The sequence below is a fragment of the Ipomoea triloba genome, chromosome 11 (assembly GCF_003576645.1).
Source record: "Ipomoea triloba cultivar NCNSP0323 chromosome 11, ASM357664v1".
Classification (NCBI taxonomy): domain Eukaryota; kingdom Viridiplantae; phylum Streptophyta; class Magnoliopsida; order Solanales; family Convolvulaceae; genus Ipomoea; species Ipomoea triloba.
Genome location: NC_044926.1, coordinates 1,126,205 through 1,194,848, shown reverse-complemented (window position 1 = coordinate 1,194,848; position 68,644 = coordinate 1,126,205). Strand labels below are relative to the sequence as shown.

The 68,644-nt window shown below is 36.0% G+C and overlaps 11 protein-coding genes and 1 long non-coding RNA gene across 18 annotated transcripts in view; 6 read left to right on the top strand and 6 right to left on the bottom strand.

Annotated features, from left to right (window-relative positions):
* Positions 1-2,843: 2,843 nt before the first annotated feature.
* On the top strand, positions 2,844-5,812 carry LOC115997558 (xanthoxin dehydrogenase). The gene is made up of 2 exons (XM_031237139.1): positions 2,844-2,990; positions 4,771-5,812. Exons 1-2 carry the CDS (start codon positions 2,941-2,943, stop codon positions 5,570-5,572), a joined length of 852 nt encoding a protein of 283 aa, XP_031092999.1. The 5' UTR covers positions 2,844-2,940; the 3' UTR covers positions 5,573-5,812.
* A 413-nt stretch (positions 5,813-6,225) lies between these two features.
* LOC115997671 lies at positions 6,226-10,180 on the top strand. Its single transcript, XM_031237269.1, has 8 exons — positions 6,226-6,700; positions 7,376-7,702; positions 7,952-8,295; positions 8,575-8,727; positions 8,992-9,084; positions 9,215-9,273; positions 9,376-9,469; positions 9,823-10,180. The coding sequence occupies exons 1-8, from the start codon at positions 6,292-6,294 to the stop codon at positions 10,036-10,038; spliced, it is 1,695 nt and encodes a 564-aa protein (XP_031093129.1). The 5' UTR covers positions 6,226-6,291; the 3' UTR covers positions 10,039-10,180.
* Positions 10,181-12,344: 2,164 nt separating this feature from the next.
* Positions 12,345-15,301, top strand: LOC115996485 (calmodulin binding protein PICBP-like). 2 transcript variants are annotated; one of them, XM_031235737.1, is made up of 4 exons: positions 12,345-12,834; positions 12,962-13,481; positions 13,756-14,744; positions 14,942-15,301. In XM_031235737.1, the coding sequence occupies exons 1-3, from the start codon at positions 12,544-12,546 to the stop codon at positions 14,730-14,732; spliced, it is 1,788 nt and encodes a 595-aa protein (XP_031091597.1). In that variant the 5' UTR covers positions 12,345-12,543; the 3' UTR covers positions 14,733-14,744; positions 14,942-15,301. The 2 variants fall into 2 exon arrangements, with proteins under 2 accessions (XP_031091597.1, XP_031091596.1); XM_031235736.1 differs by having other exon boundaries at positions 12,346-12,834; positions 13,753-14,744.
* A 479-nt stretch (positions 15,302-15,780) lies between these two features.
* On the bottom strand, positions 15,781-16,644 carry LOC115996486 (dirigent protein 22-like). The gene has a single exon (XM_031235738.1). The coding sequence runs from the start codon at positions 16,590-16,592 to the stop codon at positions 16,032-16,034; it is 561 nt and encodes a 186-aa protein (XP_031091598.1). The 5' UTR covers positions 16,593-16,644; the 3' UTR covers positions 15,781-16,031.
* A 795-nt stretch (positions 16,645-17,439) lies between these two features.
* LOC115996905 (protein trichome birefringence-like 41) lies at positions 17,440-19,928 on the bottom strand. Its single transcript, XM_031236343.1, has 5 exons — positions 19,612-19,928; positions 19,019-19,199; positions 18,737-18,912; positions 18,444-18,602; positions 17,440-17,743 (listed from the first exon to the last, which is right to left on the bottom strand). Exons 1-5 carry the CDS (start codon positions 19,926-19,928, stop codon positions 17,440-17,442), a joined length of 1,137 nt encoding a protein of 378 aa, XP_031092203.1.
* A 1,211-nt stretch (positions 19,929-21,139) lies between these two features.
* Positions 21,140-24,198, bottom strand: LOC115997412 (auxin efflux carrier component 5-like). Its single transcript, XM_031236966.1, has 5 exons — positions 23,476-24,198; positions 22,387-22,472; positions 21,882-22,039; positions 21,369-21,445; positions 21,140-21,280 (listed from the first exon to the last, which is right to left on the bottom strand). The coding sequence occupies exons 1-5, from the start codon at positions 24,186-24,188 to the stop codon at positions 21,208-21,210; spliced, it is 1,107 nt and encodes a 368-aa protein (XP_031092826.1). The 5' UTR covers positions 24,189-24,198; the 3' UTR covers positions 21,140-21,207.
* Positions 24,199-26,581: 2,383 nt separating this feature from the next.
* LOC115997316 (auxin efflux carrier component 5-like) lies at positions 26,582-29,357 on the bottom strand. Its single transcript, XM_031236856.1, has 5 exons — positions 28,579-29,357; positions 27,914-27,999; positions 27,635-27,792; positions 26,951-27,027; positions 26,582-26,787 (listed from the first exon to the last, which is right to left on the bottom strand). Exons 1-5 carry the CDS (start codon positions 29,298-29,300, stop codon positions 26,715-26,717), a joined length of 1,116 nt encoding a protein of 371 aa, XP_031092716.1. The 5' UTR covers positions 29,301-29,357; the 3' UTR covers positions 26,582-26,714.
* A 6,873-nt stretch (positions 29,358-36,230) lies between these two features.
* LOC115996559 (pentatricopeptide repeat-containing protein At2g13420, mitochondrial-like) lies at positions 36,231-39,242 on the top strand. 2 transcript variants are annotated; one of them, XM_031235835.1, is made up of 2 exons: positions 36,231-37,976; positions 38,269-39,242. In XM_031235835.1, exons 1-2 carry the CDS (start codon positions 36,373-36,375, stop codon positions 38,357-38,359), a joined length of 1,695 nt encoding a protein of 564 aa, XP_031091695.1. In that variant the 5' UTR covers positions 36,231-36,372; the 3' UTR covers positions 38,360-39,242. The 2 variants fall into 2 exon arrangements, with proteins under 2 accessions (XP_031091695.1, XP_031091696.1); XM_031235836.1 differs by having other exon boundaries at positions 36,232-39,242.
* LOC115996558 (proline-rich receptor-like protein kinase PERK14) lies at positions 38,338-41,875 on the bottom strand. Its single transcript, XM_031235834.1, has 9 exons — positions 41,477-41,875; positions 41,280-41,359; positions 40,287-40,986; positions 39,948-40,196; positions 39,708-39,871; positions 39,538-39,617; positions 39,319-39,466; positions 39,040-39,189; positions 38,338-38,940 (listed from the first exon to the last, which is right to left on the bottom strand). Exons 1-9 carry the CDS (start codon positions 41,661-41,663, stop codon positions 38,701-38,703), a joined length of 1,998 nt encoding a protein of 665 aa, XP_031091694.1. The 5' UTR covers positions 41,664-41,875; the 3' UTR covers positions 38,338-38,700.
* A 7,363-nt stretch (positions 41,876-49,238) lies between these two features.
* Positions 49,239-51,889, bottom strand: LOC115996380. Its single transcript, XR_004093600.1, has 3 exons — positions 51,729-51,889; positions 49,899-50,967; positions 49,239-49,705 (listed from the first exon to the last, which is right to left on the bottom strand). It is a non-coding gene; the product is annotated as an uncharacterized LOC115996380 (long non-coding RNA).
* Positions 51,890-59,786: 7,897 nt separating this feature from the next.
* On the top strand, positions 59,787-64,463 carry LOC115996422 (zinc finger CCCH domain-containing protein 53-like). 5 transcript variants are annotated; one of them, XM_031235626.1, is made up of 10 exons: positions 59,787-59,924; positions 60,365-61,554; positions 61,867-62,040; positions 62,144-62,329; positions 62,404-62,501; positions 62,587-62,829; positions 62,919-63,087; positions 63,187-63,369; positions 63,516-63,592; positions 63,685-64,463. In XM_031235626.1, exons 2-9 carry the CDS (start codon positions 60,503-60,505, stop codon positions 63,547-63,549), a joined length of 2,139 nt encoding a protein of 712 aa, XP_031091486.1. In that variant the 5' UTR covers positions 59,787-59,924; positions 60,365-60,502; the 3' UTR covers positions 63,550-63,592; positions 63,685-64,463. The 5 variants fall into 5 exon arrangements, with proteins under 5 accessions (XP_031091486.1, XP_031091489.1, XP_031091488.1 ...); XM_031235628.1 differs by having other exon boundaries at positions 59,797-60,028; XM_031235627.1 differs by having other exon boundaries at positions 59,797-60,125.
* Positions 64,464-67,856: 3,393 nt separating this feature from the next.
* The window catches only part of LOC115997188 (pheophytinase, chloroplastic-like), a 10,752-nt gene continuing 9,964 nt past the window's right edge, over positions 67,857-68,644 (top strand). Inside the window, exon 1 of the mRNA XM_031236698.1 lies at positions 67,857-68,067. The gene's annotated coding sequence lies outside the window, so the exon portion shown is untranslated. The remainder of the gene's footprint in view (positions 68,068-68,644) is intronic.

The following is a 68,644-nucleotide window of genomic DNA, read 5'->3' as shown; positions in this document are numbered from 1 at the left end:
TAATAATAATAATAATAATAATAATAATAATGAGTGATGTAATTTTATTTTTTTTTGAGTTATAATGGAAATTCACATTATTACTCAAATATGTATATGAGGTAAATTCAATTCTTGTGTAAATTTTACAAATTATATAAGAAAAATAAATAACATAAGAGAGAATAATAGAATGATGTAAATTTAAAATTGTATATATCTCATATTTGATTAATGTGAATGTCAATTTCATACTGATTCATACTTAGATTTGATTGAATTGCATTTTTATTTTAAATTAAATCAATACGGAGTATTCATTAATTATTTAATTATAATAACCATAAATTTCAATTTACCTTATATATACCTTTAAAAAAGAAAATTGTATAACAAATGACAATATGACATGCATTGTACACTGTATTTGTTATAGTACTCTATATTTATTTTTAATATATTATTATTAATCATTTTTTTATACAATGCGCTAAGATCTGACTCTAAGATTTGCATCTAATGTTAAAGAAAAATATATATTTTTTAATCAATAAGAAACTAGTATGATTGATTGGGGAGGTTTTTTTTTTTTTTTTTTTTTTTTTTTTTTTTTTTTTTTTTTTTTTTTTTTTTTTTTTTTTTTTTTTTTTTTTTTGTGCAATTCAGAGTTTCCATCGTCATATATAGTGACTAATCCTGAAAGCTACTTCATACCCAAAGTTAATGGTCGAGCCATTGACATTTGGTTAAGGATGGATGAGTCTCTTTCACTCCATCAAAGTCTATCTTGATTGGGAAAGTATTGGTCTCATTTATTCACATCCTATTATATCCACCATCAATCACCAAAGCCAAAAAGACAAAGCCAAAAGAGGGAATAAAAAGAAAAGAAAAAAGCAGAGGCTAAGGATGTTCCTTCCATGTCTGATCTGTGTAAATGGAGGGCAAAGGAACATAAACTACTCAAAAGCTAAACAAATGATACAATAATGGAAGAAACAATTAACATTTTCTGGAAAATAGATAGAATTGTATAATTAAACATTGTAATTGTTTTATTTAAAATATAAAAAATTATAATAGTTATTAAAATAATGGTATTTAATAAAAAATATGATTTATTAAAAAAAAAATGTAGCAAAGTTTTCGGCGGTTTTCCCACCTCCTTGGTCCATGGTCATGGGTGATATGGCTTTGTTTTGGTCAAAAACATGCGAAACAGCTATTCCGGCGATTCCGTAAAATGACTTACGGAAAAAAAAATCTGTAAGTCATTTTCCGGAAAAATGAACTGATTTTCCTTGGTCAACGGAAAACATTTTCCATTAACCACATTTTCCAGACATTGCCAAACACAAAAAATTCGAAAAACATTTTATGGAAGTCATTTTACATGTTACCAAACACACCCTAACATTATTTTTGCTATAAAAAAAACATACATTAATGAACTATTGCTTGCTTATATGTGTACATTTTTTTTTTGGAATAATCTAATGTGTACTTCAAAGCTACACATTTATTCCATTGTATTTACACTTTAAAAAAATGCATTTTATTTGTATTATTTATTCTTCATTGTGCAAATTAATTATTTTTCTCTAACAAGAATATCAAATCACATATACTAAAATTATTATTATTTAAATTAAATATTAGTACTTATGAATATAATTAATCAATTATTATTCACAAAATTTGCATACAATAATATTACCAATTAGGCAATTATATTATAGAATACCATATATAATATTACCAATTATGCTATTATGTTATTACCTAATTAATAGTATGTCTTTTCTATACGGTATTATATTATTACGTTACTACGTGAATATAGAAGCAATATTACCAATTAATAGATACGTAATATTAGTTAATTTTCATTTTACATTTTCTTACCAAATAAGCTTTATTAATTATTTGACTAATAAAATATTTAATTAATTAATTACAAAAGTTTAGACGAGAAAATGAAATGAAAGGATTTTACTTTTATATATAGTATAAGTGTGGCACCCAAAGATAATATATTTTTGATCGTGTGAGTTCTAGGAAAAATGTCTCAAATTTGTGAGAGAGTAGAAATTGATAAAATAATAATTTTAAAAAATTTGAAAAATTGGAAAATAATTATGATATTTTTATAAATAAAATAAAAGTTGGAAGGTCATTTCTAGCTTGCAAGTTGCTGACACAGTGACACGCACGACTTTCCAAATTTGCATGTTGACTCAAACCTAATCCAATCACTTGCTCACACGTGGGCTGATAATATTTTATTTTTTCTACCGCCCCAAGCCCCCAATCGGTAAATTATGTTTATAGGTTCTTCCCCAATGGCAAATTATGTTTATAGCCTTACAGGTTATCATGGAAAATTCACCCCAATCGGCAAATTATGTTTATAATAAGTTATCATAGGAAACTCAAAATTATGTATTAGGGAATCGGTAAAGAATTACCAAGATAAATCTAATCAATTTAATTGGGTCGATACATATTGATTTTTAATATATTACATATTTTAAAAAAAATATATTACATATTTATTTGTAGATAATATATTCAAAACAAATTTACTGTACATTAAAATGAAATTAGTTGCATGTTTGTATTTAAAAACCAGCAATTTTATTCTTACCCATACATTTTCAGTTTAGTCGCACCGTCATATTTAGTCTTAAACTTTTAATTTAACCACTAATGGTTATTTGATTTTCAAATTTAACCAGCTATCATCCTTCCTTTAGTTTAAGTAATAGAAAAGTTATGACTAAGACTGGTTAAAAGATTGAAAATTGGACTAAACGTGATGGTGCCACTATACTCAGAGATTCCAGTTATATTAACCCAACCAATGAGCGTGGTGGCAGTTTACTCCTCACCCAAAGAAAGTTGTATAACTACTCCTCTATATTTTGGTTTTTCTGTTTATCTGTTGCTATAGTGTTAGCAATGGCAGATAGTGCTGGTACTGAAGATCCTCTTCCTATTCAATGCCAAAGGTAACATTCAAGACTTCATTTGTAGATGCCCTTACTCTTTTCTCTAAACAGTTTTCTTCAGATTAGAGCATTTTATTGAGCTAAATAATCTCGCATGTGAATCTGATTGGTTCAAAGCATGTTTGGATCTTGAGCTGGGTGTGTGTTTTTATGGCCCCTTGACTATTGGGAGCTCAGTTTCTGCTTTGTTTGCTGAGAATCGCAGATGGGATTTAGCTAAAGTGAAAGATCTAATGTGGTTTGAACATGCATAGTGAGGTAGCTAAACCAACTAGGACCAAGAAGAAAACACCCCTTTTAGTTAAATATAGACCACATATTACTAACCTGAAACATAGTGTTTTGTTGGAGAGATTAAAGGTGGAATCTTTGGCTGTTTTCTTCTTGCCCCAGTACATGTTAGGCTGTTCTGAGTTTGGGTTTTGAAGATGCAGGTTTTCTTCCATGCTTCTTGTTTCCTCTAACACGTTTAGGGTGTGCACTGGCAAACCCCGCCTTGTGACCCTAACTGTCGAAGGATTACGAAAAACCAATCTAGGTTTCCCATAGGCACTGGGCAAACCTCGCCTTGTGACCCTAACTGTCGAAGAGGCACTGGGCAAACCTCGCCTTGTGACCCTAACTGTCGAAGGATCACTGGGCAAACCTCGCCTTGTGACCCTAACTGTCGAAGGATTACGAAAAACCAATCTAGGTTTCCCATAGGCACTGGGCAAACCTCGCCTTGTGACCCTAACTGTCGAAGAGGCACTGGGCAAACCTCGCCTTGTGACCCTAACTGTCGAAGGATCACTGGGCAAACCTCGCCTTGTGACCCTAACTGTCGAAGGATCATAAGCAGATAATCCAATCTAGGTTTCTCATAGCTGACAGGCCGAAACCAAGAAGACCATAGACTCTCCTAGTCCAATAGTCCTCTTTCTTTACCATCTGCAGAAGTTGAGTTTCAGATTCTTGGTAATCATAAAACAACTGGGACAATTTTTGAATCATAAAGATACTCACAAGATTTAGCATCAGGCTAGAAACCTGGATTAAGATGGGAAAGAATCATAAAGATGCTCACAAGATTTGACATCAGGCTAGAAACTTGGATTAAGATGGAAAAGACATGGGAGACTTGCAATTTTTTTTTTCTTTCCAAAAATTTTGGGGCATAGCACAAAAAGAACAGGAAACCTGATTCAGAGGTTTAATTCTTATTGAAGAATCTTGATTCTTAATGCTTTGGAGTGCCCCTCTAGTTTTTATAATGCTTTAAGGAAATTCGGTTGGGTAACAGTATAACACTGACAATTCAGAAGTTGATCCCTCATCAAGATCTTATTAGTTATTACTCTAATAATGAAACTCACATGTCTTGTGTGTTGGGCAGGTGTCCCTATTCACTGGATAAAGCTAGAATTTATGGGGCTTCAATTCTACTTGAAAGTGACATGGCTAATTGTAGATATATGAGCTTTGATTCTTAAGTTTGAACAAATTTGCTGATTCTTCTATTGTGTTTGTCAGTTTAATTAAACTTATTTTGCCAAATGCTGAGAGGGGGTATGCATAAGAGAGAAACTCGTCTTTTCCCATCTGTTTATTACGTTTGATGTGCCTAGCTATTGCTTATCAATTGTGTATGAATTGAAATCAGAAATGCGTCGTCTAAGCTAGAAGTTGGAATTGCAAAAAGCGTGTTCATTGCAAGTAGTCATGCCATGAATATGATTCTCTGTATTCTCTGCATCATCATACTTATTGAGTCGATAAAATGATAGAAATTCGTTTTCAGGCTATTTGGGAAAGTTGCGTTAGTGACTGGGGGTGCGAGTGGCATAGGAGAGAGCATCGTTCGTCTATTTCACAAGCACGGGGCTAAAGTTTGTGTTGCAGACATTCAAGATGATCTTGGTCAGCAAGTTTGCAGATCCCTCGGGGGCGAGTCCAGTGTATGTTTCGTCCACTGTGATGTATCGCTCGAAGATGATGTTAGTCGCTCAGTGGACGTTGCAGTTGATAAGTTTGGCACGCTCGACATAATAGTGAACAATGCTGGTCTGGCAGGGCCACCTGTTGCAGATATCCGGGACTTTGAACTGTCTGTATTCGAGAAGATAATTGATGTGAATTTGAAAGGCGTTTTCCTGGGGATGAAGCACGCTGCTCGGGTCATGATCCCGCTGAAGAAGGGCTCGATAGTCTCTATCAGCAGCGTTGCGAGTGCGATTGCTGGAGTTGGACCGCATTCATATGCAGCTTCAAAGCACGCGGTCTTGGGGCTAACTCAGAATGTTGCTGCAGAGCTGGGAAGCCACGGCATCCGTGTGAACTGCGTTGGCCCTTACGCCGTTCCCACGCCCTTGGCACTGGCTCACATGCCCGAGGACGAGAGAACCGAGGAAGCATGGGAAGGCTTTCGCGCGTTTGCAGCCAAAAACGCCAACTTGCAGGGCGTGAACTTGACCGCCCGTGATGTTGCCAATGCTGTGCTTTTCTTAGCCAGCGATGAAGCGAGGTACGTTAGCGGGGTGAACCTTATGGTGGATGGTGGTTTCTCTTGTGTGAATCATTCTCTTCGAGTCTTTAGAGGATAACGGCCTTGTTTGGTAATCAGCAGATAGCGGTTAGTGGTTAGCGGTCTTGTTTGGCAATGTGCTGGTCTGCTGCAGTGCACTTGCACCAGTGTAATGTAAACAATTATCTTTGCCTTAAGCATTCAAAATTCAGATTTGATGATATCAATGTATCATATGCACAATAATTTGTGTACCAAATTGCTGTATTTGTATGATTGTATCACTTTGCAAAACATTGTGCCCATTTTAGAACTTTTACTAGTTTCTACCTGATAGTTGATAGTGACTAATTCGTGCAACCCCATCCAAGTTGGTCAGATTGTTAGTAATCACAATGTTTCAAGTTCGACTCTTAATGAGAGCAATTTATTGTCTTTCTTGATTTGAGTCGATTAACTATGCACAACCTATGTTAGTTCTCAAATAGTGAGTGGACAGATACTACATTGTAACTGAGTCATAACTAAAAAAAAAAACATTTCTTTTAGGACGACGGGAAAACCTTAACCAGAACGTGTATTGGATAAACTTCTTTCTTGCGTCCTAGTCAGCAATAACTAAGTGTTAACTTATACTCTAGTATTTACCAAGTTAAAACCGAGCTAATTTGGCTAAGATTGTCTCAAACATTATTAATCCCTACTTTTCTTAAGGAAAGAAAATGAGGCTGAAAACAGGACCAAAGAACTCTTATCTATCACCACTGCACCGGACCAGAAACATTCATTCGAAGAGCCATGGCGATAATTCCCCAAACCCAAGTTTTCTCTTCTTTCAGGACCATTAACTCTGATCTCTATCCAACTAAGCTACACCTCAAGAAACTGAAGTTCAAGCCTCTAAAAATCTCAGCTTCCTTGGAATCTTCAGAAGAAGAGCCTCCAGAATCCGAAAAATTCGATCGTGTAAAGCTTGCATTTGCCAAAGCCAAGGCCTACAAGAAAGACATCCAAATCAAACCCATTCCCAAGACTGTTCAAAACACAGTTTCAGAATCTGCAGAAACTCAAGAGCAAATTGACGGGTCGAAGGATGAAGCTAATGTTAGCGAGAAACAGGAGCTGCCTTCTGCAGTCAAACTCGCTTTCCAGAGAGCCAATGAGTATAAGAACACAGAAATTGTGGGCAGCAGTGAGAAAAAACCAGGTATTTTCTGTGATGAATTCTACTTTCTTTCCACTTTTGCTACTTTTGTTTTGTTTATTATTGCAAATTTGTGTGATTCTAGGTGCTTTCAAGCAATTTCTAGTGAAAAAGTTTCTGTCTTTACACTCTGCATTTAGTTAATTGTGTAGTTCTATTAGGATCAAGTGCTTACCACTCCCAAAATTTATAGCTTAGTAGTGAATGCTCGACTTATTTCCTTACTTATAATAGACTGCTATCACATTGTTCGAGACTGAATGCTCGACTTATTTCCTTACTTTTGAGGTTGTGTCTGCAGTATACATACTTTTGTGATTTCAATATCCTCTTGAGTAGGGACAACCTCACCTTCTTGGTTTGAGCCATAAGGCGGGGTTTACCTCGGTAGTGGCTACAGGTTTTGCTCGTCACCCAAAAAAAATCCTCTTGATTAAACCTGCAGCATTCTTGAAGTTTTTGGAATCCTATGGACATGTAGTTTTTCATAACTGGAGGGTGTGAAGTGCATTTGTTTGTAGGACTTTAATGACAAAGGGATTGATTCTATTGTTAAAACAGTGTTATTTATATATAAATGTGAAGTGAACCAAAGAACTATTATCTAGAACCAGAAAACAAATTGGATACAGCAACATTCATTCATAACTCTGACCTCTATCCAACAAATCTTCTCAGCTTCTTTGGAATCGTCATCACCCATTTCGGAAGAGGAGACTCCAGAATCTGAAAAAGTTGATCCTGTAAAGCTCGCATTTGCCAAAGCCAAGGCCTACAAGAAAGAAGTTCAAACCAACCCCATTCCAAAGATTGTTCAAAACCCAGTTCCGGAATCTGCAGAAACAGAAAAGCAAGGTGGTGGGTCAGAGGAGGAAGCTAATGTTAGTGAGGAACAGGAGGTGCCTTCTGCAGCCAAACTTGCATTCGAGAGAGCAAAGGAGTATAGGAAGAACAAAGAAGTTATGGGTAGCGGTACAGGTTTACAAGGCAGTGAGAAAAAACCAGGTATTTTCTGAATGACTTTTTTTGATGAATTCTATGTTTTGCTACTCTATTTTTATTTTTTTGCAAAATTATATGATTCTAGATGTTTCAAGAAATTTATGGGAAAAAGTTTTTCCTTTATGCTCTACATTTAGTTAATTGTGTACATTTATACATAGTTTAATTTTTTAAGGTTGTGTATACATACTTTTATATCCTATGGAACTGTAGTTTTCCAGAACTGAAGGGTATAATTGCATTTGTTTGTAGGACTTAATGACAAAGGGATTGTGAAGGATCCTGGGAATAGTTTACCCAAAATGAAAGAAAGTAAGAAGGAAGAATTCACAATTTCGAGTATAGATTTTATGGGGCTTAATTTTTCTGATAAAAAGGATGGCAAGCGAATGCCTGCCGGGCTAGTTCCAATATTGGACCCTTTCCCTGAAGACGACGACTTGCCAGAAGTAGAAATACTAGTCGGGGATACTAGCAAGTTTGGAGATGCAGCGGCAACAAAGCCTAAACCTGTTTTGGAGGAAGAAATGGATGCCTACAAGCCAAAGGTTTCCACGTGGGGTGTTTTCCCTAGACCTAGCAACATTTCTAAAACCGTAAGTTGTCTATGGACCCATTTACCCTTGTTTCTCTGATAAAATGAATTATTATTGACAAATTTCAGTGCTGCAAGATCAGACTTTTGCACGGTTGAAAGGGTTTATCCTTCGTTTGATGATACGCCTGAGTTTTTGTTTTTGGACTGGAAAAATGAAATTATTATAAAAGATTATTTTGATCTGAATCTTTTAGTTTATTTAAAGGTAAAACTTGATCTCAATCTGGTTATACATTTAATTGTTTGCTTTATGCATTTATTTTTGTTTTGTGCGTAGTTTGGTGGTGGAAGAACTCTTAATCCCGGTGAGGCACTTGAAACAACAGAAGAGAAAGCAGCCAAACAGGCTCGATCGAGACAGCTTCTTGCTGCCTACAAGGCAAAAAAAGGCTTAGTTATTGAGCCGAAACTTAAACTTGAGTGTCAGAAGGTATTTTCAATTGCTTTTCTTTTCCGTGAACATATAATATAACAATTAATTACTTCACTTGCCGTCTTCTACTGAAAACAAATCCTAAACTACGATAAGAAAGCTACCTTTTGAATTGAGTTGGGAAAAAACTTTGAAGCCTTCTTCAAAGTGATGAACTGGTGTTATTAACATGATGATATGCGTGAATTGTGTCTCATTCTTCTCGGGATTAAGAGTCATAACATACAACTTACTTCTTAGTTATAGCGCTGTTGTGCTTAGGCATTAAGTGATGGCGATTCATTGATGGAACTTGGGAAGCTAAGAGAAGCGATTCCGCTTTATGAAAAAGTAATGGATCGACTGTCATTCCAGGTAACTATTTCGTATGAACTCTTGAAACACCGAGGGGGAAGCGGCCAAAAGAAAAATAATTAACATGTTTTCTTCGTTCTTTTTTGTTTACTTGGTTATTTATTTATTTATTCTGGTAAATTCTCTGTAGACTGAACTTTACGGACTTGCGGCTTTGCAATGGTCTATTTGCCAAGACTCGCTCCAAAGGCATGTGCATAATAATGATCCTTTCTCGTCTTCTTCTTTGGCGTGTCATAACCTAACTTTATTTTGTAGTTAAAGAGATTGTAACCGACAAAATGTCTACAGGCGAAACGAAGCTCGAAGCATGTATGAGAAACTTCAGTCACACCCGAACATTCAAGTGAGCAAGAAAGCAAAGCAATTTGCATTCAGCTTCCAGGTAATTAAACTAATCAAATCTCCAAAGATAGTAAAACGATGCAAATGCAACACGTAAAAACAAAACTAATAGTTGGATGCTGGCCTGGCCTTTTTTTTTTTTCTTTTTTTTCTTTTTTTTTTTTGAGTACTACTGACTCTGTTACAATGTAGTATCTGTTCATAGCTACTTTCTCAACCAAATGAAGCACAAAGAGCCAATATCGCCTCCATTGAGGCTCGAATCACTCCCTCCCATGTGGGGGTGCAACCGAGTGCCTGGCCTGGCCTTGTTGATCTTATAAAAACGATTTATTTGGTTAAACTAAGTGGAATGGTGAAGGGCAACTAATGTTTTGGCTTGGCTGATGGCAGGCCATGGAAATGATGAAGGTTAGAGGCTCGACCAATTCTCCAAAGGCCACGGGCTATCAAAATTACTTTGATGCATTTGTCGAGGACAAAGCTGACTACCCTCTTAAAGAAGCTGAGGTTGATGAAGGCACGCTCAGTCAAGCTCTCCCCTACATCATCTTTCTCGTTTCCCCTGTATTTATCGTGCTACTCATTTCTGCACTAAAGGGTAACTAACTAACTACTTGAAGTTCTCATCTTCCCAAATTGCAGAATCAATGTAAAATGAATGCTAGTTTTCAACTGCACTTTTGCATGAGATGTAGCCTGTTGGGATGCCTATGATTCAATTTTTGACAATTTGATACATATTATTGAACTCTAACTGTCAATGACAGCTTAAAGTTGGTCAAACTGTTGATTTGGTAACCACAAGGTTACAAGTTCGACTCTTATCGTGAGTGGCTTATTGGCCTTGTTGGTTTGGGCCAGTCAACTATGGGCAACTTGGGCTGGTTTACCTCATTGTGGTCCTTTGTTGGATAAGGTCACAAGGCCGGATTTACCCAATGCATACCCTTGGGTAATGACTGCAGGTTTTCATTGTCACTCAAAAAAAAAAATTTGTTCTAAGCTACCATAATGTTTGGTGACTTATGATGAGTTTCTAGAAGAAAATGCAGTTTGAAAAGGTGTTAGATATAGAATGAACTTGCATTATGGAAGGTGGGATTAGCATAGAGCAAGACAAGAAGACAATTAAGATAACAGAATGTTTTGTTGAGAAATTTAGGATTATTGAAGTGTGTATGTCATGTTATATTCATTGCATAATAATTTTGTCAATTATCATTAGTAAGCTGATGATAAAAGATTCTATAGATCCCCACCCCACCGACTATCATATGTTATGTTGCTAGTTGCTACCAACATTATTATATAATTGATTCATATGATATAAGACTTTTAGAAAATTTGTTCTTTTTTTTTTTGTGGCAAGAGAAATGCTTTGGGTAAATCTTGTTCTTGTGTAATTTCATTCATGATAATGGTTCTTAGCGGATTATAATCAGATTTGGATAAACGGATTAACATGATAATATTAATGGACTAAATGAGTTCGTAATAGAGTTAACAGGTTGACTCGTTAAGACAGGAAACATAACAGGTCTTTAACGGGTCAACCCGCTAATGACTCATGACACATTAAGACTAAACACTAACTTGTTATTTTCATGTCCGGATTGTGATCATAATTTCCAGCTCTATAAACAAGTTACTTAAATGGTAAGTGTCTATGTGATCTGCTTTCACACCATATGAATTATATATATATATATTTCTCACTTTTATAAATGACACGAGGTGGTGGTGGCATCAATCAGTCATTGGTGGCTCTGAAAACAGTGGGGCCTATAAAGCTTTCACCTTTTTGAAAAGTAGGCCGGGTGGAGCGTCTGGGCTGGGAGTTCCGTGCACATATACGCTCCTGCCGCCGTGCGGGCAGCGGTGCTACTGGCGGCCCTTTGCTTTTCTTGGCCGACCAGTGCCACCCAAAATCTTTATCTTTTCGCAAATTAAAGCTAAGCGTGCCGACCACTTTAAGGTTTATGCCTTTTTGATGGTCCAACGTTATCACGACATCTTCACCTCCATGTATACAGACTTTGTCAGTCTCCATGTTTCCATTTCTTGACAATTTTATATCTATCAACTTCATCATGCATTTAATGCTCCCAGAAATCTATTGGATGCACTAAATTAAATTTTGTTTTCAACCTTCCACTCTTTTCTTCCACAACCGAATTATCTATATCTAAAAGTAAATAATTAAACAAATAAAATTGTAATTCCTTTATTCATATTTGAGGATGGTCCATAGTCCATACCTATTTAAGAATATCTTTGATGATGCTATTTGATGGATAGTTGGATACCCCGGGTAGAGTACCCAGTCTAGAACGCTCTGGTATCGAGAGCCCGTCACTCGATCGCCTTTATCAGAAGATGGGTCGGCTCTGGTATCTCGTCAGTCCACCTAATTGTGGTGCCCGACCGGGTGCGACACTCAGAGACAACAAAGCAAAATTTACTAAGAATTTACCTATTAAAGCACAAAAAAATCAATACCGTCCCAACTGAGGCTCAAACTCATAACCTTCAATTGGGAAAGTCACTTCGGTGTCATTAGACTACAAGGTCATTGACAATCCATTAATTAGTAGGTTAGATTGTTTGAATATATTAAAGAAAAAACAATTTCATACCTAATTTTGAACAAAATTATGTTAGTCGTCACTCGTTGACTTTCATGATCATAAAACCAATAGTTATAATGGTAGAAAATTAGAAATTCAAACTTAATAACTTCATATGCTATGTTACTACATAAACTAATATCCCAAATATTTTGTTTTCAAAATCATAAAAGTAGGTCCCACTACGCTACCCTACCCCCAATCTAGTGCCTTAGGGTCGGTGTCACCCAATACTTATCTCGACCATATTCAAAATATATTCAAATCAAACGTTTGGAAAAAAAATAATCAAAAAAAGCAGAGCCCACCACCAACTCAAACCCAAAACCCACTGCCTAATCTTGGAATTGTTGAGATTCCCTTTCTTTTCTTCCATAACTAAAAAGTCCCTTTTCTCAATCTCAGGGAACCCATCATTCATTCCTTCATGGCTATGGCTTTGCCTTTGCCTTGAAGGAATTCTTTCCCCTTCCAAAAATCCATTATGGTGCAAAGAAAGCTTCCGACCAAGCTCGATCATATAATGGTGAACAGCAAGCCATTGTTAGCCAGCCTTAAACAATCTTCTTTGCTGCCGCAGCACCAGGATGCGAAGAAGAAGAAGATGAAGAAATCAGGTAAAACAACAACGTTCGAGAACTTTCGGTCACCGCCGGCGAGAACGCCGCCGCCGCAGAAGCAGCAGCGGTCTTCTCCGGTCAGAGCTTCCCCGAGCTCGACGCCGAACTACATGAAGTCAACCAGCAGCTCTGATGCCCGGAAAGAGCGGTCTCCTGTGAGTCCCAGAAGCCCTCAATCTGTTTTTATTTTATGTTATCATCACTATCACTATGAATAAAAGAATAGTTTCACTCCCGTTTATGAATCACGTAAATCTTGTCTTTCTTACTTGATACTCTTAGCATAAGAGTTCAAGCGGGGCAAAGTCCGGACAGAATCCGGCTAAGGCTTCGACTAGGACGACGAGTTTGAGGGCGTTGACGAAAGCTCCGAGCTTTAAACCTGCGAGAGCGAAGAAATGTTCGCAGGTTGTTATGTGCGAGGATTTAGAGGTGCAGAGAGCTACGTGTTCTTCAACGTTGAAAGATTCCAAGTTTCCTTGTTACCTGGAACTTAGTCCCGGCGGCACGGAATCTCAGGGGACTTCTGCCATGAAGGTTTGCCCTTACACTTACTGCTCTCTCAACGGCCATCACCGCCTTCCATTGCCGCCGTTGAAGTGCTTCGTGTCGGCGCGGCGGCGGGCGCTGAAAGGGCAGAGGAGCTTCAAGATTGGGTGCCTTTCTCCCCGCCGATCAAAGCCCTCCGCCGGAGAAGAAGAGAATATGGAATTTTCCGTTGAAATCTTCTGCAAAGAAAGGGCAGATGAAGATGATGAGATCCAGGAGAACAGAGATTTGGTTCCTGCAAGTGCAGAAGAAGGTGAAGATATTCATTCTATTAGATATTATATTAACTAACATAAACTAAATGAAACATAAAACTGAACTTGTAACAGCCGAAATTTAGGATCAGAATAACATTAGTATTTTAGCCTATAAGCAGATATTCAGTTAAAGTTAAATTGAATATCCTAAGTTACGATTAATTGACTTAATCATTTACTTGCGGCACAACCACTTAATAATACTATATATTATATTATATTATATATATGGGAAAATACTTACACATCCAGCTTCCATGGCTGCAGCAGAGGAATTAAGGCATGAATGCTTGAGTGAAGAAGATCATGGTTCTTTAGGAAACCAATCAGATTCTGAAGATTCAGATATGGAGGGGATGGAAGACTCTGCTCTGTTTATTGATGCTGGGGTTTCTGAAGAAACTGATCTTGATAAAAATGGCTGTCATGTTATCATCCAAAATGAATCCACTTTAAAGACTGACAATAACAACGAAGAAGAAGAAGAAGAAACAGGCTGCATTATTGATGAAAATATACTGCAAAAATCCCTTGATGAAGAAGAAGAAGAAAAAACAGGGTTCATCATTGATGAAATTTCTGATGAAAAATCCTTTGATGAAGAAAGTATGTCCTCTGGAGCATGGTTAAGTGATGATGATGATGATGACACCCAGTCCTCCATTTCATGCTTAGAATCATCCAGTTCCTGTGTATATGTTGAAGAAACCACTCAAGTTTCTGATGAGGAAATCTGCAGAGAAAACATGATTCCCCCAGAAGATCAAGAATCCAATGATTCAAATGATTCTATCTGCAGTGATTGTGTTGAAGAAATTCACAATGTGGATGAGCAATTGATGGTTGAAGTGAGGAAGACACAGAAAATGGCATCTGAAAACCAGACTTTAGATCTTGAGCTGCCAAATCTGAGAGGAACAGCCAAGAACAGAAGGGAGACCGAAGAGGAATTGGGAGAATTCAATCCACGAGGCCCGAATTTTCTGCCACTAGAGCCTGATCCCGAAGCAGAACGAGTTAGTCTCAAGCATCAATCGATGGACGAACGAAAGAATGGAGAGGAATGGATGGTGGACTATGCACTCAGACAAGCAGTGAGTAAGCTCGCTCCTGCTCGACGAAAGAAGGTGGCATTGCTAGTTGAAGCTTTCGAAACCGTTTCCCCAATCCCCAAATTTGAATCTCACCTTAGCCATACAACAAAACTGTTCCCCCCACCCTCAAGATCCATCCAAGCTTGCAGCTGACACCACTCACAGGTAAAAAAAAACACATTTTTTGAGTTTTTGGTACTAAATAGTCTTGAATCTCTATAATTGTCTGTGCTGAGCATAAATAATATATAAACATAAATGTGCAGTCCAACTATCAGCTTAGGCTTTTAGTTGAGATGGAACACATGCTTTAATTGTCTGTTTGTGTGTAACTGAATTACAACATGGATGAATCTTTACAGACAAAGATTCTTGGTTCCATGAATCTGGTGTCAAAGAGAGGGAATCCTTGTCTGCAGTGATGAAAGATGAAGAAAATGTTGGGTTGATGGAAACCAGATGAAAGTTTGCTGCTTGGGGAGGGATATCTACATACAGCTCTACAAAGCACTCAGATTCTATAATATATATATATATATATGTAATAACTGAAAGCAACTGACTGTGTTCTAAACTTGTTCCAGTGGATGATGATAGCTCATCCATCCTTTCCTGCTGTAGAGGGTAACCATTCCCTCAATCTGTTGTGTAATTTTAGCTTGTGTTTTGTGTGGTGTGTTTATAAGTTCTTAACCTTGTGATTTTTTTTTTCTTCACTCTAACTTCTCCCTCTTTGGACTTGCAAAAATCAAGAAAAATCTCTGTTGAAACATATCGAGTAATTTACCTGAACTATTGGGATCTATTTGGCGATTTACCTTATCCATTAAAACTTTGCAAAGATCCTTCAAGAGGCCCAAGTGTATGTCCAACTCCAAAATCTTGTTGGTATGTTTTCTAATGAAAGCCCAATTTGGTAGCCCAAAAGATTACAACGATTACATGAGCCCAATGACCATAGCGCAAAAGATAGAACAATTACATTAACCAAGCTCACAAAAGTTTATACAAGTGGATAAAATATAATTTCTGTACAAGGTCTTTCTAGAGTGGTCGAGTGGGTTTGACCATCTCAGTTGATAGTAGGAAAAAAACACTATCATGTGTACGAGAGAAGGTGAAAATGATTAAGAGAATAAACTTGAAATCTTATAATTAGTAAGTCAACGGTAGACCAACTCAGTTGAGTGACACTAATAAAATATATTTGCATCATGGTTTTATGTTATTGATGAATAAGAATATATAGTAAGATATCCCACAATAAAATAGTAAGAATTTTTGAATAACCCGATTTTTAATTCACACAAGTAACAATTTCCCTAGGACTAGCTCTTTGGAGTGAGCGTAGATCAGTCAGGTAGATCCAGACCATTAAACACAAAAAAATAATAATAATAAGATATCAAAATATGAAGGAATTAAAGTGATGGATATATGATATGATAGGCATCAGAAATAATGTTGGACAAACACATTATACTCCACTACGGCATTTCCGGTCTTCCGATCAAACGAGAAGCTGTGCGCCAAGGCGTAGCCTTGGGCGAACCGGAAAACGCCGCTACCACCAACCACCGGCATTTCTCTAACGTCGTTAGCCACCGGATTCCTCCCCACAACGGCGATGCTACTCCCATTATACTTACCTTCCGTGAACGCAAAATTGGCGACCACCAACAAGTCCAGCTCCTTCTGCGCCGTCACGGCGTACATCCCCTGCGCTCTCCCCACCACCTTCGATCTCCGGTCAGGGCTCTCCGTCAGAGCGTCGTCGAACATGAAAGTGGTCCCGAAGTCGTAGAGCCCCGCCGACGGCGGCGCAATTATCTTGGCCGAGGCGTTTCGCCCGGATGTAACGTCGTGGAAGTAGAAATGGAAGTGGCTCGTCTTCTTCACCCTCTTCGCCGGCACGGCTCCGGTGACGTCCCGGTAGAAAGCCCCGTCGAGGGTAACAAATAGCGTCGAGAAGACGAAGAGGAAGCACAGAGAATAACTAGGCAAAGAAGCCATTTTTGAACTTTAGTTCACACTATATTCTGGATTTTATGATCCCTTTTTAAACGGATGAAAAGATAAATTGAGTCTCGCACTAAATTTAATAATTTAATCTGATCTATACATAATGAGTTTAATTTTAATTTTAACTTTAGATTAAATTGGTGAAATTTATCTCTAAATTATTTATGTGGGGTATTGTTGGTACACGTTGCACTTGCGCAGTCCACAAGTGTTTGGACTTGTGATGGAGTTTTTGCTTTCGTTTAAAGCATGATGAAGACTTGGACTTGAAGCATAACTATTGCTACTCCAATATGTTTGGTTCTATTCATTGAGATCTCACACCTTTATTAGCCTTTAACCTACCACACTAGTGTGTGATGTTTTCATCCTTGCATCACTACCCATGTAACTAAAGGAAAGTTTCGAAAATGGTGATTGAGTGGATAATGAAACATAATTCTGGTATAAAAGGTGGTGGATTCAATTCTTGTTAATACTAATACTATCTTCCTAATATAATTCTGGTATAAAAGCCAATAATCTTATAGTCTACTGGCACTCGGTTGCATACCAACACTGTCTTGCTAACATAACTCTTGGTATAAAAGTCAATGACCTTGTGGTCTAGTGGCACCCGGTTGCACCTCATGTGGAAGGAGGGGTGGATTCGAGCCTCAGAAGAGACATTGCTGTCTCTTGAGAAAGTAGTTATGAGCATAGTTATAAACAGATACTACATTGTAACAGAGTCAGTAGCACTCAAAAAAAAAAATTCTTCTATCATTATATTCAACAATTAATAATGTAAACATAATCACATATAATGGTGCATATATGTATGATTTCATGCATCTATCTATTCTGTCGCCGGAGAAACAAGAAGTGCATAGAGAAGCTGGTTCCAAGTATCCGGCACGCCGCCGACACACCAATGGGTGCAATCCATGGCATTCACACCATTGTACTTCGAAGGATGTCCGTCTTTCCTTAACTGCGAGAGAACGGTTATGTCCAGCAATTCAACCGGTTTCGTCATCTTCTTCAGGGCTTCTTTCACTATACTCGCCGGCACCGGCAGTTCGGCCGGATAAGTCGATCCCTCCACCGGCGTCGTCTGGTCCAGGCAATTCTCCACTCCTGACTCGCCCCATTCCGTTCCGCTGTACCATTCATTATAACAGTTTGAAAAATTCATTGAAATTGTCACCTTTTTCAATGATATGATAATCCTAATATAGGCTATATTTGACAAACTAAGCTGAAAGTAGCTAAAAGTTGAAAAGTTATAAGCGAAATATGAAGAGTTGTTAAATTAGCTGTTATGCTTAAAATATTTGGTAATTAACTTTTTGATAACTTGATAAATGTAAAAACGACTAAAAATGACATTTTTATAAAATTTAAATAGGTTTAAATTTAAATAGATTTATTTACATATTAAAATATAAAATAATGAAATCAATATATTTTAATAAAATATAAAATAAGAACATATATTTGAAAATATATAAAGAAACAAAATGTTTATAATTCATAAAATTATTAGTTCATACAAAAATTAATGTTTAAATACAAATGTCAAATTCAAATTACAACCAAACATATTGAAGAGAAAATGTCAAAATGGTTTTAATTGGGAGGGGTAAAGCATGCCATTTATTTAAAATAATAAGGACAAAGATAGAAAGCTACTAGCTTATTTTTGAAAAGCTACTTAAAATAGTTTTTCAAAATAAACTATTGTTTTAAACTATTATTTTATTTTGAGAACATTATCAAACAGAATTTATAGCTTATTAGTAGCTTAAAATAAGATATAAACTTCTAAATAACTTCTGCCAAACAGAGCCATAATCTTACTGGTAATGAGCGGCAGCCACAGCTTGGAAAAACACTTTGGTTTTGGTATGATCAACTTGTGTCTCCACCCATTTTGCCCATGTGTTTAAACCTGCCTGGAAAGCAGCTACTCGATCCATATCTTTCACAATCTCATCACCATTGTCAATAAAATCCCACCTATTTACAAAAGTAACTTAAAATAATGTTACAATGTCACAAGACATGTTAACATTATTAGTACTAAATGTCTAAATTAAAGTAATAGTGTGAGCACATCAATCATATATTGTAAAGATTGATGATTGTCTTACGGTTGTTTAGTTCCGGTCCTTCCCCACCATTGCCAACTGTTGAAGATAAGAACATCGGCTTGCTTCCATATTTCTCCATCTTTGATGGATTCTAGTTTTAGGACACGTCCAATGCTCTCATTTTCAATGTCTACGAGGTATTGAGAGGTGAACATAATGACCTCGACTCTATAATCCTGCAAAAGATAACTGTATGAATCTCAAGACTTTACGTCTATAATTCCCGAACTTAAAAAGAATAAAATATATAAGACGCAAACATTAAAACGTTATAGGTCACACCTGAAATGTGACGGTGGTATTGCCTCGAGAGTTTATGGTCTTTAGCTCCGTCGTGGTCTTGCCAGGAGCTGCAGCGTTGAGCAAGCACAATAGTGAATTGAAATTGTTGGAACTTAAAGAATCCCCAACGAACATGATCTTCTTCCCCTTGAACCTCTCCAAGAAATCTTTGCCGTCAAATCTACGAGCACACAAATGATAACAAACCATCAAAATAACACCCTTTACCCTATTCCCAACCACCCATCAAAAGAAATTTCAACCACTTTCTAATCACGGCCACAGTATCTATTGAAAAAAATTGAAAAATGCCTTAAATCTTCATCCACTTTTACTGTGATCGGTCAAAAATTCCAACCACTAAAAGTTTTTTTTTTTAAAAACCCTTAAAGCTCTCATGGCTTTTATAGTGATCAGAATTCCAGTCAAACAATTTATACCATTTACTATATTATTCTATCGCTCGTCAAAACTGATTGAAAATTCTGACTACTTTCTGATAACCGTCAACTGTGGATATAAAAATTGAAAAAATGTCTTAAATCTTTGTCCACTTTTACCGAGATATAGAGTTTAGAACAATTTATATATACCTGGGCAAGTTACAATGTTTGGGTTGCCATCGATACGTGAGGTATTGTTGATTGGGTCGACCATATTTGATGCAATCAAATTCCTTGCGAATGAAGGGACAGGCCGAGGAATTGTACATGGGATATGACTTGTCCATAACCCATTCTCCCTCGAACAGGTTACAAGAATCTTTCTTTTTCAGCTCCGACATCATCGTCAACCTCGTACCAATGTCTGCAGACACCTTTTTGGCTCCATTTGCTTCTGTGTGAACACATGAACACACCATTAACATTCCTGCCAGAAATGGAACAATACTATAAGCTCCCTTTCCCATCTTCAATTCTTGTGTTTGCCAATGGGCAAAATTTGATATATATATAGAGAGAGGAGCTACCTAGGGGGATGTATATATGTTAAGGGTGTGTTTGGTTCGCACATAGAATCAGAATTGGAATGAGTACACTGTATGTGTGCGTCCAACTGGACACTTCTGCTGTACATTATCCCCCCGAATTTTTTTTTTTTTAATTATTTGATGGGATCCACAATAAAAGCAAAAACCAGATCCTTCTGTATAGATCTCTCACATTTGGCCTCACAAAAGATCATTCAAAAATCATCTACTGAGGATGCTCTTTTTGGTTGTAATAAGTTTTTTTTTTATTAAAAAAAATCCCAAAGGAATTCTAATATATGAAAGATAATATTAGTATATTAAGAATAAACAATAAACAATTAAGTGTATATGACAAAAGCAGATCGAAGATGCATTTGCTGTTTCCACGTGCCTTACAACTCATCGATCTGTGCATGGATCGTTTTTGCACGTCCCTTTAACTTATAATAATTAATAAATGATGATAATAAATACAATTTTAATCATTGCCTTACAACAGTTTACCTAGTACACATTATTGGATAGTAATTACAAATTTTCTCGTGACAAACAAAAATACAAATTTAATATTATTAGGACACCAAGCAAGTTGAAATTAATTATTGAATTTGAATACGTTTTGAGACATTAATAAATGTTAATTAATTGATATTAAATACTAGGAATTCCGTATAGTAAGAATAAATAGCATTTGTAATGAGGTTTGATCATATACCAAATTATTACCTAGTACACAATTTTGGATGAATACGTTTTGAGACATTAATAAATGCTAATTAATTGATATTAAATACTAGTAACTCTGTATAGTAAGAATAAATATCATTAGTAACGAGGTTTGATCATATACCAATTACAATTATTATTCCATAAATCATGGTCCACACATTTGTGTATTAAAAATAATGTACTTTTAGTATATTAAAATTGTATTTTTTATTTATGGTCCGCAATAATTTGCCAAGGAACTAGGAAGGAAAATAATTACAATTCTATGAGAGGTGAATAATGTGGGAATAAAGTAAGAATTTAAATTCCAGTGTTCTAATTTTATTGTTCCACCGAAAGGGCCGGGCCTTAGTCAATAATCAGTTGATTGATTTGTATAGAAAAATATTTATTAAAATAAAATTTAAAAAAAGGCCATATAATGAAATGGGCTGATGAAATTGAAGAAAACTACAAGTGAAGGTTACAAGTTACAAAGCCCACAAACTCAATGCAAGAGGTCTAAAGCAGCATAGTATCCAATCAATACTGGGAGAGAAACAATTGTGCCTATGATAACTCTGCAACAAAATTAAAATTAATTAAATACATTTAATTAATTTGTTCATTATTTTGCCATATATATTAATGATTAATGAAGAAACTTACGCGGTGCTAATAACGTTAGCGTGTAATCCATACTCGTTCGCATAGACGAACGCCGTGATTGCTTGAGGGAGCGCTGCCTGCAGTGCCACGTAACCGACATATATATAAGCTATGCTAATTAATTAATTAATTAACAAAATTCAACTTGATTTAATTAAAAAAGAAAAATGCGGTATAAAAAGCCCATGTGACGATTGACATTTTAAAATTTTTCTATGTTGTATAGTACCGTATATAGAATATTAGTATCACAATAATGCTAGTAATTAGCCACACCTTTAACTGAAGTCATCCTTATTACCAGTGACCCAAGCTAACAAATAATTACACAGAAGTAAGTCAACCGCCAAAGACCTTGTGGTCAAGTGGCATCCGGTGTCTCGTTTAATACTCCCACATGAATGATGGGAGTGGGTTCGAGCCTCAGTGGTACTTACGAATATGCAGCTCCGATCTTATAATTACTAACTATTAAGTCAACTGTCCAACTACCTCTACTAGGGTTGTGTTTACCTGGACTATGGTAATCTTGAAGACATCACCATGAAGGCGTAAGAGCATAGCACCAAGTGCAGATGTTGCAGGACCGATTACAAACCTCAGCACCAAACCATATATCGTCAAACCGGTACCACAAGATATAATCTTCTCTTGCAATGCCATGAATAATCCTGCTTATAATAAATTTTTTTTTTTTATTAATACTTTTATTTTTTATTTTTTAAATATATAACTTTGCTTAGAGTAGAGTGAATATTTAAATGAGAGAAAATATATAAAAAAATTTCACTCAAATATAATATATTCAATCGCAATAGGAAAATTTGATATTATTGACCAGGCCACTTTTCTCTTTTTTCCCCTGAATAATAATGAAGACTTCTGACCACTTTTCAATACAGTGGTCAAAGTCACAAGTTTTCTAGTGTACCCATCACTAATTTAAGAATTTTAATGTTTTTAAATTGTAAAAGATACAAATATAATTTAATAACTATTTAAGGTCACAAACTCATACCCATATTGAACATGGCAACTCCACTCCCAGCCTTTGCCAAGACCAAAATAGACTGATCCACTATGCCAGGCATCTTAAAATGCCACCTGAAAAAAAAGTACAGTTTATTATATATACGGATTATTCTCCTAAAAAATACGATTCAACTAGTCAACTAAACCAAAATAAGTTTATAAGTTTTACAAGGTTCAATTTTTATTAGTAACTAAAATAATAAGAGGTATAAATTTAACATTATATCACACATCTCATGATTTACCTCATAATGCTTAAGTACATACATACACTACAATAAATTGGATAAAAAATGATAAATTATATTATTATTCTTATATAATTAAAATGTAGTCAAAATGGTTTAGTACCTAGATCCTCTAATATGATAGCTCACACTGTAGCTTTTGTAACTTATAGTCAGGTGCACTTTTTATACTGTCCCTCCTAACTTTATCTTAGCATTTATGCAGTAATCTACGTCAGTTTTATTGCTTAAAAAAATACAATCAAATTCAGGTCAAAGTAGTGTACTACACATGCACTAATTAAGCATATGGTAGTGAATCAAATTCAAGTCAAAGTAGTGTCCAACACATGCACTAATTAAGCACAATGGCAGTGCATCAAAAAGTTATATTCTACAAGTTAAAGATACCATTTAAAAAAAAAAAAATACTTCTCCCTCCTTAATTGTTAACGAAGTACGAAGTATATTGCAAAGTGATTTTCTTAACATAAAAAGAACGATAAATACTTGTTCACACACAATCAAGGAATAAAAATTGACAAGAAGTATAATTAAACGATAAAAATGTTATTTCGATCTCTACGATTCAAGAGCAAAAAGTGTCACTTTCTCTATATTTTATAATTTTTTCTTTTTTAGTTTGAGCAAGAGCCTGTCAGCGTGTATACTAGGACCTTACACAAACACTAATCTTGCATTCTTGTTCATGTTAAATAGGACCTTAATGGATGACAAAGCACTCTCGAAACCTCTTGCCATGGTGTCATTTCATCTACACATTTATTTATACCCTACAATTTACGTACTAACAACAACAAAAATGCAGTATTAAATTTGAAACATACCTATAGGACACTAGAGCCCAAACCAAGGCAAAAAACCAAGCATAAGAGTTGGGATTCTTGGCAAGTTTCAACGAGACAACCTTAATCAATCTCCCAAACGATGCCTTATTATTCCTCACATTCACAACAACTCTCGCCGTTATAACGGCGTCACCATTCCCACCCGCCGCCAATTCCAAATCCCCTCCCACTTTAACGGACCGCCCGACATTCCCGTCCCCGCCGTTAGTGGACTCCGTTTCCGACAACCTCGTACGCCGCAACTCCAACCCCAAAAGCAAGAACGTCAGCCACAGCGCCGCCTGGATCACGGCGGACTGAACCACCATATCCAACCCCAAGCCGCCGTACATGGCCTGTAGCAGCGGCACGCCGACGACGAGGGTGTTGTTGAGAGTGGAGAGAGAGAAGGTGGTCAACGCCCAGTCAAACCCCACTTTTGCGGCGCCGGCGGCGATGACGGCGGCGACGGCGCATTTGGCGGCGGCGTCGGAGGCGAGGAAACGGTAGTTCATGGTGTAGGGGTTGACCTGGGAAATGAAGCGGAAGTTGAAGAATGGGAGGATGAAGAAACAGTTAAAACGGTTAATGGCGGCGCAGTGGTCCGGTTTGAACATGTTCCACCACCGTACGGAGGCGTAGCCCAAGAACAGGGCAAGATATAGCGGCGCCATGGCCTCCACCACCTTGTACACATCCCCCCACCCTATCATTTTCCTATAATATTTGAGTGTATGTATGTGTTTATTTTGTTCCCTTGGTATAGTATATATACTAGTATGGGAATATATGCCATGCCCAAATTGTTGTGCCACACACAAAACTTGTAACAGGACCACCACAATTGATCTTCTTGATTTGAGTCGGTAACTTAGACTGGTTTATTTGATTGTGGTCCTCTGTCGATTAAGTTATAATATGGAATTTTTCATGTGCATACTCTCGAGTAATGACTATGAGTTTCTCACGTCATTCAAAAGAAAAAGTTGTAAGTAGTGTTTATAGAATTACTGAATAATGTCAAGACCTTGTGGTCTAGTGACACCCAGTTTATGCTCCCACATAGAGGGGAGTGAGTTCGAGCCTCAATAGAGGAGTGGGGAGTGAGTGAGTGAAGACAACTATTGACTCTTTGTACTTCAGTAGTTTGAGAGACTAGCCTTAATATCATCATATATTTATGTCCATTTTTACATTTTTATATTACGCTATAGAAACTGTAATATACATTTTTTTGAGTAAAAGTACGTACTCTTATTGTTACAACTTCAGTTATAGTCCATATCAATTACCATGCTAGACTTTAGACTTTAATAAGTTACAAAAATATGTAATAATGAAATCATTGAGGAAATGAAACTTTTTTGTCACTCTATATATGTAATAATGTAGTCTTCGCGGAGCTAGCTCAATTAGTTTGACCAATATATCACTCTAAAATATTACTCCAGTGGTAACGAGAGGTTTGAATTCCAATTAGAATCAAGGAGGTCATTGAAAGACTTAGACTCGGAGCAATTTACTAGAAAACCTAATGTATATGAATATAATTCGACACGTGTTATACGTTATTGAATAAAATCTAGTTCTCCTAGATATATATATGTGTGTTGTCCGAAAAGAATAAAAAATAAAAAATCATTTGGCTGTTAGAAAATTCGTGGGGATTCGTACAACATTGCGTCGCCGTCAACTTGAATGGTAGAAATTTAAAGTATTCAAAAGCCTCATATATTTTTTAACGGTCAAGGTTTAAATTTCGCGTTAGACTTTTTTTTTTTTTTTTTTTTTTAATAAGAATGAGAAAATCATAATCACTGCTCTATAGTGTATATTAAGTAAATTCTATTTTTTGTCATAATTAATAAATTACACATTAGAAGTAAGCCGCACCGCACTTAAAAAGTCCTATGTGACAAGTTAGACAAATATTTTTGACAATATTCAAATTCGTGATCTGATTTTTCAGTACAAGAATTATGTTCCACTGACACGATTATCCATCGAGCCCATGCTATATTTTTTTTGAATTAGAAAATAGCTAATGGGATTTGTGGGGTGTGAAAGTGTGGTTGGGAATGCATGCATGCATTATGATATGATGTCTGTGGGTATATATATATATATAGAGAGAGAGAGAGAATGGAATAGATGCACCAAATTGAATAGAAGGTGGATTTCTGATTCAAAAGCTGCAAATAGGCAGTGCATATAATCGTTTACAATTACATACTTCATCTGGTGCTGATGAATGAGTGACTGAGATTACATATTCTCCTTCCATTCCATTCCTTGCTGCGCTGTTAACCCCCCTCCCCCATTCCATTCCAGTTATATATTATTATACTTTATGTTTTAACGTAATAATATCTATTGAAAAGTGACAAAACAAATGTTGAGCACCAAACGTTGTTTGTGGGCAGCCAACATCAAGTCATTCACAACAATAATACATTTAATAAATAAATAAACTTCCTAATGGAATATAATGTTGTCTGGCATATATGCTTCCCATAGTTATATCTCATGCAATTTGCTTCTTAGAATTCTAGCTAGGGGGTATGGCTTGAAGGAGTGGCTATACAAATATACAATTATATATATACTAAAAAAATATTTTTTTAAGTGAGAATGGAAATGCACAGCCATTATCTGATAGTATGCACTGGGTATCACTTTGTGACTCAAGCCGGTAAACGATAAACCAACTTATATTGTTCGACTCGAACTAAGAAGATCAATAGATCACTCAGATTGAGTGTCCATACTCCGAAAAATATTTCTCCCACCACTCTGGCCTGCATTGATTGGATGGAAGAGAACAAAAAAATGGTGGGCTACCCATAAAAACGTACAACAATCAATTAATTAAGTTGGTCTTGTTCCTCAACTTAATATATATGGCCTTGGCCCTATTAGAAATCCGGATTTAGGCCCATTCTCTTTTTGCTACGATTTTGTTGATTTTTTTTATTTTTTTTTTTGGGGTCATTTTCCTTTGCAAAAATTCTCTTTCATCATTGTTAAAGAACATATGTGATGTCCACATGGACAGTTCAATTGGTCACATGGATAAAATTTAGAAAGAAATACCAAACATCGAATCTCATCAGGAAATTTCTTAGCAAAAGTGACGAATGGTAATATTAAAAGTAGTTAATAGAATTACAAAGTTGTCAAGGCATCATCACAAATGGTAAATTATGATATCACCCAAGACTTTTTCAGTATACGTATTATCAGTGAATGAACCCCAATATTACGTAGTACGTAATCAGCAACGGAACAGAAATCAAGGTGCCAATTGTAACCCTGTCACATGTAACAAAATCGATCATTAGTAAAGTCATCTGAAAATTTCGACCACATTAAAAGTAATGTTAATTTTGCATCGTTTCATTTACGGGTAATCGAATTTAATTTTTTGATTATATGTAACGTGAAATTAATTCTCAAAACTTGATGAGTAACTTACGCGGTGCTGAGAATGTCTGCATGGAGTCCATATTCTTTGGCGTAAACGAAGGATGCAAGAGATTGAGGCAGTGCGGCCTAAAAGTTAAAAGAAATAATGATGGAATATAATAAGCCAATTATATATATATATATGTTGCATGCTTGCCTAGTTAGACCATTAATGAATCTTTAATCATAATCTATAATTAAACTACTTTTAATTATGTAACAAAATATATGACGTAGCTTCAAAAAGGTCGGGGTGACTGAGTAAGGGAAGCATGATTCTCATACTGAGAAGTCACGAGTTTGATTCTTATTGCCAATATCCTCTTGGTCAAGCTTATCACATAGGGTCCCCTGTATAGTTTGTCGGATATTACGGAAAACAGAGCATGCAATGTGTGCTTTAATTTGAACACTATTACACAAGACCCCCTCGTCATACAGGACTATTACATATGATCCTTCTTTGTCAAGCCTATAACACAGTCGAATCCGACAACACACAGGGTCTCATGTGTGATTTGCAAGCCATGTTACATAAGCCGGATTACCGTACACACCCTTGTGTGTGGTTACATGCTATATTACACAAGAGTTAGGTATACTATATATACATCGTAATTTTGAATAATGGTGTCGGGTTTTTTGGAAAAAATAAAAATAAAAATAAAAATTTAAGAGCTTAGTGTAATCATACCTGGATGATAGAAATCCTTAGGACATCACCACGCAAACCTAAAACTAGGCAACCAATGAGCGTGGTTGCTGGTCCAACAATGAACCTCAAAACCATCGACAATGCCGTCACACTTGCACCACACTCAACTATGTTCTCTTGTAGTGCAATAAAAAGTCCTACACACAGCCGTCACAAAAGGTATTAATAATAACAATACATTAATCAATTAATTATAATTCTTAATATAATAATTAGGTTCAAGAAATATATATGATATATATACACGTAAGCACATACCCATGCTAAACATGGCAACTCCACTCCCAGCCTTTGACATGATAACAATAGACCCTTCTATAATACTTGGCAGCTGCAAATTCCACCTGGGAAAAACAATATATGTAACCAATTAAGCAATATAAATTTTATTACTTTTTAGACCGTCAAAATAATTATTTTATTAAATTAATTTTTTAGGTTACGAGGATATCCAAATCTCACATATTTATCGACAATGTACACTAAGTAAACCCTACCTGAGTACCTGGCCTGGTGGTGACAGAGGACCACCCGCTCAAACCAAAAAAGCCTATAGATCGCTCACACTTAGAGTGAAACTTTTAACTTCATAGGGTACGAAGTTAATAACCTAACTAACTTAGTTGGGGTATATCGAATTTTTTTTTTTTATGTATATTGCTCTATCTGTCTCATTTTATCAATTTTACTTACTATTCATGGGTTAAACCAACTTTTTCTCTTCTTTTTTTCTTTGTTTATTTTCTTTAGTATTTTTCATTTATTTTTAAATTTAATTTTTTTTTGTGTTTAATAGTCCTTTTAGTGTATTTTCTAAATATATATATAAATTTTGTATACAGATACTAAACTTAATATTATAAATTAAAAATAGCTTCGGTCAAGCATTAAATCAAATACATAAAATGGGATTATATGGTTACCTGCTGGCCAAAAGAGCCCAGAAGAGGCCAAGAAAGCATGCATAGGAATTAGGATTCTGAGCAAGATTAGAGAGAACGGGCATCATTAGTGACAAAACTGACGTGGATTCCGTCGCGGCAGAATCGTCACTATAAGTAGTATTAGTTTCGTTATTATTGTGACTATTATTAGCTTCAACGTCGCCGGCGGCCATCTGAACGGAAGACCCATTGCCGGCGGCGATCCGGGACGACGTCGTAGGGTGGGTCCGAGTAAACCAAAACTGCAACGCAAAGAGCAAAAAAGTGAACCAAACAAGATTCTGAATCACCGCCGCCTGAACAACAAGGTCGGCGCCGGAGTCGCCGTACATGGCCCGGAGCAACGGCACGCCGACAATGAGGGTGTTGGTCAAGGTGGAGAGAGAAAACGCCGTGACGGACGAGGAAAGGGAGCCTTTGTCGGTGAAATTAGCCCACGCGCCGAGGGCGGCGATTACGAGGAATTTGGCGATGACGTCAGCGGAGAGGAAAGGGTAGTTGAGGCGGTAAGGGTTTATATGGGCCATGAACTGGAAGTTGAAGAAAGGGATGACGAAAAAACAGTTGAAACGGTTGATGGCGTCGCATTGGTCGGGTTTGAACATGTGCCACCGCCGGACGGAGAAGTAGCCGAGGGCTAGCGCCACGTACAGCGGCGCCATCGCCACCACCACCTTGTATACGTCCTCCCAACCTATCATTTTGGTGTGGTTTGTATGGATGAATGAAAGAATATGGTTTGGCTTGGGTTGCTTATATATATATTGCGATCTCATGCAGGGTGTTAGTGCATGCTTTATATAGAACTATGTACGTACACATACATACATATATGCATGCATGAATGCATATACATATATATGGATCCTAGCTGGTAAAAATTATAAGGAGATAAACCCGTCTGATTAGATATTCAGGCCGGAAGTTGAACATAAAGTCTTATAATTGTCAAATTAACTGTCTGACCAATTTAGTTGTAATTGCGCGGGCTAATGCACATAATCTTAGCATATATGATATGGCACGATGGGCAACAAATTAGGTACAAAAATCATGCCTCGTCCATTCGATTAAAATCAAACATATGACATTTAGGTATGAGAATTATGTTTCACGCACTCGATCATTCCTTTTGATGATGATGCAAATGATCTTGGCATCATGACATGATGTGCAAGAAATTAAGCATGTAGTATAATGACATCTCGATTGCCATTCTAAATGGGTGGTCATAAGTTCGAACTCCGGTGAGGCTTATAATTTTTGGCTGAAAATGTTTGAAAAAGTATAGAACAGATACTATGAGTTAAAGAATTATGAGTATTTAAAATAAAATAAAAAAAAAAAACTAAAAAACTAAAAACGAGCTTATTGTAATGGAATAAGAATCAATTATTAAAAGAATTGTATTATGTTGTTAAGGAATGGGAATCAATTATTATGACAATTATGCAAGAATATATTACCATATGCTTGATTTGCAATTAGTATATTACTATAATAAGGTATATAAGGGCATTTACATGTACTTATCAAATCACATGATAATATAATATGTTTTTATTCGACCAATGTTTTCTTCCATATTCTTCTATATCTTTCTAGCTTCCTAAATTCTTCATTAATTTAGATAGCGTCACATACGTGTTTTGAAGATGAATGGCAAAACAATATATTAAGGATTTGACTCCTATTCAAATTTAAAAAATAAAATAAAAATGTCTGCTTTATGTTGTGTTTTTTTTTTTTTTTTTTTTCAAATTGTATGAGTAACTCTATGGTTAGTGGGTTAGTGCACATAGGCATGGTGGCTGGCATGGGGTGATTCCGTGCCCAAATTTGAATGTTCCTAATAAACACTAATGTAGCATGCCTGGAACATTCACTACTAGTCGAATCCAAATAAAACACCTATTTATATACCGTGGGCTTCCAACACTTGGCTCTATATTCTCCATTCCTCCTTTTGGTGGAGGTACAATTGGCCAACCCTTAACAGAATTCTGTGGTTAAAACATGACTCTTAATCTGTTATGCAAGTATAAAAAAATATAATATAATTATGAATTCCTTGCTGTCAAGATCTATTAAATGCTTACCATTACGCTAAAAACTATGGCTAATAGCGAAAAAGACACAATTTTATTTCATTATATTTACGTAATAGTCAGTGCCATGTTTCAATGATTGGATGTTAGACTCGGTTCTTCAAGCCGCCGCCCAACAATTGCGCTATTCGTTATATATTTTTGCATAATAGTAAGTACTTGATCCTAATATCTTATGGGTCAGGTATGTTTGCATGGGCTTCATGGGTTGAAGGTGTGTTGGGTCGAACTTATGGGGCAAAGTCGTATGATGATCTAGGTTTGGTTTATACGAGACTTCGAGTCACTTATCTTGATTATTACATACTCTATCAAATTTAAAACATAATAGTCGTGGTAACATAAAAGTTTGCCATATAACTTCATTTTACTTTAAAATCGTTAATCACAATATAATAGGGTGTCAAACATTATATTGAATCAATATGGAATTTTAACTAAAAAAGTCATCATCAGTTGAAAATTATCATTTTCTTCCGACATTACCAAAATTAATGCATTGTGAGTCTGATTGAGCATGAAACCATTTTAGGTTTTATTTATTTATTTTTATTTTTTTTAACAAAGCATTTTAGTATTCGTCTCCGTACAGAATGTTGTACGAGGGAAGTGAGGTTTGGTGGAGGATAAAAAGTAGTGGTCATCAGGGTTTGGTTTTATTGGCGGAAAGTGCAGCATGGTAAAACATAATTAACACCATTTTTTTTAATATAAACACTATTATATTTAAATGCCAACTTGTTTGAAAAAAGATATCTTCAAGTGTTTATACATTAAAGGTCCGTTTGGAAAGCAGGAAAATCGATCACAACACTAAAAACCTTGTTTTCCAAGTTTTTAAACACAACCTAAATGATTGAAACTATTGAGACATATTTATTAAATGCATAAATAGTATTTTGATGTTGCATAGTTAAAAATAATGTTTTATATATAATATTGCCCCATGATGTGACAAATTCTGTCAACATTACATTAGCTTTAATTTTATCTGTTATATATTTAAGAGTATATATTTAAGGAAAATTTTGCAATACCTTTAGAATAATGACACTTTAATTCAATACTAGAAAGTTGTTAATGTGTTTTCCTTCTTTCTTTTTCTTTTTCTTGTTTTTAAATCACTTTTTCTTTCTTGTAAGTAAACTACTTCAACTCTTGTTCTCATATATAAGGGTTATTATGAACTTGTTTTCGTGACATAATCAATTTTTATAGCATGTTTAGTTGGAAAAAATTAGAATTTCACCCAACTTAATTTACACTTAATTTTGAAATTAAGTAAATTCCATTGTTTAGTTGCAATTTCCTCATTTTGAAAAAATTAGAATCTCATGCCTCTACCGTCCCTCCTTCCCGGTATTTCAATTCTACATTGGTTGTGATCGAAGAAAAAATATATCTTTGAGATTAATTTTCACATTTTTTTTCTAACCTAAAAAATACGAATTGAGACATATTACTCTTCTATGATATTTTTTGAATGTAAACATTTAAAAAGTTTAACAATTTATTATATTTAACTAAGTTGTGTACTTTTATTTTTTTATGATTTTTTTGAATGTGAGCTTATGAAACTTAATGTTGCTAAATTTTGGGAACTATTAAATATGTTCTAGTGATACATGTATATATTCAAAATGTCCAAATACAATTGCATTGCATTATATGGCAAATTATACCATGGACCAAGGTCTACCTTGCATTGTAGAACCTGATTCAAAAATAAGCTTCAGATTCTGTATCTGCAGTTGACCATTTCTGTACTTGTATCTATTATATTATGTTTCAGCAGTTATCAAGTTATGTTTTTACATATATAGAAACTATTAACTGTGCAAAATTTTTATATCAAGATTGACAATGCAATATGAACCATTATCCATGGTATAACAATTGACATTATATATAGTTTAAATTCTCACCTCATTCTCACACTATTCTATGAAATTGCAATTATTTTTTCTCTGTAATTCTTCCTTGCAACCGTATTAATATTTCATTCTCAATCTGATTAGTGATTATGACATGACCTCTATCTAGGTCCAAAACCAACAAGATCGTGGTCATAGTTTGTTGAAATCCCAAATCCTATTTAAGCTATTCAAATGGCCTGGGGTTTGGTAAGGCCGGCACGGTGGTGGCGCTAAAAACCGGTAAAAAGCGGAGGGCCGCCACGGCCTATATAGGTGGATGGTTCATAAAAACCAACGGCGGCACCACCACTTAGAGACTAACACCTAAGAAAGCAGATCATCGTATCAGAGACCTTCCACTATAGTCAAGTCGCGACAACTGCACATATACGTGGAACGGACCACCTGAACACCAAAACTACCTAAACTTGTCTTCCACTCCATTATTTAATTTATATTAAGGAAGGTTAAAAACTTTTTTGGATGGAACTGTTAGAATAATAACCAAAAATTTTAAATTTAATCAGTTAAATATGTGTAACCTGTGCTAATTTACTTGTAATCTTTTGTTGGCCACGATAACATAGGTTGGTTTAACGCATGCATGCATCGTGGTCCTTTGTTGAATAGAATAACCTAGGTTGGTTAACCCATTGTAGTAGTCATTTATCGATTAGGGTAACCTAGGTAGTTTACCTCATTTTAGTCCTTTGCCAGCTATTGTAACATAAGCTAGTTTATCTCCTTACGGTCTTTTGCCAGTTAGGGTAACCTAAGTTGGTTTACTTTCTTGTAGTCCGATCCTTTCTTGGTTAGGGTAACCATGGCTAGTTTACCTCTTTTTGAGTCTTTATCTGCTAGGGTGACAAGGTGGGCTTTACCCATACATTCAAGTAGTTGCTTACAACCTTTCTAGTAAATTAAAAAATAAAATAAAATTTTAATGAAATAGCTTTAATTAGCTACATGGAAATCGGTGACCTGGTTCATCTCCTTATTGTGTTCATTAATTTACCAATTCAATTAGGGTAAAACATGATAGTTTACTTCCTTGTGATTCTTTGTCAACTGTAGTCACCAGGCGAACTTCACCAACGGCGCACATTCTAGTAGAAGCTACGGATTCTTTTGTAGATTTTAAAAAAAAAAACAAAACAAAACAAAAAAACAAAAATAAAATTTAAGAAAATGGTTTTATTAGGTACATGGAAATGGGTACTTTGGAATGCAGATTGAATTGTATTGTGGATTTCCATTCACAAAAAGTTAACATTTCTTTAATTTAATGATTCCCTTAATATACCTTTTTCTTTTCATTAGTTTATCACTTCATAATGATGATGATGATAGCCAGCCCTACAATTTGTATGCATTGCTTGTAGTGTTCCCACACATATAACTTATTGTTATCTTTGCCCTTCTAGTTGCCATTACACACAAGCAATCTCCATTTCAGCAGTGTATATTCAGATTTTTTTCAAAGGGAAGAAATTGTTTTTGTTGGTTAATTTATGTCAAAAAGTAATAGAGGTTTAATGGTGTTTGGAAAAATCTTAAACTTATACTTTTGCTTCTTTTTGTTGTATTGAAAAAATGTTGTGTAAAACTATAGTTTGTTCTGTAATGTGTTAATTTCAAACCCAATAGCACCACTAAGTATATAAATACAAGAAAAAAAATAGGATAAGCCGGGCGGAAGCTCATGACTCTGAAAAATAATTCGGAATTGAATAAGTATTTCATTGTTCATTGATGTATATTCTTTTCGCAAACTAAATAATATAATGGAATAGACAATTTTTTTTTTGGTGTACTCAAAATTTTTACCGTCAAACACGGGCTAATTCCCTCGCTGAATTGTAGGCACCCCTTTAAGTGGGACAGCTGACCTGAAAATTTAAGACTACTCCATACGACCATACCCAATGCCAAGAATCGAACTCTTAACCTTTAATTAAGAATGAATGAATCATTTGTCACTCAATCACACCTCAAATTTAAATTTAACGCAAATATTCAAACATCGAACCCTAAACGTGTGTAAAACGAGTTTAGGCGTCACCTCAGCTATGTACATTATTGTGGGGTTAGATTAATTAGATTATATATATTTTATATTGTTAGCTAAGATAAGAATTGGAAGATGGATGTGACAGAATTAAAGTGGCTAGGTGGACATGACATGTATAGATTATATTGTGGCTTGTCCAGTCATGATGATATTTATACTTCTCAGTTTACAATTTAATTAATTTGTTCTAAGCCTTACAATTGTTTAGTGCATGCTTCTGTAATTGCATATAGTTCCTGAGTTGCAGGCCTCTCCTTTTCTCTTTCCTTCACTTTTTTTCCCTTATTAATTCAAAAATTGAGAAAATTTTAGTTTTGATCCTATGACTATTAAGGTGCTGTTAGCTGCAGTATACAACTTTCAAAATTATCAATTTAGTACCTTAACTATTTAATTTTTATCAATTTTAATCAGTCCGGCCAATGATCACGTTCCCCGTCTTTAAAGATCCTCACAAAGGAATTGGTTCGCTTCTCACTAACGACATTATTAAAAGTTGTTTGACCTTAATTTTTATACGTACTCTTTTTCGTTGCGCCAATACAAATTATATAATTTTTAATTCATAAATTTATTTAAAAAAAAAAAACATGCATTATGGAAAGTATATATATCACACAATCAGGATATATCTTCAAATTCCAATGTCTCTTTTAACTCATTTCCGTCTGGGAGCAAAACACGCCATGTTTAGGGCCTGCGTGACAACATATGCAGTTCGAAAGTAAGGGAATTGGACATGAACAAAAATAAAGGTTGTTCTTTTCTGTTTGGTTGGGGGAGATCCATGTTATTGGAGGAATCTCCATCCTTAAAGATTCGAATCTCTTCTTTTATACCTCAGATTTCCTAAAGAAGTATATCTTAAAAAGGAGGTGAATTTGAAGTTGGCCAAATTCCTAAATGATTTCAAATTCTTTTTTGCACAAGAGGTCTTCATAATCACTAATTGGTCAAAGTTCCTTAATGACTCCTTAACTTTCCAATGGCTCAGGGTTCATACCCCCACATTGCTAAATCTCTTCTCTTTTAAGGTAATTCTCCTTGAACTAAGTTTTACTTGAGATATACCGTGAACCATTGATATACATCTTCATGTTTAGTGTACTAAATTTTAATTTTTAGCATACCATCTAAAAATAGCATATAATACATTAAAATATACTAGGAATGAACGTCTATCAATAGGCCAACTTACAATATAATTTGGGTCATGGTTCCCAATATAATTTACCAAATTCATGTAGTACCTGTTGCAAGTGGGAAACTATACCATGAACCCACCTTGCATTGTAGGCCCCGGTCCAAAAATAATCTTCAGATTCTGTATCTGTAATTAACACATTATGTATCTGACAGTTTCTGTACTTGTAGCTATCATATTATGTATCAGCGATGATCAAGTTATTTGTTTATATGTACAGAAATGGTTAACTAGGTACAAAATTTATTAGAGTTTACAATACAATATGAACTTTGGTCCATGGTATAACAATCGGTTACAAGTCCAAAATTACACTGGATTGGGCCATTCGAAAAAGCCTAATAGGGCTGAGATGATTAGCGGCCCAGTTAAAATGGGCAAATTTGGTCCAGTATACAAAATGGGCTAATTTTTGAAGCAAAAAATGGGCTTATTATAGCCGTTGGGCAGCCATGGGAGGCCCTCAGAGCAAAAATGGCGACGAGCTTGTTTCGTTCTCGCGCTATCCACTTCCACCTCCCTAACGCCGCCGTTCTCCGCCTCTTCTGTTCCACTACCGCCGGCGATGACCACCACTATGAATTCTCCTCCGAAACCGACGATCTCAAGCCTACACTCCCCCAAATCGAGCCCTCTCCCGACGCCGATTTGGTCTCTCAGATCCTCCTCCAACACCACAACCCCTTCCACCCCATGGAATCATCGCTTCAGCTCCGCGGCATCGCTCTCTCCCCATTCCTCATCCACCAAACCCTCCTCCGTCTCCGACACTCCTCCAAAATCGCCTTCGCCTTCTTCCACTTCTCCCAGTCCTGCCCCGATTCCCCTATCGACGCCGCCGCCTTCAATCTCCTCATCGACATCCTGTGTAGAGTCCGTCAATTCGACGCCGCGTGGCAGCTCATCATTCAGATGGAACACCGCAAAATCTCCCCCAATTTCACCACTTTCTATCTCCTCATCCGGCGACTCATAGCCGCTGGGTTAACTCGCCAAGCAATTCGCGCCTTCAGCGAGATGTATATTTTTATAGATAAAAACGGCGAGGACGAGGCCGGCGTCTGGAATTCCTACTTTTGCTATCTTCTCGACTCCCTCTGTAAGTACGGGCACGTGAGAGTGGCTACTGAGTTGTTCAACAAGGAGAAATGGAGGATTAGTGTGAATTGCAAAATTTATACAATTTTAATATATGGCTGGTGCAAGGTGAAGAAGATAGAGATGGCGAAGTCGTTTCTCGGGGAGATGATTAGCAAAGGGATAGATCCGAATGTTGTGACGTATAATGTGTTGTTGAATGGGATTTGCAGGAGAGCCAGTTTACATCCGGATGGGAGGTTTGAGATGGTGATTCGGGACGCAGAGAAGGTGTTCGACGAAATGCGCCAGAGAGGGGTCGAGCCTGATGTTACAAGTTACTCAATTTTACTCCATGTGTATAGTAGGGCACACAAGCCAGAGCTATCCCTAGAGAAATTGAGGATGATGAGGGAGAAGGGAATATGCCCTAGCATAGCATCATATACATCAGTGATCAAGTGCCTGTGTTCTTGTGGGAGAATTGAGGATGCAGAAATTTTGCTTGAAGAAATGGTGGGCAGTGGAGTCACCCCCATAGCAGCCACTCTCAATTGCTTTTTCAAGGAGTATAGAGGCCGGAAAGACATCGATGGGGCGTTAAAGTTGTATGGTAGAATGAAAGATGGCTCCTTGTGCTCACCTAGTGAGACCACACACAACATATTATTAGGGATGTTTGTGAGCTTGGGAAGATTAGGGCTTGCTAGGGAGATTTGGGACGACATGAAAGGCGGCCCCATAGGCCCGGATTTGGATTCTTACACCTTGATGATCCATGGACTTTGTAAGAAGAAGAGGTGGAGAGATGCTTGTGAGTTATTCATGGAAATGATAGAGAAGGGGTTTCTCCCACAGAAGGTTACATTTGAAATGTTGTATGCAGGGTTAATACAGTCTGATATGTTGAGAACTTGGAGAAGATTAAAGAAAAGACTTGATGAGGAATCCATAAGTTTTGGCTCAGAGTTTGAAGGATATCATTTGAAGCCTTATAGGAGGTAACAATCAGATAGTCCATGAAATGCATGCTTGAGAGTTGAGATCCAAACTATAGAAACACTACACTTCTATTGAATGTGTTTTTGGTAAGGGATTCAGATGCCTGAACTGAACCATTATGGATTTATGGTTGTTTTCAAGATGGTATTCTTGGCTTGCCTACAACTTCTCTAGAATAGCCACACAATTTTATGCTATTTATCTCTCATACTTGTTTTCACATAAAGATTGAGGCTTTTGCTCAAAAAGCCCTCTCCTTTTTATACCTTTCTTTGGCTTTTAATGAAGCAGCACATGGCTACTGAATTTGATGGGGATGGATCAAGCAACATTGTCTTTTAGTTTTTACAAAGCCAATCATCTCTTCAAGAAATCACCATAAAAGCCAAGATTCTACAAGGGAGTCTTTTGGACAAGCCAAGAATCTGACTGGGACAAGAAGAAAAGAACAAGATTCTGGGTAGTTCTTGAATTAAACTATTTGACAATCACATGGGCATCGAAACATGCTTTACACTTGACGAAATCCCCCGGGATCCAAATGAAACAGTACAAAGTGTACCAAAACTCGAAAACCCGAGGACTTCAGATTGGAACTGGCAAGGAGGAGGTCATTAGCTTGCTTACCTCTCATCCAAGACCAGGGCGAGCGACAAGGCAGCCAAAACGGAGAAACCAAATGGGTATTTACAACGAAAATCTGCGTTTAAGTTAAGAATGTCTCTAATCAAAGCTTGAAGATCGGCTCCATCTGCCCCGCAAATAATCATCTACAGATATGTTTTGGTCGGAGCTGACCGAAAGGGAATCATCCTCCAAATTTAACAATGCGAGATTAATAAAAGATTGGATGCTCGCTGCTGCAGGCTGTTCACCGCCAACATCATCTACTTCATCGCCACTATCGAGTTGTTGCCTCGCCCATTGAATTGTTTCGGGCTCACCTTGGAGAAGTTTTACAACCTGTTTGAATTTGCACATGCAAGCAAAGACGATCTACTTAGCAATACATCGAGGAGTGAAAAACGAGGATTCAGAATTTAACCTAAGTAGTTCACTTACAATGTCAATTTTAGGACGAAAAATAGGTTCTCTTCTGATGCAAAGTGTTGCAGCCAAAACCATTCTGTCAAACTCGTCGTGGTCATATGCATTAAGCAAGCTCGCATCTAGCAACTCTGTAGCTTTTCCATTCTTCAGAATTTGTTTTGCCTGAATGTACACTCAAAAGTTACAAGTAAATAAAAACCTAATTTCCCGACAAACTCAAAGATAGCTACTTGTGATTACATAGAAAATCAAGTGGATCCGATTTCAAATTCAACGAGAAAAGGAACTCACCCACAGCACCAAGCTTTCTTGGCCCTTGGCGTTTGTGTTATCAATCGGCTTTTTACCCGATAAAAGCTCAAGCAAGACAACACCTAATGCGTATACATCAATTTTCTCGTTTATTTTTCCATGCACAAAATATTCCGGAGCTAAATATCTGCAAAGCGGAAAGGGTTATTAGCCAGACCCGTAACGGATTTGAAATTGAAGAGACGAGAATAAACTTACCCAAATGTTCCAGCAACATCAACACCATCTAAGTGGAACGAAGAACTTGAAGCAGACGTTGCAAGTCCAAAATCGGACAGCTGAAAGACCAAAAATAAATGTTAATATCTTGTCATGTGTGTGTGCCTCAATGTTGAACAAATAACTCGTTCGAAGAAAAAAGGCAGCACCTTTGGCTCAAAATCATTTGAAAGGAGAATATTCGACGATTTTACATCCCTATGAATCACGGGTCCATTAGTCGAATTGTGCAAATGGTCCAACGCCTTTGCAACGCCCAAGGCAACCTTGTATCTATCCTGCCAACCAAACGAATCCCCAACGTTTCGAGTACCTAGTTCAAAACATAGTAAATCAGCATATATAGTAAACCAAAAAGCCTCAATACGATGCATCAATACTATGAATACCATGGAGGTTATCTTCAAGGCTTCCTCTGGATAACAGATCGTAAACCAACAAAAGATTGTTCTCTTCAAGGCAGAACCCAAAAAGCGAAATAATGTTTTCGTGATGCAAAGCTGTAAGAGTCTCTATTTCGGAGCAGAATTGCTTCTCCAAATCTTCCGAGGGCTTCAAAATTTTCACTGCCAGTTCCTTCCCATCGGGAAGGCATCCTTTGTAAACCTTACTGCTGCCGCCTTTGCCAATCAAATTCTCTGAAAAGTATTAATCACGAATAATCAGCCCGAGAAAGCAATAAGCACATGTTGCAACAACCAAAAGTTTGATAAATTAAAGCCACACACCAGACACGAAATTAGACGTTGCAGACGAAAGTTCTTGGTAGCTAAACAATCTGCAAACCGACGAATACTTTTCACAAACACCCTCTAATTCCTTAGCGATTAGAGAGGCATGACTCGGGGCGGGTACAATTGTGCCATTCTTTTCATCGGAATGGCACTCGCCATCTCCCGATATAATTTGCTTCTGATCAGGGTAGACAGCCGGGAATGATTGTCGCCCTCGTAGCTTCAGAACCCATTGAACTACAGACAACTTTTTCGCAGGCGAATTCCCAGACTCTTTCTGGGTTTGAAGAAAAACCCTTCTAAGCAATGTCCACCCTGACTTTGTTTCAGGCACATTCACAACCCTCACAGGAACCAAAGCCATGGAATTACACTCAGCACCCAAAGGGCTTTTAGTGAACATCTTCCTCCTCTTAAACCTCGATTCCGCCATGTTCTGAGGGCACAATTCATGCCCAATTGAACCATTATTGGGTTCACTTTGGAAAGCCACCTTCCCATTATTAACAGCAAGAACTGAGATGCTCTTGTCAACATTCCTGGCACAGTACTTTGCAACTGACACCGGTGACCGGACCGCGCGGCAGCTGCCGGAAGTGCCCACAATCAGATCCGTAGCTCTGTAAGTCTTTGCCTCCCGGGCAAGAATTTTCCGGGCCGGAGCCCCTCTGCACACCCGGAGCTTCAGATCAACCTGTAATTCAAGATTTGGAAAAAAGATTAAAAGTTTGAATACCCATTAAGGCTAAGATACAGACACTATTGAGATTATGGGACAGAAAGTAAAAAAAGATGAAAACTTTGAGTGCCCATTAAGGCTAAGACACAGACACTGTTGAAAATATTGGACAGAAAGTAAAAAAAAAGACAAGATTTAATTGTGAGACATACCCAACAGAGATTGGCTGGGGACAAGTGTATTCAGTGAAAGAAAATGGGAAAAAAACCAAAAATAAAAATAAAAAATCAATCTTTAAGAAAATGCACCTGCTTTAAGTTACAGAAGCCTTCATAAGCAGCCAACACAGAATCAAAGGTTTTCACCAGTCTTAGCATCTCCGATTTATCTGCCGCCCAGAAAAAAATAGTAAGAATTAGAGGGAAAAAGCACAGGGGAATTAAAATGGTACTCCGAATACTAAGAAACGTGAGGTGAAACGAAAAAAAAAATGATGTTTTTTTACCTGTGTCGGGATCGAGAACGTGGAGAGCAATGATGCGATCTCCGGTCTGGGCTACCTTAACCAACGCCCAAGTCAGAAGCTCTTTGCTCCGAGAATCCATTTTCACTCCCACCACCACCACCGCCCCTCCTCCCCCAACATTGCTATCAGTACATTCCCCGGCGGCACAGTTTCCGGTGAGTTTCATCGTCGGTGCTGAAACGGCGTCGTTTTGCGTGCTGCTTTGCTTTCTTCTTCTTCTCTCTCTCCTCTGTTTGGGAGAACTGAGAAGAGAAGAAAGAGAGTTTTGGTTTGTTTGTTTTCTCTCTCTAAAAGGGCAAAAGTGCAGTCATGAGTAGATTCTGGGATGTGTCGCTGGCGGGCATGGACGTTGGGAAAGTGAGGAAGGAAATTATGGAGCTTAGCTTTAATCGTGTCGGGGAAGATTAAATAACTAATCCGTACTTAATAATGCTGAGTAATCATATGCTGTATGCATGCCCACCTATCTTACTCTTATGTGCTCTTCTTCTAATAAGGTAACACATCCAATCCTCAAAAAAAAAAAAAAAAATTTAAATCAAGATCATACCTACTTGGCAACTTGTAACTTGTAAGTTGTAAGGGTATCCTTAATAAGAGAATTTTGCTTATTTTTTTGCAAGCGGTAATCTTATGTGTAGGAGCGAGGGTGAAGAGAGAGTTTCCCTACAAAGTATTGGATTTTATCGGACTCGTGGGACCCACCAAGAAAAAACAAAATTTCGCACCATCCTTGCGTGAAGCGCAACAGAGTGTTAAATAGTTTGTACCGAGTTATCCAAACTTAATATATGAGTTTAGGGTTAGATGTTAGTGTCTGGTCGAACGATTACGAGCATAATTTGATAGAACCGATGGTCAAAAGTCCCCTCTCACGTGCATTTAATGTGCGTTATATAGGTGAATATGGGGAACACATGACAGACTCTCAACATGCTTGCCACGTGCTAAAAGTGGATTTCGCGTCGACTTTATTACGGCAAGGTGTCCATACAGAACTAACCATTTACGTGATTATGATGTGACAACATTTCCTGATCAAATTATGATGATCATCGTATCACTTTCGAATGCCTATTTCATGTACTCTTCCCAATCGAAATCATAGGCTTCACGATCTGATGTAGACCGTGGCTCGGTCAGTATGAATCTTGCTGTCGATTACCAAACGTAATCCAAGTAAAACGAGATATATTACCTATCAAATGGCTTGGGTATAAAAATCTCTTACATTATGGTTTTTTTAATATATATCACAAAATTTTATTTTTATGGAATGGAATATAACGACATATAATTTTACTAGTTTTTAGTATAAACTAAAATAAAATATAATGAACACTAAACTTGTGTGACCTTGATATGAAATTCATGCATGTTCTACTCACTTGGTCACTCTGTTTTAGGTATTATTATTATTATTATTATTAACTTTATAGTCATTAATTGTCCCTAATCATATGATTTAGATTTGATTAAGAAAAGTATTCATTTGATTAAGGAAAGTATTCATTTGACCAATTAACTAAACATGTAATCATGTCCACTCCAATGAGTAATAATTTGCACATGTGATGTGATCTCTTATCAAATTAAAACAATAACCTATAATAATAACAACAATAATAATCAATTAGCTTATGATCCAAATAAAATTATCAGAATTCGATTCTCTAAATAAAGTTTTTATTTAAAATTTTGTTAATAGCATAGTAAGTATTTTCTCTTTATAAGAACTAAATAAAGTTGGTGTTTTAACATTAATAGAAGCAACCTAGTATACTAATGCTGCTTCCACAAGGCAGCACCAATTCTATGGACTATGGAATAATATATTAAATTATTAATCCAATTAACAATAAATTAAAGGAACAATTTGAAATTAAATATAGTAACCAACAAGTAGCTAGCTATCTACACTTAGTAATTTACTAAATCTATAGAGTTAGCATTTATAAGTTTAAGTGGCAATTTGACAAATTGATGGCTTATTTTTATTTGATCACATATTTTATTAATTAGTGAATTATATTATGACATCAATTTTATTCAAAGGTTTAACATAGTTGTATTCACAAAGTTTGAACTTAATACTTCTTATTAAGTTTAAAGAGATCAATATCATCTTATACATATTTTCACAGAGTCATGCTCAAAGTTGATGCGTTTTTTTTTTTTATTTTTATCTAACCGCATATTTTATTAATTATTTAACTGGAATCATACATCGAGATTATAAGATAATTGTATTTGTTGAGTTTGAATTTGATACCTCTTATTAAGTTGAAAGATATCCATGTTAGCTCATACATAACCTTATAGGGTCATGGGTCAAACATAATTGACAAGTTGATGGCTTTTCAACGGAGTAAAAAATGGATTTGTAGAAATAATTTAACAATTTTCAACTTGTTCAATTTAGCCATTTGGATGAGCAAAACGGCAAAATTATATATTATTTGTTTAAAAAAAAAAGTCAAATACTAACTTTAAATTTACACTATGTAACAAGCTAAGTTTCAAAACTTTTGTTTATGAAAATTAAGGCTAGAAAAAATATAATATAAAATCCATATGTTGAATACAAAAATTAGTACAGAGTGTGTTTATTCACTGAAACATGTAATGATTTATTATATAACTTTTGATTCATACTAAAAATATTAAAATTTAACTTTCCATATACTCAAAGTTGTATACTATATATCTTATGGTGGAGGGTTTAATTAGTTAAATCTTATAATCGAATATCAATTTGATAATTACGACATAGTCAAGAGACCAAAACATTCTTAATTCTTAAAACTTTTTTAGAGGTTATTTCTCTCTTTTTGGACAATTAATTTGATTAATGTGACTTTATTGCAGTTTATGTAATTGTTTTTATCACTGTTTTTTTTTTTTTAATAAAGTTGACTAAATGACTAATCAACCAACAGTGTAACACAAAAATTGATACTTTTACTAAACAAGGGGAATGACACAAGATGCCTAGTTAAAAGTATCCAATCTTGGAAAGGGTGGAATGATGTGGAAAAAGAGGTCAAAATGGAATAATAACTTTTACTTATTATTAAAAAAAAAATGATTGCAATGGTCCACAACTGTGTTCATGACTTTGGCATCCCATTTGCTTTTCACCTAAAAAAAGTGTGAACTATACTAAAGGTTCTCACTTTAATCAATAATGGCTTTTTTTGCCCAAATATTATGTCTTCGTCTAACTATATTATAAATCTTATGAACTTATCTTCAAATCTATATATATATATATATATATATATATATATATATATATATATATATATGTTGAGTTGATCAAGAACACTAATATTTGTCCGGGATATGTGGATACTTGGGTTTGGAAGGGTGCTGTAAACGGTTTATATACGGTGAAAGGTGGTTATGAGAAGTTGATGGAAGAAAGTCAACATCCGCCGATGGATAATTTTGCGGATTGGAATAAGCTTTGGGGTTTAGCAGCGCCACCAAAAGTGAAAAATTTTATATGGCGTTGTGTTCATGGCATCATTCCTGTCCAGACGCAGTTAAAATATAGAGGAGTTGATGTGGTGGATGTGTGTCCGTTGTGTTCGGTTAATCATGAGTCCATAAGCCATATCTTATTCTTTTGCCCAAAGGTAGCACCCGTTTGGAATTCGCAGGCCATGCAAAATTGTATTAATCATGGTGCCTCCATTAATATGATTTTTGAGAGTTTTCTACGTGACTTGGATGATAATGCTAAGGTGCATGCTTTCTTTTTGGCTTGGAATATTTGGAAACGTAGAAATGAGTTAATTTGGAGTAATACTGTTTGGGATCCTGGTGAGGTGAGGACTGCTGCTATGTATACTGTTTGGGATCCTGGTGAGGTGAGGACTGCTGCTATGTGTCAATTTGCTACATGGAAACAAATGGGAGCTTCTCGTCAAAGGAAATTTGCTACATGGAAACAAATGGGAGCTTCTCGTCAAAGGAGCACTGCTACATGGAAACAAATGGGAGCTTCTCGTCAAAGGAGCACTGTGATCAAGCTGGTGTGTAGCGTATTATTTATTAGGCATTGTTTTCATCTTTGCTAATCTGTTATATTGCCTTAGTTTACTTTTATTGTTTGTTTTGTCAGCGAACCTGGTAACTATGTTGTATCATATGTTACGGGCTCTCAGTCTGGCTTTGGGTGGTAGCGTTCTTGTTATTCCCCTCTTCTCTGTCTTGTGAGTTTATCTCTTTGATTAATACTATTCCATTCTTTTTCAAAAAAAAAAATAAATAATAAAATATATATATATATATATATATATATATATATATATATATATAATGAGTATATTTATTATTTAATTTTAAAATTCACACTAGAATGTAATTTTACGAGCACAAAAAATACAACTTCAATCTTGGACAAAACTGATGGAATCATATAAGGTAGTATTCAAACTCAGGCCTTCTACTAAAAAAGAGTTTTAAATGTGGATGCTCATCCACCAAAGCACTTCCATGGGGCATAATGTATTTTGTTTTCTTCTACCTCAGATTTTATGACTTCGTTGAACTATATTCTGAATCTCATTAATCCATCCTAATTCTATGAAAAGGTAAATCGAGTCTATTTAGTTTATAGACCTACACTAAACTGTACTCTTTTGCTCACAAAGAGTCCAAATTAAACAAAATCTAAACCAAATTGTTGAAGCTCGACTCCCTACCATTCGAGGTGAGAGTTCAAACCCCACCCTATTACTAAAAAAGAGTTTTAAGTGTAACTGCTCATCTACCGGATTATTGCCTTTGAGCAAAATGTCTTTCTTTTTTGCTTCTTAATTAATGGTATTGGTGGTCGATAGGATTAAGGTTTTTACCCAAATGGCCAAAAGATTAGGTGGTGGCGTGCTGGTTTTCTAAGACTTTGGGTTGACTGAGGTTTGGTTGGTTCCTATGTGAACATTTGCATACAAAAACTGTGGTGATTTATATGTGGACCATTGCAGTGTTGGCCCTTTCACTGTCACACTCTACCTACTCTCGTGTCGCTTCGCAGCAGGCGCCGTAATGCTGTAACAGCCTGTTTAACATCTTGCTAAGCTAGTGTTAAATCACATCCAAATCTCATAACTCTTCTCTAAGCGATAAGAATTTAATATCTGTTAGATATAAAATATAATAATATGAATTTAATAAAATTTAAAATACGAAGAATTTAACCTCATAACGGTAACAAAAGCTTTAAAACTATCACAACGTATGTCTTACCTGGTTGATATCACTATTGGGTGTTGCCTTTGGAATGATAGACATACAAAGTGACATTAGCTAGTCATTTTGTCTATCACTTTTATCATAAATACTGGATGGTATAGTATATATTCTTCTCTCTAAAGGAGTAAAGGTTGAGTCTTCAGTCCCAAGAGCCCCACACTCCAGTCAACAGAGTATTTAGGAGGATGTAAATTACAGTGACTCAATAGCTCAAAGGGAAGAACCGTTTTGGATGGTATAGTATATATTCTAACTACAGGTGGAGGACCGTTTTGCTTAAAAGCGTATGTGCCATCATTATAGCCTTATAAGCAGATAATCATTTAAAATTAAATTAAATATCTAAGTTACCTGTCAATGACCCTTGTTGTCTAATGGCACCAAGTTGCTCTCCCAAGTCCCATATAGGAGATTGTGTGTTTCAGCCTTAGTGGAAGTGATATTAAATCTTTCTGTTCCCGTTATAAGAAGATAAATCATAAATGCGATAGTTGTGACAATTTTTTTTCTTATGACTTCTCTTGTGCTAGTTTATAATAATAATAATCAAATATAAAGAAAAAAATAAGTCAAATAGTGTCGCATCAAGAAGTGAATATATATTAAGTAAATTTATAAATATTGTTCGCTCAATGAATGAAATAAAAAGTTACGACAATAAATATACAAAGTTACGAGTCTAGTAATTATGTACTTATACAATCAATGCCCACAGGACTGCAGACTTGCCAGAGACATTCCCAAAGAGAAACACCCAAAAAAAGAGAAGGAAAGGGGAAAATGGGAAAGAAGTGACACAAAACTAACATGTTGTGTAGCAAACATGAGAGGCAAAATTTATTAGTAAAATTCATTGATTCCCATGTTAGGTTGTTGTAGTGAGAATCAAAGCATGTGGTTTGTGTCTTGTTGCCCCAAATCCTTAGACAGTGGCAATTCAATTGGGGAATGGATTCATTGCTTGATGTAGCATCACTTGACTTAACATGCATGTGAATCCACCAATTGATCTGAAATTAGGGTTTTTTTTTTTTTTTTTTTTTTGGTGAGAATGGTTGTGCCCCCCTAAATCCATTCCATCAATGCTCACATGCTTTACTGGAATGGGATTGAGACTTTGATTGAGATATTGTGGCTTAGATGGATTGTGGATGGGTGGTGTGCCCCATTTGTTTGGTTAGTATTATTTGTGCTCATTTTGATTCCAAACCCCACCTTGATCCTATCATAGGCCTAATTTGTTAATGTGTATTATGTGTACCTTACGCGTATCTATGTTTCAATACGTACTCTTGTTAAAGATCTCGTAAGTATTCGTAGTTGGAAAATCATCTCTTTTCGACCATCTAAAAAATAGATAGAGATTAGCGATTTTTTTCAACTTTTCTGAACACCATCTAGGGCGGTCAAAAATTTCGACTAGCCATCAAAAGTAGGTGATCTAAATTGCGTAAATATGTTCAATGACTTTTGTCGGTGATCAGTGTTACCAACCACTTTCAATGGGACGAAAGGTTTCTCGAATCTTCAGAGTGGTTGAAAAGTCATTTCTGACAGCAAATTTTTCTAACTACTAAATCCCAAATTTTCAAACCATGAATTTTCATATCTCCAATTCCTGACGCCTATAATATACCCCAAGAAAAGAACTCCTCAATATTCACTTTTTTGTTAAACACATGATAATGGGCATGGATGTGATGAAGTTGAGGATGAAAACAAGATGGTGGAGTCACCTTTGACCACTGAATGGCAACCTTTGTTGTATGCATGTATGCTCAAGATTCTTAGCAGAGTCCTAAGATGAGAGTACAGATGAAAATATGACCCAAAACAGACAACAGCTAGCTACATTAAACTTCATAAGTTTACATTATTTGTGCTCATTTTGATTCCAAACCCCACATTGATGTTATCATAGGCCTAATTTGTTAATGTACATTATGTGTACCACCTTACGCGTATCCGTGTTCCAATACTCTTGCTAAAGATTTCCCATGTTCCAATACTCCTGCTAAAGATTTCGTATTTATGGCTGGAAAATTACTAGTTATCAATTATATTGGTCTTTTTTCAACTTGCTAAAATATAGATAGAGATTAGCGATTTTATCAAATTTTCTGAAAACCATCTAGGATGGTCAAAATTTCCGACCAGTCATCAAAAGTAAGTGATCTAAATTCCGTAAATATGTCTAACAACCTTTGTCAATGGTTAGCATTACCGACCATTTTCAACGGGACGAAGAAGTTCTCAAATCTTTAGAGTGATTGAAAAGATCATTTCTGACTGCAAACCCTAAGTTTCCAACCACTTTTCTTTTAACGAGGTTTTCTCCTCGCCCTGTGACCCTAGCCGGCAAAGGATCACAATGAGGTAAACCAACCTAGGTTACCCATAGCTGAAGTTTCCAACCACTTTTTGATGGTTGAAAATCAAGCTGTGAATATAACAGCTTCAATTCAATATTCACTGTCTCTTTTGTTGAGAATGAAAAGTATGCATGTATGATCAAGATTGTTAGCAGAGTCCCAAGAGGATAGTACAGATGAAAATATGACCAAAAACAGACAACACCTAGCTGCATAGCTACATTAAACTTCATAAGTCTACACAGCATATCCTGGTTTGTTTCACTAGTCTGGTTATTCCTAACAACTCAGGAATTCAATTACAAACAAAATCGCAGTGTATATATAATCCCCCGAAATTGCAAGCATTCAGTTTGGAGTCTGGAAATGCATACAAGGCCTTCTTCTCCTACCAGATTTTCGAATACATCCACATACTCGGGATTCTTGACTTTCTTCCAAAACAGTTTTTATCCCGAAGATACGCTTTAGTCTTTTCGCATCATGGTATTGTTGTTAGCATCTGAGTAGCCTCTGCAGCTCTGTCAGAGGCTCTCGGACCTTCAGCTCAAATGAATTATGTTCTATATTCTATCTGCAAATGCGTGTAATGGGGGAGGAAGAGGTGAAAACCCGTTTTAGTGGAGAAAATGAGCATTCATTGGAATTGTCAATATAAAGATTTGCGTTTTCTCCAGCAAATACTGTGGTAGAGCTCAGCAGGAGAATATGAATTGAAAACCAAACCAAGTCAAAAAGAAAGATGCTAGAAGGATAGTAAGTTTCACCTTATCCACCTTCCCAATAATGGGTGTAGTGCCTCCATGAGAACACTAACTTTGAAGCTGCAATGATACTTGAGTTTCAGCACTTTAAATATTACATGAGAAATGACAAGCCTTTACGCAATTTAATTTCCATTTAGCCCCTCCTTTTCTATGTATCCTCCACCTGTTGGCACATTCTCCTGGACCAGCTCTTCTCAGGTTAGCCCATAGCATTTTGGAAATACAGAACAATAAGCAAACCGCCTTTTTAGATTCAAAGGGAGATGATAGTAACTCAATTTTGAAGACGTAGAACATAACCTTTCTTGGGCAACAATTCCATAAGGTGCTATCCGATACTTCATTCCAATAACCAATGTCCAGTTTAGTGGCTTAGAGACCTCCTAGTGTCTTAACAATTAAAGACAATCCTCTATGCCATCGCTTTATCCGTTTATTCAATGCCCCAACCACGAAAGGGATCAGTAGATCATTCAATGCCCATAGTTTTCAATCCAAATATGATCCAAAACAGTTAAGTAATTCTTTTTGTTCACTACATGTTTCAAACGACTTTGACGTAGTTCTAAATGGTTTAGTAATGGCTGGCTCAATTGGAGCCTTTGTCATATTCACAACACTGAAATGATCAACAACACAAGCACTTTAATGTCAAAAGCTTCTTCAATTCTTTTGTCATTGTAGACGATCTGAGCAAGCCACTCCTTTCAGCAGCAGCCCTCGAGAATTCGATTAGTTCCTTTCTACATTTCTTCCATAAACATGGGATTCTACTAGCAATGCAGTACTTGGAAACCGATATATTTTTTCATGCCCAGATTTTCCACTACTTATAAACCAAAAGAACCCTTCCACTTTGAAATGTATTCCAACTTGTCAACTAGATCTTAATCTTTGACTATTCATCATCAAAACTCCAATTGCATACCTGATTCAAAAAGCTCAGAGCTTTTCACTCCATTTTGCATCACAGTGTCTCAAGCTCCTGCACATTCCTCGTCTCCAAAAACAGCATCCACAATCATATCAATCCACGTCTCAATTGCTTGATGATCATCTTGCTTGTCCTCTGCATCATCAAATAACAGCCATGTTAGTGACTATGCAATCTTGAGTTTCTCAAGCAGCCACCCAGTGATGTTTCACCCATTCAATATGCTTTAGCCTGCAAAGGCTAAAAGAGGGGCAACCCCCAGCCAATTATGTTGACTTAATAACCGCAAAGTTACAAGTTTGACTCCAGCCAAGTATTATTGACATTGGTTTGAGCCGATAAGCTATGACAACCTAGGCTGGTTTAACTCCCTATGGTCCTTTACCGGCTAAAGGTCACAAGACAAGATTTATTCTGGGCAAACCCTCATGTATTGGTTGTGGACTTGTGGTTTCCTAGTCATTAAAAAAAAAAAAAAAAAAAAAAAAAAAAAAAAAAAACTTAAGAATACTGGAGTATGCTTTATAACAACATTGATATTTCTAATCAACTCTACAATCCTACTTGGTACTACTAAAAATTTTCTATTCCATGCCATCTAAATTTCTTAGAAGCAAGGTTGAAATTGGATTCAGGAAACAAGAGCCTTTGCCGATTGTTTCCCAATCCCCATAGTCAACAAAGGCTGCTAATACTATACTATACTACTACTAATGACAATGGGGAATTCATTCACATGCTGCAAACAGTTCAACTTGCCTGGGAAAGTTGAAAGTTGAAAACTTTAGGGATTATAGAACGGATGAGAAGGATAAATGCAGGCAATGGACCGAACCAAATTCCGCAAACAAAAAGTGCTGAAGATGAATCGCAATGGATAGAGAAGGGGCAGTTACCAAACAGCGTAATCTCGGAATGGATTGAACAGATGGTGAACTGAAAATTGAGAGATGAAATCCTAACTTTCACTGTCATCTTTCGCCGTCGATCTCCTCCGCCGGAGAGATCGCGTATGGGCCTGGAGGGAAATTTGCTCCGGCATGTAACGTTTGGTTTGCCAGCTTCGTTATTTAATGTATATCTATATCTATTATGGATCATGGAAAACCCTATAAAGACCTTAATTTCAAATATTTTCTTTTTATAAAATGATTTAGTCAATTGTTTTCAAAAAGAAAAAGAAAAATTAGTCAAAATATCAAAATTATAAATTATGGCGACCGAGTAATATAATCATCACATCTACCGGTGAAGAAGATTATAAATCGTTTATGTATAATTTGTAAGATACTACACATAATGAATTTATTTATTGGACTATTACAAAATTTTCTTTCTCACCTAAAAAGAAATAAAATTTTGTTATAAAATTTCATTTAACAAAATTTATATTACACTTACTTTTATTTTTTTTCATTACTCTAAGCTGTTGAGACCATTTGTGGATAGTGCTGAGTGTCAATTCATTTTTTTTCATCCAACTAGTAAGAGACATATGACAATACTAACATTTTTCACATGATAGAAAATATTTAAAGTTTATTGTTTAGTTTCGACACTCTTTCAAATGAGATAAATTAACACTAGTGTTACAATATAAAACTAAAGAACTTAAGAGTCGACACAACTGAATTACCTACATATTGTCAGATAACTAAAATACCCTCTTTCTTTTCTTTTTTTTAGCTATTAAAAAGTGTCTATTTATTGAAACATGAAACACACTATAGGTCAAATAAAGAAACAAAAAAAATATTACCTGATAAAATACGTTGAATATTGATTCAGTTGAATTAGAAAAATATGTTACGTCAAATAAAATTTATCTCGTAAAAAAGCACATTACTAGATTTAGTTTTTTTTTTTTTTTTTTTTATCGACGACCCAACTAAAAAAAAAAAAAAAAACGTGCAACAGGCAAAGCCCAAAAGTACAAACAGCAGAAGTAAAACGGAACGGGCCAAACGGTGTTTCCTTTTCCGTCGAACGGCGACACAAAAGGCCGCATCGGCAGACGGTCCGACAGCAACGCGAGCAGGCGAGGGGAAAGTCCCACGTGCATGCTGGGCACGTGAAGGACACGCACGTGCAGGATCCCTGGTGGCCCCCACCACGAAGATTGCCGTGGGCCAGGGGACGGGGATTACGAAAAGGAAAAATCATGGGTGTTGTCTGCACACCATGTGGAAAAGCTCTTTAAGTATTATAAGTTTTTTATTTTTTAGCTATGATGGGCTGGCCGCCCGTCAGGCCCGTCACTTTTTCTGTTAAAGTCCATTTTCATTGTCATCCACTCCTAAAGACCCAATCTTTTTCAACCATTTTTCACTCTCTTTTTTTTTTTTTTAATATGCTACAAAGTTTAATAATGGAGTAATTATTATTTTACTACCTATACTTTTTTGAGAGTATATACTCCTACCTATCATACTAATGTGGGGTAATGGGTTCCAACCATCTCAAATGAATTTTTGTGGTCTAGTCTAAAAGGCATTAGTATAATTTATATTTAAGCCCTAAACGAAATACTTTCAATTAGTTCTTGAGCAATAGTTAATGGAAATTAATCTAAGAAGTAGCTTCAGCCTTGATAGGATTAACCCTTACCCAACTTAAGCCTACACTTGGTTTAAATAGGATTTAGTACTCGAGTAGAGCCTGATCCGATCATCACTGACCTGAAGAGCTCACCTTCTCGGCTTAAATTCAGACTGAGCAAAGCGTTAGACGATCAGGTGAACGAGCTTACCAATCATTTTGCACTAACCACATTAGGTCGGGCCGAACTACCGACCGGTGATACTTAGTGCCCAATGACCAATTCCTCCAACCGAATATAGCGGCGAAACACCCAAATAAGTCATGAATCTTAGAACACATGGATGGCCCACTGAGGGCCCCGACCTGGCCTGTGCATGCGGTCCACGTCCCACACATGCCGAGATACTAATACATGTTCTCTCCCCACTCCTATAAATACCACATGAATTGCAAGAAAGACGAACTTTTTTAGCATCTTTGCCACACAAACTTTTAGCCCGGGAACCTATGACCCACTATTACGTGAACTAAGCTAAAAAAAACTTAAACCAACGAGCAAACTAAGCAAAAGAATTGAACCATAACCAACCTCATCCCGATACGAGCCATTATAAATCCCCATATTTACTACATCAAGCGCAGTTCTCACAAGTCATAGCTTGACTGGACAAAGAAAGTGGATATTGTGAGAACACGATGTACACTTTATTGATGATCACGTCTAAATAGTGGAGGATATATATGTCTAAATTGCGAATCGATTTACATATTTACGACAGTCTAGCTATTAAAGTGTCAAGGATAGGGTATAAGTAAATGGATAGCATTAGAGGGATGTGATCTTTAAAATCTATTATTGTCACTTTATGTACCAAAATTTTATTATGAGTATTATAATTCTGTCTCGTTATCCTCCATTATTTCATTTATGAGTTAATTACTTATCATTGGACATATACCAACCAGCTATAAAAGAAAGAAAAAAAAAAACAATAAGAAGACCACCTCCAAAACTAATTAACACGTTAAGGCCTGTTAGTATATGTAGTAGATCTCGAAAGTTAATACCAATTTTATTTTATATGCATAATGTCATAATTGAATGAAAATTCAATTATTTATTTTGAAAATTCCATATTTATTTTTATTTGAAATTTAAAAATTTTAGATATATAAATTAGCATTTAAAAAAAGAGAATAAAAGAAACACCCAAATCTTCTGAACAAATAATTCGAACGAATAATGTCAAAGAAAGACACAATTTTTTTTTCAAAAAGTGCTTGAAATTTATATAGGTGCTTTTGACGAATTAGCATGCAGCTATCAAAATGTGTACACCTTTGAACCAATTAATGATTGTTTAGCTGGGTGGAAAGTGATATAAAAAGAAAATAAGCCTATAAGGAAATTATTTACAAAATATATATTGTGTTTAGGTGGACCGAAAGCATTAAAAAAAAAAGTAATAATTAGAGATCATATAGGTTTTTAGAGCGATATACAAATTATATCTCAAGTAAATTATCTGATAATGTTAATGAATTTGATTAGTTGATTGCATTAGCTGATTGTATAAAGATGTTTGATAAATTAGTTGTTAATTGATAGATAATTAAGCATGATCTCAATTTTGAACTAGTTCGATGGCTACTTGATTTTTTATATTTATTTTTTGTCTGACAACATGTTTCTTGAATACGTCAACTAAGATCACACACTTAAACTGATATTGTTTGTGTCATGTAGGATTTTGCATTTAAAAAATCGAGATCTCTTATTGTCCCTATATTTTGATAATATGAAAATTTATACATCTACTTCAAATTCCTCTCCACTATATTTCCTTCAAAATTATATTTGAATATACAAATAGAAATTAAAGCATATATGTTCATTTCCCCATTTTTGGAATACAAACTACTCCTTACTTCTTGCATTAATGCACCATTGTTTGAAATAACTTAAAGAGTGTTGCTTTTATACTTGTACCATTTCAAATTTATTATTGCCCAAGTGTCTATATTGTGTGTGTAGTGTATGTATATGTGGGCCCATATGTATTTTTTAAATAATAATACAAGAAAATATTCTTAAGCTGGCATGTCCCACTAATTTGTTGCATCAATTGCCTCAAAAGAAAACCTCTTTTTCTTTCAAATGGATACCTTTCATTCATTTTCAAAGGACAAATGTTTTCAAACTTTCATGGATGCACTAGTGTGCCATTTCACCACTCATATATTGGTTATTACTGTATTTTTTTTTAGTAATATCGACTCTGTTATAAGGTAGTATCTGTTTAATATATTTTTTCTATTTATTGTACTTCAAAGCTAGAGTCAATATTGATCTCATCACCGGATTCGATTTTGTGATCTTCCCTCAATGAGAGTCACAGATGTGTCAACTGAACACAATGTGTTTGGCTGGTGAATGGAATAATTTGCGGGAAAATACTTCGGCTCAATTTGTGAACGTGAACGATTGAAGACTTAAGTCCACCATACTGTCACAACTGATTTGAACGAAAAAAAAACAATAAAAAGTTATTTTTCCATCAATAAAATAATGTCAAAATAACATTGATGATTGTTTGTTTGACTTGAATTAATAACCTAAACACCTTTACATTATTTTGATACACAACACCATATTGTACTATAAGATTTTGAGATTTTTTTCCCTGTATATCAACATGAAATTGAAAACTTATGGCCCTAGTACAGTAGTACCATTAATATAGAAGTATGAGTTGGATGGTCTTTTTAACACATGTAGACTTGCATAGATGATTTTTTTAAAATGTTGTTCCAACTACATATCATTTAATTTGAAGGTGGGACAATGCCTATAAAAATATAATATTAATAAAAAAGGACAAATTAAATGACAAAGTAGCAACAGGAGAGCCATGCCCCTCCCCCATACCCTTCATTTTGTTTATTTGTTTTCTTTACATATTAATGGTCCCACGACTATACTAATTTCATTGTTATAGTTCCTGACATTTATTTTCATTCAAAAGTACTGTTCTTGATTATTAAATTTGTAAATGTTTTAGTCGTCTAACTTACTATAACATGTAAATATTTGAAGAAATAATGCATATGAATCACTAAAATATGTCAAAAATCGAATAGTAGCAAATGATATTATATGGAATTTGATAGTGGTTTAATTATTTTAATTCTCGATCTTTTATTTTGTCCAATAATATTTTTTTATTATCAAATTTGTAGATATTTTAGTTATTTTGAACCGAACAATGCAAAATAGGGACAAAATCAAATATTAAAAAAATGCTATTAGATGAAATATGATATTGGTTTCATTATTTAAATCCTCGATATTTAATTCCGTCCGATAATGTTCTTGATTATCAAATTTGTGCATATTTTACTCATTTGAATGAATAAAATATGTACATATTTAAACGAGAGTCACGGGACAATATTTCTAAATGACTGCAATATGTACAAATATGATAATCAATAATATTATTGGACAAAATTAGAAGTCAATAACTAAAATAGTGAAATCAGTACGTAATAATTTTTTGAATGAATTATAATTACTGGTATAGTACATTATTGTCTATGCTAAATTGCTAAGCTACCTATCATGGAAGCCCTTTCATTTTCCCTTTCTCTCTCTAGTGCATGATAGATACATAATGTGTATGTATATGTTTTAGACATTATATTATACTAATCATAATCATCATCATCATCATCAAAGTAGTATCAATAATTCAGCCAGATTGAGTAAGTGACTACTCCCCCCTTCCCCCCTTTTTCTTCCATGTATTTATATATACACACACATCTGAAGTGAGTGAAAGTGAAAGGAGTGGGGCCCATGTCACATTGGAACATGACCCCCCTAGTGATACCAAATAATCATGCTTCTACTATAGGACATTAGTTTTTGTTGCTTAATTAAAATATTGCAAAGAGAATTAATTAGCTTGAAGATGCTTTCTTTTCCCTTTTGCCCCTTAGACATGAATATAATTTGACATTTTGTGGTGTGTGTGGAGTGTTTTGGGCTCCATATGTATAGTAATTATTATGTCAAATTTTAACTAATTTATAATCGAGGGCAAATTATTATGTGGACTCGGGTCCACCTTGCAATTATCGTTTTTAATTTGTTTACTCACTTAAGCTAAATTAATGAGAAAAGCTATTACGCGAGTGCTGATTGCACCGAGTATAATTTAAAAAAACAAAACTTGGGTTGTTTTCGATGCAATGAAAATAATGTCCCTTTTGCACTAGATACAAACTTCAAAAGTGTTCACATTCTTTTTTTGTTATACCTACTGCAATTGATATCGGTGAGTGCTGATGAACAAATTAAAATTTTATTAAATTAAATCTCATGAAGAAGTGTTTTTTCATAATTTGAAGTTCTACTTAACACAAACATAATTAATATCAATATGCGAGCCTTATTTTATCATGCTTGAAAAACCTAAGTTTAACCATTAACAAACAAAATTATATATATCATTTGCATTAATATTAGATGTATTGACGTAAAAAATAAATTTATATATAACGTAATTATTGTTAATCAAATTGAATATTTAAATGAAATTAATGGATTAGTCACATGTTTGGATTAATGATTGATTTTATTATATGGACAACCCCAGCTCATTAGCTTATCCATCTATCTTCAAAATTCTTACAAGATATATGCTTTGCATGGTTATATATACATATATACATATACATATACATATACATACATACGTACGTGTATATATATATATATATATATATGTTTTTAGTTGTGTTTGATAAATATATAAATACTAATAATTTGATTTTAAAAACTCATAATACTTATCGTAGTGGTAAATTAGTTTAAGTTGCTTATAGTTCACCTTCTTAATGAGAGTTTAAGCTTGAAATTTCGTAGTTACTTAATTAACAGCATAGTCAACTCGATTAGAGTTGACCCGCAATATTATTATTATTATTATTATTATTATAACAATAGAGCAATAATATTTGCACTTTCACTAACTAATTGTATCATTAGTGGTGATATATCTAATTAAGTTGTAATTACTCAACTAGATAAAACTAACTAATTGTATCACTAGTTAACTCATCTAATTCCTTTGTAATTACTCAACTAGTTAAGACTAACTAATTGTGTCATTAATTGTAATTTATCTAATTAATTTGTAATTACTAAACTAGTTAAGTGACATGATCATTAGATTTAGGTTATAGCATTTTTGGCCTATTTAACTTAAGTTATAGCATTTTTGGCCTAGTTAACTTAATAATTTTTTGTTAATGATCGATTTGACTTAAAAGGGACATGGACAAGACATATTTAAAACATTTAATCAAACTTTGAAGTTACTCCCGCGTTCGAATAGCCAATCAATTTAAAATAAATTCATAAATTTTAATTTGTTAAAAATCGCATGATAATATATCAATAAGTTCATATAAGCCTTGAAAAGAGTGATTGAATGGATGAAACACGATTTTCGTACTATAAAATTAATACATCTTATAGTATCGATTGATACGGTATATATCATGCTTTGTAGAATCATGTACATTGAGTAATGCTTATAATGTTGACCATGTTTCAAGTAGCAATATAAACCTTGATACATTCGTTTTTAGTGTATTATATGGTTATTTTAATTTATAATACACTAAATATGAACATATATCAAAATATAACGAACCAAATTAAAAAAAAAATTGTGTAATACACAAAAAATGAACTTGTAATATCCTAAAAACGAACATGTCCCACAAAAGTCTACATACAAGTGCATGATATAGTTACCGTATACTGAATGCTATAATATACATAATTACATATATCAGATATGATTTACAACGGGAGATTTAAGGTTAGGAGTCGCACAGTTATTGTCGAATTTTGATGTATAATTACATTCTCAACTTACTAAAAAACAAAGAGTCAATATCAGGTCAAACCTATAATCTCTTATTCAGAAGAACTACCTGGTACCACTAGACGACAAGATCATTGACGAATTTTAGTCTGATATAAACAATTACATATTCAATACGGAGTACTATACATTCAAACCAATCTAGCGCTTAAACTTTCTCTCCCGAAAAAAAAAAAAAACAATGTTTGTCAGACGCTAGAGCCACCAAGAGAGAACGTGCACTATTCCAAGCAGATCTGGATCCACTAAATAAATCCCTTTCACTCTCCTACGCACTCGCCTCCCACCCACTCTCTGATCATTTTTCTATATCTATAGCCCGGGGTAGAGAGAGAGTGATATAGTGAGAGAAGCTTAAAGTTGGTGTCTTTGTGACTCAAAAAACAAAGGGTATTCAAAATTTTTCAAGTTCAGGGTGGGTGGGTGGTGGGGGTGGGGTTTAGGGGGGTGTGGGGTGTGTAGGGGTATAGTAAATAAGCAATTGATGGGGGTTGTGCTGCTGCTGTTGCTGTCAAACTGCTACTTGTGCAGGCTGCTGCTTCTGCTACCACCACTGCATACAAAGGAGGAGGCGGTGGTTTGGCTTTTGTAGTAAGTTCCATAGCCCCCCCTCCTTCTTGTTGGAACTTGAAAGAGCCTGCAAAAAAATTATGCAAGTGTTTTGAGAAAGAAAATTGAAGAAAGGGGTTGTTATGGTCTCTGGTTCTTTTCTGTTTTTCTTAAGAGATTTATGACAAAAAATTGTTTCTTTTTCTGGTCAAAGGTGTAAGATTGTGTGCAGATCTTCAATGGGTAATCTGTACTTGTTTTAATCCCCAACTTTTTGGTCTCTGGGTATTTCAATTTGGAAAAAAAATGACTATAAGATAGTAGGGAGTGTGAGAACTTTTCTTGTTGGCTTTATTTCTTCTTCATCAGCTTCCTGCTTTCATATTTAGCTTCCTTTCTGCAGAGGGCACCTTCAAAATCAAATCTTTTTTTTTTCTTCTTATACTTTTAAGTTTTACCTATTTTCTGGGGTGTTTTTGCAGGGACTTTGTGCTAAGTTCTTGCTAGGAAGAAAGAGGGGGTAGGTGTGGAAAGAGAGAGAGAGAGAAAGGAGAGAGAGAGAGAGATTAGAAGGGTTTGGAGGGTTGGAGTGGAATTTTGCTACCAACCCAGCAAGAAAAATGGATGCTTATGAAGCAACAAAGGTGGTTTTTCAGAGGATTCAAAGTCTTGACCCGGAAAATGCTTCGAAAATTATGGGGCTTTTGCTGATACAGGATCATGGGGAGAAGGAGATGATCCGGCTGGCTTTTGGGCCGGAGTCATTGCTTCAATCGGTGATTGTGAAGACGAAGATTGAGCTTGGGTTGTCTCCAAACTCGCCTTCTACTCCTTCTTCTCCTTCTCCGTTTGGGAATTCGATTTCTGTGCCGTTTTCCCGGCAGAACTCCTCTTCCTCCGGCGGCTCCGGGCGGATACTCGGCGGCGGGGGAATAAATCTTCCGTCCCCGCTCAGTATAAATACTCAGTCCAATGCTTCTAATTCCTGGGCTAATTCGAGTTTCTCGGAGTTTCAGAGCCCGGAGGGGTTAGTTAGTCCCAGTCCTAGTGCTAATGGAGTTAGTTCTATGAACTCCGCCGCGCCGCCGTTTTACGGCGGCGCCGGCGTCGGAGAGGTGGATTTGATCGACGAGTTTCAGCTGCAGGACCAGCTTTCGTTTCTGAACGATGGGTCGCCGACTTTGGGGGCGAAAAACCCGGACATTTTCTACCCACACCAAGATTTGGCGTCGAGTCCGAACGGAGATTCCGGACTGTTCTCTTCTTACTCCGCCGGGTGGGGCGGCGGCGGGTTTCCTCACCGGCGGAGCTGCTCCGTGAGTGATATTTGCTTGGGTGGGTCAGATGACCCTAATGGTGGGTTTGGGTGGAAGCCCTGTTTGTATTATGCTAGAGGGTACTGTAAGAACGGAAATAGTTGCCGGTTTCTTCACGGCGGCTCCGGCGACGGCGGCGGCGGGGGTGACGCCGGAATGGTGGGTTCTCCGAGCAAGTTTGAGATGATGGAGCAGTGCCAGGAGATTCTCAGATCTAAATCCTCTCAGCAGCAAAGATTGGCTGCAGCTTCTCAGCTCATGGCTGCTTCTTCTACCTTTCCTTATTCCCCAGTTTCTGCCAACAAATGCATGAATTTCCTCCTCCAGCAGCAGCACTTGCAGGCTGAGAGCCCTAGGCATGTACCATTTTTCTCAAAATCCCAACTTTACCCTCTCGGGTTAGGACCCGGGCCTCGGGTTGCCCTAATGGCCTTCTTGGTTTAAGCCAGTCAGCTATTGGCAACCTAGTGTGGTTTACCTCTAGTCTCTGATTATGAGACTAGGGCTACAAGTTGGTGTTGGTTACAAGTTGGTGTTGGGTAGTAACTGCTTGTTTCCCTTAACTGTTACTCAAAATCTCTACTTTCACATGATTCTTGTGAAAGTGGATTTAGTTTATAATAATTATGTAAGTATTATGCATCATTTCATGGTTTAAATGGTTGCAGAGCTGCGGCGGCATTGATGCTGGGAGACGAGGTGCATAAGTTTAGCCGAACTCGGTTTGAGAGGGGAGATTTCGGGATGAATCTTGGAGCTAACAATTCGAGTTCAAGGCAGATTTACTTGACATTTCCAGCTGATAGTACTTTTAAGGAAGAAGATGTTTCCAACTATTTTAGGTGCTTGTTGTTGCTTAACCATGTTTAATCTTTTCTGGTTTTTTTTTTATAGTGTTATTGTTAATGTGTTTCTGAGTGTTTCTAATTTGTACCCCCGAAATAGCAATTACGGACCGGTGCAGGATGTGAGGATTCCATACCAGCAGAAGAGGATGTTTGGGTTCGTGACATTCGTTTATCCCGAGACTGTTAAAATCATTCTTGCCAAAGGGAATCCTCATTTCGTGTGTGATGCTCGGGTTCTCGTGAAACCGTACAAGGAAAAGGGCAAAGTCCCAGAGAAATTCAGGTCGGTTTAGTTAACAATGTCTGGTTTTAATTTGTGCATTGTATACTCTCGTGCTAATTTGCGAGAGACTACAGGAAGCAACATCAACAACAGGAGATGGAGAGGGGCGAGTTTCCTGGATGCGGTAGCCCTTCGGGTTTAGAGTCTCGGGATCCTTATGATCTCCAGCTCGGTAAGTAGTAAAGGCTAAAACCCGATGTTGGCATTCAATGTCTTTCCATGAATCCGTGAATTTTATCTGCTCGTCTCGATTATAGGTGCGAGGATGCTCTACAACTCTCAGGACATGTTATGGAGGAGAAAACTCGAGGAGCAGGTGGATTTGCAGCAAGCCATCGAGCTGCAGAGCCGGAGGCTGATGAATCTACAACTTCTCGATGTGAAGAGGAGCAATCATCATCGTGCGTTTTCTACGGGAGCAGTTATCTCGTCCCCAGTTCACTCCCCGGGATTCGTTGGTCACAACGTTGTTTTCCCAACTAGTCAAGACAGCAGCAAAGGTCTTAACTTTCATTACTAATTAATCCAATCACTGTTTGCTTCCTTTAGGTAATCTTAAATAGAAATGTTGAAACCTTTCTTTTTATAGTTCCAGAGAACGGTTTTGCGCCTAAAATGGTAAATCAAGCGAGTGTTGGGACTGAAAAGGAGGTGCAGCAAAGCGGGAATGTCTCTGAAAAGGAGAAAGAACCATCCAAAGCGAAGGATGAAAATGGGAATGACAAAGAAAACAAGGGAGAAAACGAGTTACCAGAAAGGTAATAGTAGTACTAAAGGCTCAATTATTACCCGAGATATCTTTTCTAGATCTATAATTTGTGAAACGAGCTAGTCTTAAACGACATGTGTAAGTGCAGTGTGGAACACAATCTCCCCGATAGCCCCTTTGCCTCGCCCGGAGACTCGATGTCTGCTTTCTTGAACGACGTTGGAGAAGCCGAGAAACCATCTTCGGGCACCACCAACAACCTCATTGCCTCGCCCTTGTTCCCCGCCTCGGATATGACCCCATTGAAATCATGTTACCTTGAAGTTGCCAGGTACCTTACATTATTACATAATACATACACACATTAAACTATCAATCCCCCATTTTCCCCGCAATTTCCATTTCTTGATGAAAACGAACATACATTACACCCCTTACCCCCAATCTGAGTGCAAAATACTCGTTGCTTCATCACAGGTTCCCTTCGGGATCTGGTGCCATCGGAATGTAAGCCTAAACCAGCCCGAGACGCAATTAGGGCTTCCTTAGTTTAGGTAAGCATTCACAATTTCTCGAGCCCCGCTTAACATAACCAAACCAAACCAACCAACATCCTAATCTCGGGTTTTCGCATATTTTTGCACAGGAAGGAAGAAGAGTATGTACAAGTATAACCACAACCACCACCACCACCGCCATCACCGCTTTGTGACTAAGTAACAGCATCATCAACACATATATTACTACCAATACAAATGCATACATAGTAAAAAAAAAAAAGAAGTGGGACAGCCATTTTCCCTTGTTTTCTTGTGTTGTATTTTCTCCAGTCTCTCTCACATCTCTCTGTAGTTGAGGTTCTTGGTTGGACCACAGGTAGAGAAAGGATAAAAAAAAAATATTAGCCATAGGTGAAAAAGTATGAGGTAAAAAAAAAATACAAGGCAAGGGGTACCAAGAAAAGGTAAAAAAATCTGAGTCTTTGTTCATTGTATTTGGACTGTAATTTCTCCCCCCTTGCCCCCCACCAATGTATAATCAAGAAGATTCAAATGTAGCCAAAAGTGTTAGTTTGTGTACTTTGTTAGGACCAAAAAATTACCTGTGCAGAAGAAGATGCAGTGCAGAAGAAGAAGATTTGATGAAGATGAAAGGCAGATTTTGTATGCCAAGAAGGGGTTTTATGTAATTTTATGTGCCTGTGGGTAAAAAGGAGGAAAAAAAAGAAAGGTAATTAGTATGTTATTAAAGATTTAATCTTTTTTTACTTAGTAGCCTAAAGGGAAGAAGAAAGAAAAGAAAATGGTAGTTTTTTCTGCCATCTTTTGTTGTAATCTTTTTTTCATGTATTATGGTAAATGAATGATGTCAAAACAAGAAAAAGGACTGTAATAGGGAGAGGCAAAAAGGTAAATTTCACCAAAAGTTGAAAGCTTTATATATACATTATATTATATATACATACATGTTTGATTAGGGGTATATTATATAATTAATAAGAGTGGGGTGGGGGGTGGGGGTGTGGGGGGAGGGGTGCTTTTTATAATTGTCTTTTAGGAATTTGTCAGTGTGTCCCAGTTTTTGTCTGCTTTTATGATTGGGGGGTGGTGGTGTGGGGCCCTGTCCTTTTCTGCCTTTCACGGGCATACAATCACATGGGTGGCTGACACCATGGGGCCCACAACTTATTTATGCAGTGTTATGGTTTCTGGGCCCTACCCACCAAACACCCCAAGTGATTATCCACTTGCCTGACTCTCTGGGTTGTACACTGTTCTCATCCCATTGTACCTTCCTTTCCTCCCCAACATAAAATCTCTTTTTTGCCCTTTCCTCCCCACCATTGATCTTGTTTTTTTTTTTTTTTTTTTTTTGGTTAAGCGACAAAGTGTTCTGAGCATGTTCTAACTGTATAAGGTACCTTTAAGCCCGCTCTAGATTCAGATTAGTCCTTGTTTGCACTGGTTTAATCCAATTAAGGGACAGATTCGGATTAATCCTCGTTTGCACTGATTTGATCCAATTAAGGGGTAGATTCAGATTAATCTTCATTTGCACTAGTCTGATCCAATTAAGGGGTAGATTCGGATTAATCCTGGTTTGCACTGGTCTGATCCAATTAAGGGACAAAGTGTTGATTTTTCATTACATGGGAGGTGAATTGTCTTAAAAAGACTAGGTTGGACTAAGAAAGAATATTAGTAAAAATAAAAACGTGATCTTTTTAATACATTTTTATCACTAGATCAAATATGATGGGACCATGTTGAAAATTGTTTGAGAGATGGGGAAGAGACAAGAAAGTAGGGAGAGTGAGAATCTTTGGGGAGTTGAGCCAATGGGGTTTTGACTGTGTGAAATGGTGTGGATTCTTGGTAGTTCTGAGGCTCACCTAACTACGCAGAGTTCTCGCATGGGAGTTTGTAAACTAACACCAGCTCTTTGCCGTAAGAATGCCGGTTAAGGAATATTGTCATAAAAAGGTTTTTATATTCTAGGATTTATGTATTGTTTGGTCTCACGTTTCATTAAGAAACACAAGACGTAACATTTAAATTAACTCAAAACTATGAGATAAGTGATAATTTAATTGTATAGTTGGAGGATTGATTTGTATATTCATGTCATCTTTAAAAAAAAATCTCATCAAAATCTAACAGTTTGGAACAATTGATACGTGAATTGTTAACTAAGATTTAAGTTATTCTCCTAATAAGAGTTAGATGCCTGAATTGAATCCGAATTACTTTCATAGCGGTGAGATATTATATACTTGTCAAGTTGGTTGAGTTCTTTGGGTAGTGGCTGAGGAATTTTTCGAAAATTGCTACGTCACGATTTGGATTGAAATTGAATTAATATCACAGTAATAGAAATACTATGAAAAAGGTTATAATGTAAGATTTTCGTATATAATATATTTAGTTGTATCGGGCAATGCTAATATCGATGTTGATAATATTATGTACAATTAAGTATGATATATTTAAACTCGCATGGACAGTTCAGTTAGTAACAAAGGTGAAATTTGAAAAGAAAGATCAGAGATCGAGTATCACCAGTGACAATATGTGAACAACTTAAAGTGAAGGGACTCTTGGTATACACTAAATAAATGTTGTCCTTTTGGAAAGAAAAAATGATATATTTAAATGTATGTGATATTATTGTTACTTGTATTTAATTAGCTTTGCAGAAAATCTTTATAAAAATTTGAAAAGATTTATTATTGGGTTGGTTGGTGAATGAAATGAGAGATTGATAGTACCGAACAACTAGATTTTAGAAAGGTTGACTAAAGTTTAAAATTTTGTTCTGACCGTAATTTTTTTATTTTTTGTTTTTGTCTGAAAAGTGAAACTTGAAAGTTGATATGCACGAGGCAATGAGTGAAGCAGGATGTGTACACGTGTAGGGCTTGATGGCAGTAATGCTTTTATTACTGTACTTGCAGCTTTGGATTCTCTCACAGTCTCTCTCACCCTCCCATATTTTATATTTATTTTTACAAATATTTTATTTTGATTTACGAAAAATATGTGGGTAAACCAATTGAGAAGGCCAATATCAGCCTAAACAGATAAGCGACCTTTTTAATTTAGGAGTTCTATTTGTGTTGAGTTAAAAATTCTCATCACAATTCATAAACAATTGAGAAATGAAAAAAAATCATTTCACATATAGTTGATGCACAAAATGTAACGATAATATAATTGTGAGATGAAAAGTGTTATAAAGTGTTTTTCTATAATTCAAGGATGAAAAGTGTTTGATAGGACTTATACGTGCATTGTCGAGTCTGTGAGATGAACTGAGGTGAACCAAACGGAGTTGAAGAATGCAAGGACCCTCTAGAGCATTTCCTGACTACCGCTCATCTAGGATCGAAAATCCAGTTCTCAAGATCGGGATAGTAAATATTTCGCCCTACCAATATGTTATACACGATTTACGCCCAAGGAATAGTCAAATCACGTCCCATCATCATTTTCCTTCATATTAGAGCATTTGGCATCACCTCTTTGACCGTTGAACCCGCATCTTCCACATGTAAAACATGTTGGAACCCCTGCATGTGTCCCAATTATCGAACGAAATATAAAACAATTTTAAGAGTAAATGATGAAATTTGTTGAAACCAAAATTTAACAATTAGATATGAAACTATAATTTTTTTGAATAACTTCAAATAAATTGAATTAAACTCTCCAGCACGAATTCAGATTAGTTTGATAGCAGTGAAAATATCGAATGTTGCAAGGAAAAAAAAAAATGGAATTGAATAATATATGAAGTCTAGATTGGAGAAATTGAAGCCCATAGGATTTGAATTGGTTTCAAAGCTGACCCGTTATCATAGCCCAATGTCATGTTTAGAAATGGGCAGCCCAATTTCAAGTCCAACAGTTGTCAATCATTACTACGTGGATCATGATCCATTAAAAATACATAAAATACATTATTCTATCCTAAAAAACACATTATTTTACTTTAAAATTTTCATTATTCTAACACATATTCTTTCAAAAAAAAAAAAACACATATAAAATACATTATCTTACATCAGAATGTTTATTATTCTAAAAAGTGCACTGAACAATAAATTTTTTTAACATTAAAACAATGTTATTTTGGACCGTGATTCTGGGATTTGTTGGCCGGAAAAGTGGTAATCAAACAACGAAACATAAGTATTGTATGTAAGAGATTTATCTAATGTGATGAACTTCGATGCGTAAACTATGCATTGGTCCAAAGAATATGACAAATAAAAAGCTAAATTACTGGTATTATTATTTCTTGATTTTTCCTGGCTTCTAAACAAAACCCATGCCTTTCAGGCTTTAAGCAACTCCCAAAATCTCTCCCCCCTTTGGATTGTAGTGGAGTGTCTGTACAAAGACTGCTGCTTTTGCAATTTCTTGCCTGTTTTTCAGCTAATTTCAGAAGGGAATATCTAAAAAGCCTCTGTCTTCCTCTCCAGAATCTCAGATGCGCTGCTAATGAAATCTTGCTCAGCTGTTTAAAGGTGATATCCATATTCCCTCCCTCCTTAAAGGGAATATCTAAAAAGCCTCTCTTCTATCCCTTTTGTGTTAGGGTGTGAATTTTAGTCTCAAAGAACTCATTTTTAGTGATCTTTAGTCTCTGGGTGTTCAAGAATTCTGATAGAATAGCCTCAATAACCATCTTTCATTCAGAGATAATGCAAAATTTCATGAAATTTTGCATTTGAATTAGGATATGGAAGTGGTGAATGCCTCAGGTTGAGATTCTAAGTACACAGCTAAGGTTTAGCTTTATTATGATTAATTTGATTCATCAGACACCCTTAGGAAGTAGTTTATTGATTCTTCTTGTTTGCTTATGTTCAGTTTTAGGGATGATGCTTAACTTTGAGTATTGCATACTTCCTATAGCAGTTTACTTTTCCTGTGTGGTTTATGGGCTAATGTAATTTACTTTTCCTACGCGATTTGTGGGTTAGTGCGGTTTACTTTTCCTGTGTGGTTTATGGGCTAATGCAATTTACTTTTCCTACATGATTTGTGGGTTAGTGCGGTTTATCCTTCCTGTGTGATTGTACTGATTTAGCTCCTAGTAGT

Excerpts from the sequence above, each read along its gene's own strand:
- LOC115997558 (XM_031237139.1), top strand. The coding sequence starts at position 2,941 with ATGGCAGATAGTGCTGGTACTGAAGATCCTCTTCCTATTCAATGCCAA. Across the intron at positions 2,991-4,770 it reads CTTCCTATTCAATGCCAAAG|GCTATTTGGGAAAGTTGCGT; the intron begins GTAACATTCAAG and ends ATTCGTTTTCAG.
- LOC115997671 (XM_031237269.1), top strand. The coding sequence starts at position 6,292 with ATGGCGATAATTCCCCAAACCCAAGTTTTCTCTTCTTTCAGGACCATT. Across the intron at positions 8,296-8,574 it reads CTAGCAACATTTCTAAAACC|TTTGGTGGTGGAAGAACTCT; the intron begins GTAAGTTGTCTA and ends TTTTGTGCGTAG. Across the intron at positions 9,085-9,214 it reads TGGATCGACTGTCATTCCAG|ACTGAACTTTACGGACTTGC; the intron begins GTAACTATTTCG and ends AATTCTCTGTAG.
- LOC115996485 (XM_031235736.1), top strand. The coding sequence starts at position 12,544 with ATGGTGCAAAGAAAGCTTCCGACCAAGCTCGATCATATAATGGTGAAC. Across the intron at positions 12,835-12,961 it reads CCCGGAAAGAGCGGTCTCCT|CATAAGAGTTCAAGCGGGGC; the intron begins GTGAGTCCCAGA and ends TGATACTCTTAG. Across the intron at positions 13,482-13,752 it reads TCCTGCAAGTGCAGAAGAAG|CAGAGGAATTAAGGCATGAA; the intron begins GTGAAGATATTC and ends CCATGGCTGCAG.
- LOC115996486 (XM_031235738.1), bottom strand. The coding sequence starts at position 16,592 with ATGGCTTCTTTGCCTAGTTATTCTCTGTGCTTCCTCTTCGTCTTCTCG.
- LOC115996905 (XM_031236343.1), bottom strand. The coding sequence starts at position 19,928 with ATGGGAAAGGGAGCTTATAGTATTGTTCCATTTCTGGCAGGAATGTTA. Across the intron at positions 18,913-19,018 it reads ATACCACCGTCACATTTCAG|GATTATAGAGTCGAGGTCAT; the intron begins GTGTGACCTATA and ends TATCTTTTGCAG. Across the intron at positions 17,744-18,443 it reads GTGGCTGCCGCTCATTACCA|CGGAACGGAATGGGGCGAGT; the intron begins GTAAGATTATGG and ends TGAATGGTACAG.
- LOC115997412 (XM_031236966.1), bottom strand. The coding sequence starts at position 24,188 with ATGATAGGGTGGGGGGATGTGTACAAGGTGGTGGAGGCCATGGCGCCG. Across the intron at positions 22,040-22,386 it reads AGTTGCCATGTTCAATATGG|GATTATTCATGGCATTGCAA; the intron begins GTATGAGTTTGT and ends TATTATAAGCAG. Across the intron at positions 21,446-21,881 it reads TCAAGATTACCATAGTCCAG|GCAGCGCTCCCTCAAGCAAT; the intron begins GTAAACACAACC and ends GTGGCACTGCAG.
- LOC115997316 (XM_031236856.1), bottom strand. The coding sequence starts at position 29,300 with ATGATAGGTTGGGAGGACGTATACAAGGTGGTGGTGGCGATGGCGCCG. Across the intron at positions 27,793-27,913 it reads AGTTGCCATGTTTAGCATGG|GACTTTTTATTGCACTACAA; the intron begins GTATGTGCTTAC and ends GGCTGTGTGTAG. Across the intron at positions 26,788-26,950 it reads GCAGACATTCTCAGCACCGC|GGTTACAATTGGCACCTTGA; the intron begins GTAAGTTACTCA and ends TACATGTGACAG.
- LOC115996559 (XM_031235835.1), top strand. The coding sequence starts at position 36,373 with ATGGCGACGAGCTTGTTTCGTTCTCGCGCTATCCACTTCCACCTCCCT. Across the intron at positions 37,977-38,268 it reads CATTTGAAGCCTTATAGGAG|CACATGGCTACTGAATTTGA; the intron begins GTAACAATCAGA and ends TTAATGAAGCAG.
- LOC115996558 (XM_031235834.1), bottom strand. The coding sequence starts at position 41,663 with ATGAAACTCACCGGAAACTGTGCCGCCGGGGAATGTACTGATAGCAAT. Across the intron at positions 40,987-41,279 it reads GCTTCTGTAACTTAAAGCAG|GTTGATCTGAAGCTCCGGGT; the intron begins GTGCATTTTCTT and ends CTTGAATTACAG. Across the intron at positions 39,872-39,947 it reads CCTTGAAGATAACCTCCATG|GTACTCGAAACGTTGGGGAT; the intron begins GTATTCATAGTA and ends GTTTTGAACTAG.
- LOC115996422 (XM_031235626.1), top strand. The coding sequence starts at position 60,503 with ATGGATGCTTATGAAGCAACAAAGGTGGTTTTTCAGAGGATTCAAAGT. Across the intron at positions 61,555-61,866 it reads TTGCAGGCTGAGAGCCCTAG|AGCTGCGGCGGCATTGATGC; the intron begins GCATGTACCATT and ends AAATGGTTGCAG. Across the intron at positions 62,041-62,143 it reads GATGTTTCCAACTATTTTAG|CAATTACGGACCGGTGCAGG; the intron begins GTGCTTGTTGTT and ends CCCCCGAAATAG.